The following is a 70,001-nucleotide window of genomic DNA, read 5'->3' as shown; positions in this document are numbered from 1 at the left end:
AAGTCACAAAGTTTCTTCTGTTTGTTGAAAGCAAGAAAAGGAAGTGATCTGAATATGTTCTGGCTCCAGAGGCAGGTGATCATGAAACTGAACCTGACTCAACACAAACAAACACACAGTGACCTTGTGGAACCTTAGCTGTGAAATATGCACACCGTCAAGTTCCTACATGTCACAGGCTGTGGTCTGGACATCAGAGTGCAAGGCCATTTCCTGAAGTGTGCACCCATCCACCCCCACCCCCGCCTCCGTCTCATTTCCTCCATACCCAAACAAAAGCCGCTTCTCTGGGAAAAGTGCTCGGCCACTTATGATTCTGTGTAGAGTCCAAACCTGCATGCAAGCAGACTCTTTGGTCGCCAGCATGTCTGTGTACAAGGTAGAGAACACTTCAGCTTGATCCAGATAGCATGCGAGACATTTGTTTGATTTGTTCAAAACAAAGTGCTCACAAGAACATTAACTCAGTTTACCCAAACATAAAGGTCAAAACTTCCACAAGAATCAGGAAGACATGAAGCTTTTATTACACAGGCAGAGCCAAATGAACAGTGATCACCACCCTGCAGCTTTGATCTAGCTGCTGGGTAGGAGTGTTTTACCCAGGTGGGTTCCCACTTTCAGAACAAGCTCCTTGTTTAGCATGTTTCTCATGGACCTCAGGGCTTCAGATAGAATCCCTTTTCCCCATCAAAGCAGTCAGAGGGAGTAAAGGAGAGGGCGTTTCTCTCGAGAGGCCCAGTAGATCTGAGAGTCAGAGCCATATTGCAGGATAGGGTAGAGAATAGGATAATAAAATGAACTTTAAACCTTCAATAACACTTGAAGGTGTCAACACAACACTGACATATTACTTTTTAAGTTGATGTAGCAAATTTGTTGCTTATTTACACATCCTGCAGTTACATGATGCCTTTAATTTTCATGTGGGGTTGCATTTCTGACCACCTGGCAATTTTTGGGCCTTTACTAACTCTTGACAGAAATATTTGGACTTTCAGCTCCTGAATGCACTATTATTTTCACCAGCTAGTTGCCAACCTTGTTGCTGAGCAAATAGTGTACACTTGCCTGATGCAGTAAAAAGACACTGAAACCAGTGAGAGTGAACCAAAACAGAAAAGTTGTTGGCCACACAGTTAAACAAACCACCTTCACATTGTCATTAGATACATAAATTATAGCAGGAGGACATGACACTAAATGATATGCACAAATTTAAAAGCTGGAGAAACTGGAAGAGAAGCATTTTCACAAGACTTGAGTTTGAGCCAATGGATATGGGTTAAAAGGAAAACAAAGACTGGTTATCATCATCCTTTGCTTAAAATTATCTTACGGTTTCTTACAGAGACCAAAGCCTTGGAACAAAACTGAAAAGGACAAAAGAAAAACCTGAGCATTCACTTGAAACCAGATTGAACCTTTAACCTGCTCAGCACAACTGAAAATGATAATCAAATTACAAAAAAATAAAAGCAGCTTACTTGGCTCTCAGTTTAGTACTAGAACTGTGGTGTTGTATATGTATTAATAGTGAAATCTTTGCTAATAAGATCTCTGCAGAAGCTTGAAGACTTCTGTTGCCAGAGTGGAACAGTCAGTGTATGTCTCCATTAAAGCTGAACAACTCCGTGGTTCATACTTACTACAAGAATGAAATATTGTTAAAAAGAACCATTTTAGTCCATTTCCCTGGTAGCTTTTATACATGTAAAATTGAGTAGAGGAACCTTTAACCCAGTCCTTGAATTACCAGCAAGTTAAAGCACTGAAGTCAGAATTTCAGGGGTTTTATTTTCATACAATTGAAGACAGGTAGGACCTGCCATCTTCAGACTCCAGCTTTCATCTGGTTGTTGGGTGGCAGTGGTTTTCCCAGGTGGATCCCCACTGTCAGACCAAACTCCTTGGAGGCATGTTTCTCATGGACCTCAGGCTTCAGCTGGAAACCCTTCTCTCCATCAAAGCAGTCCAAGGGAGTAAAGGTAAGCGGCTCTTCCTCCAAAAGGCCTTGCAGTCGTTTACGCCAGGCCTCAAGCATTGTGGTGCAGGCCTCTGGGGGAATGTGAGATGGAGCCCAGTAGATCTGAGGGGCCAGAACTTTGAAGCCACAGTAGTGCAGAATACCATTCTGAAGAGAGAAATGTGTTCATTTACATGTGCAGTTATTCAAATGTTAAGATTCAATTAATTCATGCAGACACAGTACCTGCAGTGGCCACAGTGTGACGTTCATGTCTCCATTGATGCCATTTGCACTAAACATGGACTCATGAGAGCCAGTGGTGAAGGACAGCATGGCTTTCTTGTCCTGTGTAGAAAGCCAACAAATAAAGGATAAATCTCATTGTAATACAAACCCTTAGCTTGATCCCTTACCTTGAAGATTCCAAGGCTGTATCGCTTATCTTGTGAGTAGGCAAAGCCAAGTGTAAGCACCCGGTCAAACCAGCCCTTCATGATTGCAGGTACAGTGAACCAGTACATGGGGAACTGAGAGGGGTGGGGGGGTTAAAAGTTAGTTTAATGTGAAGAGTTTAGGGTTTAACAAAAAACACATTACTGCCACTCAGGTTTTACCTGAAAGATGATAAGGTCTGCCTCAGTGAGTTTATGTTGTTCTTCAGTGATATCAGCAGACAGTTTTCCCTCCTCCCATGCCAGTTTGGTCTCCTCTGCATAACGAAAGTGTTCTGCATTTTTAACTTGTCCTACAGACAAAATAAAAGGTTTCACATAGGGCTACAGAGCAATCAGAAAGGTATGACATTTTTAATGACAGTACAAAGTTCATATACCAGTGATGTCTTCTGTAGTAGCAGTGGCTTTAAAGTTCATAGCATACAGGTCTGATACTTCCACTGTGCACCCCTGAGCTGTTAAAACTTCCACTGCAGCATCTTTAGCTGCAGCATTGAATGAGCCAGAGCTCTGATGGGCGTACACAATCAACACTTTTTTTGCTGCAAAATCAAGAGTTAGAGATTAGATTATGTGCAATTAACCAAACAAAACACAAATACCATTTATAATAAGTGCTGACAAACCTTTCAAGAACTACAAAAAAAAAGCAAGAAAACTCACCCATTTTCGAACACTGAATGATAAACTATAGAATCGGTTCGTATATTGATTGAAACAGCAGCTCACCCCTGTGCAAAGTGATTTTTATACACCAGGCCCTGTGGCTCATTTGCACTCTCACAGGTGCTGTTAGTCAGCAGTCAAGATCATCAACCAATCAGCTGGCAGTGTGGGATTATCTCTCAGGACTCTCATCCACATATCTTTTACTGAAACTGGAAAGCATTTTAAAACAGGGAGTGGAATTTATGTACCACTATGAGCCAAGAATATCTAAGTTTTATCAGTGTGGCAGCTACAGATTTAACCAATTTTAAACACAGGAACTGACTAAAACTTACTATGGTACTCTTGCACATGCATCTCCTATAAGGTAATGTATGTCCTTTCCTACTTTAGCCCACGCAGAACGAGACAGACCGTGTTTGTCTATGCCTCTGTTTTTGTGTCTTTTTTACAGTATATATGTGGATACATGCGTGTCTGTCTTTTTCTCTGTGCACAAGATGTTTAAAAAATTGTGAGCCACTCCTGATGTCTTCAAACCACATCTAAGCAGATGTGGTCGAGTGATCCTCTCACTCTACTGTTACTGGTTTCCAGCTCTGTTTTCCTTTACATTACTTTCCTCTAAAGACACAGTTGCCTGCGGTCGAATGTGCTCACGAATTGTGCCCTGTAAAAAGAAATAGACTCAGCAGTGGGCATCAAAGGCAGACATGAGCTGGTACACATCTGGGATCAAAATCAGTCCTAAGCACCATCTATGCAGCCACTGTGAGGAGGAGGGGGTGTAATGAACAACTGCTATGCATTAGCACATAGGCACACATGCATGCAAGGACACCACATGAGTGAGACATATGGATACGCTTTGTCAGCTATCTGTCTTCCTATTGTCTCTCCTTTTTCTCACTTACTGTGATAGATTTGAGTTTTAAGGGTTTGTAGGTATTTGTCAAACCGCCGCATGGATTGTTCAAATTTAAAATTATGTGGCATTCTGGTGTTGTTTTCATCTCTGTGGACTCTCTGTGTTTTACTCCAACACCACACAAGTATGTTGGTGTTCATTGTGCTTCATTTTGAGCCTCTGGCTGCATTCCCTCTGTTGTGACGGGAAGGGATCATGTGTTTTGCTGGGAGGTATGTTTTCATGGTTTGTGATGTATTGAGCTACGTGATCCCACACTGCTCTGTTGCTGCATTTTATGCTGTGCTCACAAGTGTGTCTCACACTTTCTTCCACAGGAATATCTACAGCCCACCTTTAGAGTCCCCTTTATGTACTACCTTTAACAGGTAAATTATAGCTTACTGAGGAGTATTTAAAAAAGTACAGATACTCAAAAACAGAGGATTTCAGCATGTTTTACATCACAGTTAATGTTGGATAATGATATTAAAATATAACCTACAGTGCCATCATGTGGCCAGTTTGAGAAAATAAAACATTGGCCAATGTTATACTGTATATTGCCACTCTTTAAGTAAAATACTTACACATACCTACCTGCTTTGCATACTTACACCGTAAAATAATAATATATAACAAATATAATTATTTACTGTAAATTTGACAAGGACAACACTGACCCAATCTTAGAGTGAAGTGACTGTTATTAAAATTTCATGGTTGGAAAAAGACTCAAAATTACAGATATCCCACTTTCTTCTTTTTACCACATCTGATCCAGTAATTATTTCTTGTATATTCTTTTTCCTACAGCTGCAGAGAGTACATTCAGGCTGCAGAGGACCACCAATAAAACTGGTAAATAATAATAATGATAATATAAATGGCAAAGAAATTTAAACAAGTTTGACAGCAACAATATTACGTGCATCAAGGGTTTCCTTTGATTATTTAACATAATACATTTATCATATAGTTTGTGGTTTCTTGAGAGGGGTCGGTGTGGATATGCTGTGGCAAGAATCTTTGGAGAAGATTTAGATATGTCCTTTTTATCCCTAGCAAAAACCGAATAGTGAAGTGTATGAGCTGTGATCACTGGAAAAGGGGCAAAATTGCAATGGTGTAGGCTGGGAGTGCTTGTTTTGCACTTGGGGCCTCATTGTCCTATATGGCATCCTATTATTTACCACTAGATGGCGACAGAAAATGTTTTTTCCTCCTGTCATGAGATTAATTTGATGCAGTTTATGGTTTAATCACAGTTTGTGAATATCTGCCAGAGCACTGGGAGGTTAAGGCCAAAGTGAGTAATAGCCAACCAGATGGTGAGTCGTGAATTGTAGCTATATATTGGCAGAGCAGAATCATTGTAAAACATGCAAACTACAACCTTAAAACAGATTAATGTCACTGATCTAATCACTGGAATGACTATAAGTAAACAGAGCACCAGGATTTACTGTACTTCTTGACACTTTTGGCACACTCTCAGCACTGCTGCCTGGCAGTAATTCACATGATGGAAGCCATAGAGCTTAAGCTTAAGTCTTGCTGAGGCCTCTTCTAAAATTTTGAGTATCTTTGCTGAACACAGCCCTTCGTCTTCTGTCCCAGTATCATAAAGCAGCCAAATGCATAAGGATTCTCCAATTAAAGGAGCAAACACACAAATATGAAGAAGTACCTAAATTTATTATCAGCACTGGACTTATTAAACTACGTGTCACTGAGATTAAATTGAAATATTTCTGTGACTAATTAACTATAGGCAGGTGACACATTACAGGAAAAATCAACACAGAGTATCTTAGTAATGTATTTGGTCACCACAGGCTGCCAGAACATCTTCAATGGTCCTAGTCACTGATTCTACAATTCTCCTGAACTCTACTGGAGGGATGGAGCACCATTTCTCCTAAATATTCCCTCATTTGTGATGACTGTGGAGTCTAGCAGGTTTGTCCAAAATCTCCCATAGGTGTTCAGTTGGGTTGAGATCTAGTGACAGTCATCAGACGTGTGCTATTGGCCACAGTTCCAGATCGTTTACTGATGTCTTTCTCAAAGATCTAAAAGTCTCTTACGTCCTGCCATACGTGCCCCAACAATGAACCCTATTTCAAAGTCACTTAGATCTTTTCCTGTTGCCATCTGGCAACAAAATCATAATCAACTCAGTTTGTTCAGCATGTTTATACATGCCACAGTGTGTGATTTGATGTTATTTGCAGTGCACCTGTTTGGAAGCATCAGTATTTGTTATGTTTCTCAGTGTATTCAGGTTTTTCCTTTAATACATCTGTATGTACGTCTTTGTATGTACAAGTCTACAACACAGCAGCTTGCACTAGTAGAGAGCCATGTTGCATCACCTGCACAAAGGAACTTTTTCATCACTTCAACATGGTAGCAGTTGCACCTTTGTTGGATTTTCACACAACATTTGAAGTTGGAGGATGTAATAAAAGTTTGTGATTGGATAAACATTATATTCATATCAGACCAAAGCTATTATATAAGTTATCTCAAACAGCTGCCTCTGTGGTTTCTGCTCTCAGTCCAAAAGCTGCTGTTATGATTTTCTAATGAAACAGAAGTGAAGCCATAAGAGGTAACATCTGGTGTTTCCTTAAAAAGTTGTGTGAATGTTAACAGTGTTGCATCACTGGTTTCTTTGGAGCATAAATGGCCAAGTGTATGAAAACCTTTTTAACCTCATATGCATTTGTACATTCTCAGTGACAGTACAAAATAATAATCACTTACATTGCTGTTTAATGTGAGACATTAAAAACTAAAGGAGGTGACAGACAGTGCTAACAAGCAAAAGTCTGTCACTTTTTATGCATTTCATTCCAAGTGTTAACTTCAAAATAACATCACATGTATATAATCATCTGCCATATTTACCATTAGATACATTCATTATCACCTGGAAAGCTGACTGATTCATCTTCCCATTTACTTTTGGTTTTTAATTAATCAAAATTTATATTGTATGGTAGTCTCCAATTTTTAAATTAATATTCACAATACTTTGTGTATTACTGTGGACAAAGACTGTGTGACAGGCATTTTAATCAGTTTGCATTCCTGGTTGGTGTAGTATCAGACCAATAAACTGTCCTCAGTTCAGCTCTAAAGGGGTAATAAGGGTTTGTAATGTCATCAACTGGCAACAGATGGTCCCACAATAAGGAGAGATACATGTCTGTTGTAGCAAGTAAAAAAATAAAAAAAGCAAAAAGAAAAGGAAATGATACCAAACTGACATTGTGCATTTTCGAATTTGGAACAAAAAAATCTGCAGAAATTTGGTGACATGACCTTGTGACTTGGATTATTTTGTGTCCTCCATCCTGCGTTTTTCAGTCCTTCCTGTTAAATGACCTCTGAAATGCTTGGCACAATTGCAGTTTTTGAGTTTTGTCAGAGACCTTTTTGCCCTTTTCTGATTTTTTTTTTTTTTTTTTTTTTTTTTTTTTACATTTTTAAAACTAATATATTCTGTGATTGCCACACCTCTGCTATACTTCAGTGGGCCAGTGAATGCACCATATTATAATCTCATTCCATCTCTTTCATCTCATTCTTTTCTTCTCTTCTGCCCTCATCGGGATAACAAGTCACTGTTGTGTCAGCCAAGTAGGGTTTCCTGAGCCAGAAACCCTGAAGGCAACGCAATGAAGTGATGTTCACTGAACTGTGACAGAATCTACCAGTGATTCAAGTTGCATTATTAATAGAGCAAATTTTTATTCCACTTTTTATATATGCATATTTATTTAATGTTATAGCACGAGCATGTGCTGAAATGGAAGTCATGTCTACCAGAGTAAACACTGTTACTGAGGTAAAAATCTCCCTCTTTATCTCTGTCACATTAACATGTCTTACAGTTCTCCACTGTCCATTAACTGCCCCTGAAGAGTTAGAAAACAGGTGTCCTCCTCTGTGATGTCTGTCTCGCCAAATTGGTTGAAAAGAAGTTCTATTTAAGTAGTTAGAATAAACAACAAACTGACTGAAGTTGCTGCTTTTCAATTTGAAGGAGATAATGCTTGAATTTTAACTCACATAAAACATCACACAGTCATTCCCCAGTGCAATTCTCAGGTGTGCAACAAATCCATCTCCTCTGCTTTTTCAGTTAAGCTTCTCTGAATCAATTATATTTTGTTAAGGATCTGTTTACTGCCTCATCCTCTTCCTCAGAGATGTTCTTTCAGTTTCATACAGTTGGGAATTTTGTGCACAGGCCTGAGAGTAAAACTGAACCAACTGCCAGACTGGAATGAAAACTGTATAAAAAGTTGTTAAAGTGGCTGGATAGGCTGTTTATTTTGTTGTCAATAAAAGGAGAAGAAGGGGACAACTCTGCTGAAGTAAATCATAACATTGCTCTTCACTTTACAGTTTTTCCATGTGCCAGTATTTCCCAAAAAGTTTCCCTTTAATTTCTTAAAAGTTTCCCCAAGAGAAATAAGGTATTCAGCTGTACTCATACTCATCATAATGATTTATAGGATCTTTTGTTTTCATCACATTGGCAGAAATTGGCTTTCTTAGATTTTACAAACCAGTTCATGGTTTGGTAATTCTGTCATACATTCTGTATCTTCATACTTAGATAAGATGCCTTTAATTTTGAACCCATCTTCCCAGGGTTCTTTGCTGATGCATAGTCCAGGGCTGAAACAATTAGTCACTAATCTATTAGTCAATCAACAGAGGATTAATACATTTTTATAACTCATTAAGTATTTAACAAAGAGCAAAAATTATTATTATTATTATTAAATTTCCTGGTTGCAGCTTCTCTAATGTGACAAGATGCTGTTTTCCTGTGTTTTATATAATTTCAGTTGAGAACCTGTTGGATTTTGAACCACTGAATTGACAAAACAAGCAACTGGAGAACATCTCGTGAGGGTCTGGGATCTCATGATGTGCATTTTTCACTATTTTCTTTTCATCATAACCATTACATGTAAAGAGTTGATTGCTGCAGTCCTGATACAATCCATCAATTCTTGCTCATTTCTAATCTCAACAAATTCATTATTCATGGAAATATCATTTATGATGAATGTTTTTATTGACATTATCTGTTAAGGATCCTCATCTTGAATAGAAGATGATAAAGTTGATCTTGACTCTGTTTTTGGAAATTGTGCGGAAAACCTTGAGAAATGCAGCTGAACTGCTGCATTGTCTCACCTCTCCTCCTCCACGCCCCTCTTCCTCCTCACCGTTGTAACCATGGTGATAAAGCTGATCGATTAGATACCTGATTCCAAATCAGCAGAAACAAAATATGACAGCAGATGGTAACCAGACAGACAGGGGAAACTGATGGAGGCAGGAGGGAGACAAAAATGGGGATCAAATTAAAATTAAACTACCTCAGCATTTGCATTTACAGTGTGTGATTTTACAGCGACACATGAGGGTTACAGAACTTGGAATTGACAGAAGGTAAAGTGATAGAAAGTTAGATCAAGTGCAGAAGAACAGATTGTTGGATTTGCCAGTAATATATGCAAACATAAACAGAGTGGGTCAACACAAACTTTTTCACAGTTGAAATAAAGAAAATTCCTTGACATAAAGTTTGAACTATACTGCAGATGAATTTATTTTACTGTGGATGGGGGTAAAATATCCTGCACGTGTACCTTCATTAACACACACAAATACACATGTGCATGTGTGAACAGATGAGGAGGAGGAGATGACAGCGTGAGTTTTGTGGCTCTGGCCTTTAAACAGATGGTGTCCAGACTGAGACAGATGAGGAGTTAAACCCAGGAGAATTGGTGTTTAGAAGAAGGAGGAGAGGACACAAGAGAGACTGGATGGAGCAAAGTACAAGGCAAAGCACCTGAAAGTCCTGTTGTGTTATGGTCATTAGGGATTCTATTGAAATCAAATGGTTGTTTTTTTGAGGGCTGTCTATTGGGGGTCCAATTTTACACACACACAGTTAACAAAGAGGGCTTTTTGTATTACTTAAGTTAAATGTTTTTAATGCAGGTGGCCTGTGCAGTTGGGTTTAGATCATCCTGGCATTGCTTTATTGTTAGGCATGGCCAATTGTTTGATGGAGAAGCCCAGTTAATCCTGAGTGCGGTGTAAAGTTACAGTTCTGATGTGAACGGATCAGGCATTATCTATTCATTAAACCTACTGCTAGGCTGCAGTCAAAGATCGAGCCTCTAGACAAAAAGAAGACTGTCTCAAAACTCAATTGAAAGGTAGATAAAGTAGAAAAAGAAGAGTAAATATGTATTTCTTACTCATTCTGCCATGGTCAGGATGCTCTGCTCTTTGCAGTAACATTTCTGCAAGAAAAATAATGTTTACATCACTTGTTTTTTTTAATTATTATCAGAGGCAGTACACATTAATCAACACTGATTAAAATAAATGTGTCTGAGTTAGACACGTGTGACTTTATGCATCTGCAGTGCCATCTTAAAATGTGAAAATAATGATAATATATTTGTATACAGAGGATGTTTAACTGCCATATGTTTTGAATGACAGAAGTACATTTTCAGATCTCATAATTGCTGAGTTTCAAATAACTAATAATGCTGGACCTACAATGCAGACACAACTCAGATCGCACGTTTTAAACTGTTTATTGCACAAAGGAGTAAATGGTGAGTGTTCAGAAATGGCAGAGTTGTGATAGCTGGATGAGAGGGCAAAGACTGGAGTTGAAGGTTCTGGAGAGGCTGCAGTAAGCAGCCAGTGAGGCAGGCAGCCTTTGTGGGTGAGTGAGGAGAAAGGGTTTGCACGAGGAAGTGAAGTGTTTCTTAACTGGCTGTGGTCTGTGAATATGTGGGTGTCCTTTATGGTGGTGCCGTGAGCCGAACAGGTGGATCAGGAGCTAAGACTGGGCCGAATGCACTAAACACGAGACTGGACGTTCCTGGTCGGACCATGTTCGAGTGGCAGTCCTGGAGCTCAAAGAAAAACAGGTAAGGTACAGTCCACTAGACTGGCAGAGACGAAAAGTTTGGCAAAGTTGGAGCCACCCATAGTGTTTATTGGTGAAGACTGGATAAGATGACTGGGCTTATATTACTGCAGGGAGGAGGTGGCAATCAGCAATGATGAGAAGCAGGTGAGTGGGTGGTTTTGGCGGGAGAGTCAAAGTAGGTCAGCCACGCCCACCAAAAAACACACATAAACATACAGTCAGACGAAAGATACAAACTGGGGACACACACTCACACACCACAACACAACACCAGAATCTATAATCTATAACCCCCTGAAAATAAGATAGGGCCAGATCACCTTCATATAGATAATGACTTCTTATATGTGAGCTATTTGATGATTTATGTGATCTGTGTGATAAAACCACCTGTTAGAAACCACCCACTACACACACCCATCATGTCAACACCACACCCTTCAAAGCCTCAACTGAGACTGACAGTGACCTTTTATTTTGACAGATATACCTCAAGAGGAAAACTTTTCCTAGCAGCTCTTCCCTGAGTATTGTACCCACTTTTTCAACAGTACAGTATGTATGATGTTGATAATTCAGTAAATGTGATGGAACACTCAGCAAAAATGAATCAACCTAAGTGTTTGTGGTGATATTCAAATAAATAAACAGGCTGAGGAACTGCAAAGTAAACGATGCATGTCCTGCCCTCGAATCAATCGAGGCATCGCTTCAAAAGGACATATAAATATTAATGTTCACTTAACACAACGATTCTGAGTAATCATCTTCATCACATGACATATCATTCTTCCTGTGATGAGCAGTGTATCCAGGTCATTTCCCAATTGACAGGAGAGAAATGGTCACATGGCGGTTTGGAGAGAATGATAATGATGTTAGCCAGATGCCGAGGCCCTCTCAATAATCACACATGATCCCAACTGAGCATTTATGGTGCCATTTCTGACAGTGTCTGAGGTAACATTCCCCACCATCGGCACAGAGGTGGAAGCCCTTTAGTGATTTACCCACAATGATTATGTTAGTAATGATTAGCACTGACATTTCCATCTAAGAGATGAGCAGATCAAAATGCCACAGCCTTATGCTACACCCACCACATTTTACCATACATAACAAACTACAAAAATACAAACTAATTCACACTGTTAGGATATATACTACTTTAGAATTTGCTTTCATGGCAAAGGATAAAGTAGCCTTTATTAAATGGATAAATGAGCAGTTTTACAGTTTGGCTCTCAGTTCATTTCTCACACAGACTACCTATCCCCCTACCAATCTCCTAACCCGGTGCCTCTATCAGCAGTGGGCCTATTAAAGTGCTGCAAATGGCAGAGCATGTGCACCCTGGTGAAATTTTACAGCTTATGACCAAACTAAGTGTTTTGCACTGTGGTTTACAGATCCCCAGCTATCTCCAGGCCCACTGCCCTTTTAAAACCCTGTCTTGTCACCAGCCCCAGCTCCACTTGCAGAGACATGACTCAATCTTCCATGAAAGGAAGGCTCCAGTGAGCTGCTTCTGCTTTGTTTGTGTTTTCTAAGTTTTAATGGATAGACTACAGCAAATCTTTCTGTCTGCTTCTGAGGGAGGCAGTTTTGGTTTTGGTGATGAGACTATAAAACACACTTTATTTGATTTCCTCTCTGTTTAGACACAGGTGCTCACTTGACCTTATACAAGCAAGATGTTTGGAAAATATGGCGTCAGTGGAGGTAGATTCACGTCAAGCGGACTTTAATCGATCTACCTTCATCAGCAACAAGGCTGCAAATAAGTTCACTGGGTTGACTTGACATAAAACGTCTGCACAAACCAATACGGCCAATGAACGTCTCATGGGAATAAAAGTGAAATAAGGGGAAGGTTTCAGCTAATAAACACCCTCTGATTATCCCGCTGTGAGTGTCGTCACTTCGCTCCAGTTTTAAGGAGAGATGGGGGTGTCTCATCTTGCGCATAATCCAGCAGCGGTTTGATGGAAGAAGAGGCAGAGCAACAAGCCAGAGATGCGCACTAGACACCATGACGGACAGGGAGGAGGACGAGCCGGACTGCATGTCCTGTTTTCAGCTCTTTAACTCGACTTAAACGAATCAAAACCAAGACAACATGGAGGCTGATGGGGAGATAACTTGCCTGCGCTGACTGTTTATCGATGCAGCTTTAATATGTGACATTTTGAACCAGCTGGATCTGGTTCTTTGAACGTGCACAGTAAGTTCAAATTTAATGTTGTTCACCTATCCCGCACATCGGTAAACAGCGATTCTACTCAGTGCTTGCTCCGTATTGTTTCATTGGTTTGATCTTTTCTTTATAGGCCTCTTTGATCGCAAACTAAGAATGTTTAAAAGTTTTTTAAAAAGCAAGTTTTGTTGTGTTGAAACATAACGACACAAATAATTATAGAACTGAGACTTCAAGCTAATCTTCCTTGCTCGGAGTTCATCTGATAAATAATAAGTTCAGGGCAGAAAAGACAGATATTATGAATCGGTTAAACAAACAAATAGAGAAAAACCAAAAAGAAAAAAAGAATTCCAATTCCATCAAGTGCAGATTAATTCATTTCACTGAGCAGAATATAATATTCTCTTCTTGTTTGCATTATCAACTGTTTAAGGCAACAAAAATACTTATTATTTTACTAGCCTAAATGATTTCATAGGTCGTACTTGTTTTTGTAGTGACGATATTGTTTCAGCACCCCGGACAGCTCCGGTGGCTGGTGCAGCAGCCACGAAGTTCTGTCACAGGGGGGCAGCACGAGTCCCTCATATTTTGGGGCTCTTTGTCTCTTTGATTAAGTTTTTCAGCTTGCCCAACAAAAAATAGAAATCTGACCACTAAAAAAAGCGACAACCAGGGGTATACTGTACAGAAAAAAATCACAATATGCCTAAAATAATATAGGTTGGAAAAGGCTAATCTGCTACTAAGTTATCCTGCGTCAGCTTCTTAATGCCAGCCACATGAGCTTGCTTGTATGCAATGTGCTATAAAAGTTAAAACAGAATCATTTCCAAACATCTGTGGATGTATTTTTACTGACCTCTTCCGCTTTTCTCCAGGACATTTGCAGCGTGAGGAAAGGAGCATGATGCTCAGTCCTAACCAGCCCGAGCTGCTCTGGGAACAAACGGACACAGAGACCCTCCTGGACGATGTTCAGTGTGGGGCCTCGGACCGGAGATGGCAAGGCGCATTCCGCGCACGTGCCCATCCTCAGCAGGGAGGAGAAGAGGCGGAGGAAGGCGCGCTACAGCTAAGTATCGATCCGCGCACGCTACCAGGGAACGCATCCGCGTAGTGGCCTTCAACGTGGCATTTACAGAGCTGAGAAAACTGCTCCCAACGATCCCACCGGACAAAAAGTTATCCAAGATAGAGATCCTACGACTCGCAATTTGTTACATCTCCTACCTCAACCACGTGCTGGATGTTTAGGCTGTAACGTGCGGCTCACCTGGAGGAAGCACTGAGGCAGGATGTTTGTAACCAGCCACGACAGCTGAATGATTTCCGGAAGCAACGACAACGGATATTGATAAAAACTTTGACGAAATACCCCGTGTGTGGGTGGGTTATATTAAACTAATGGAGTTGCCCCAAACACTACAGACAAACTGTAGCCTACTGTGCATCATCGCATTGTTATGGGAATATAACATTGACTTTTGACCAAGAGCTGCGGGACTGCCGTAAGCTTTGATTTCATCAAAAGGATGGAAAGAATATAAATGTTTCTGAGAGCTGCTGTGTGATATTTGTGTAGCCAAACTACTACTAACACTACAATGCTTGACCTTATATGCCTTGTCTTTAGTCTGGCCTCTCTGTTGTGACTTTGATTCCTGTTTGCACCTATTTGTTAATATATTCATTTTAGTTACAAAAAAGAAATGTGAGAATAAAATGACAGTGACAGAGCCCTGTTTGTTGCTGTTTTGATCCTACTTAAATTTCAGTATCTCTGAAGCCATAAGGTTGTGAGAGCAAAGTCTGATTTTAAGGTTTTTTTGGATTTCATCTTAAAATGTGTCTTCTGAAAGCTTTTTTCAAGTATCTGAGGTTTTTTAATGTCTTTATTTATTTTCAATTTGAGTAAAGTGCTTGAAGGGAGCTTCCACACAAGCTGTTCCTCCAGCACATGGGTGAGGTATTTGTTGGGGTTTTTCTCCCTGTGGATGGGGCAGGTGTTTCTTCTGACAAACCACAACATCCGTATAATGGCAATCCATCTGCCTATTCTCTGGGGACACACATTGCACACACACAGACAAATGCACAGACATACAAATGACACTAATGTGATACAAGGATTGAAAATAAAAATGTACCTTTAGTATAACATCCTGTGTTGATGTGTGGCTGTAACAGGCCAAATACAAATTTTAGAATGTTTTTCCAACACTGACCATGGCCAAGACTATCTTACTGTCAGCAGCCAACAGTAAAAGTCTCAATTTTTCATAGTACAACAATAGTACAATAGTAGTATTTTTTTAAGACAAGTAAGAAAGAACAGAAAAATTGCAATCACAGTCTCAAGTTTTTTGTTTTTTTTTTCTTTTGTTCAGGTTTTTTTTTTTTTTTTTTTTTTTTTTTTTGTTAAGTTTTGAAATGTAGACAAAACAGCCCCACAGTAATTTGTAATCGGAACCTGACAGCAGTTTTCTGCTGTTCAAGATTATTTTTTAAAATCATCTATCATGTTCAGTGCAACTGGCCTGCTTCCTTTATCATTTCATTTAGTCAAATTGGATCATAAATAATTGAATAATTCAAATGTTCAATGATTTATTTATTCACAAAAAATGAATAAATAAATCATTGAACATTTGAGATTTTTCCCCATGTTTTGACATACTGCCCTGTCTATCCACATTACCATAAGATGTCTTTTATATTGTACGAGATGAGGCTGTGAATGTGAACTCCTCCTTGTCTCTTTGCTTTTCCTCTCCATTAGTTTAGAGGCTGTCTGCGCTCCTCTCCGTCTCTCGTCCCTTTATGCAAGTCTCTGCGGTGTAATGTGGCCCAGGGGGCTCTGGGTATTGTTCATGTCCACTCCAGCAGTAAGAGTGACAGCCCTTTGTCTACACACCACACACTGCACAGTGCACACATCACACACTGGTCTACACACTGGATACAATAGGTATGTTGGGGACTAGAGGGAGAGAGGCCAGACCTAATGTTGTATTTGAAGATAGATGGGGCAGGAAATGTTATAAAGCCCACACATAGATGATTATTAATGTTCTGTAAAGTTTTAAACAATATGGCTAAAATATTAAATCTGTACTCGAACTGTGTAGCTGTACTCTGTGTACAGCTGTGCCACTCACCACAGCATCTGGAAATTAGACTTGAATTTTTTCTTGATGTTAAATTCAATGTGTGAACAGGTTTGGAGCTGTGGTTTGATGTTATTCTGGACATTCCCTCTCTAGGCATTATGTTTCCTACACATGAATTCTTCAGTTTGGTAAAGACTTGTCATTCAGTGTTTGGAAGGAGCAACACTGCCCTCTGATGGAGTTTCATTGAGGGAAATTTAGCTGTAAAAAATTATCCACTTTTTATATCCTTGGTATATATTTTGAACGGAGTCACTTGTATGAGCATGTGTATCTGTATCATAACAGTGCACACAACTTACTGAGTCAAGTTTTTGGTAAAGAGTAGTTATCGCTCTGCAGAGCATATTTAAGAATACACAGTAGCTTTGTGGTTTTTGTGTGCCTTGATTCATTGAAAACTTTTGTAGCTGTTGTGGTGCCTTCAATCACATCACACAATCTTCATCAGTAGATGGAGTTACTGAATTGCAGATGTATACATTTAGAAATGGTTAGAAAGAAGAGCTTCGGACAGAACAGCTACTAAATGGACTCAGATGAAACTGTTTCATCAGCTGCTGTTTTCAAGGTCAAGAATGAACTTTAAAACTCATTACTGCTATATTGTGAATTACTGATATTATTGTTGTTGTTTTGTTGTGGCTCTTGATGAATACAGTAAATAAAATGTGCCAAATACAATATTTCTTGAACTTTTCTTTTTCTTTCTAGCCGCCTGGTACCACAATGGCCTTTCTTGACTTTTATTTACTGGGTGCAAAAGTTCCTTCCACTCTCTTGCATTATTATATTGGTATATTATGTGGCCCTGTTGCGTGTTTGCCAGGTTTTTAATCCAGCTTTGCAGGTGCACAATAGTTTTTGGCTTCCTGATGAGATTTTAGTATCTCAAATGACTATAGGTTTATAGTATAGGTTGTTGTAATGGTTCTGGATGTCTCTTACGATCCCCTTAAGTCATATACAGATACACTAGTTTGCATAACATTTTGTGACAATGTCAATACAGTATTTCATTCTTAAAAACTCATGTACTCCTCCCTCCTTTTTGTAAATATGTTAATAGTCAAAGATCTTTTTTATTTCAGAAGTTTAAATGTTGGATACAAGGTACTTCACAGACAAGTCCATTCCCAGTGTAGCTGCACTGGAAACTCCAGGTTTCCACATCACACCCTCTGTAGATTGCATAGTAGACCAGGATTGGCTCCCAAACAAGTGATGTAATGTCACAAAATCATCAGCCAGATTTAAGGTGTGCCTGTAGGAAACCTTCCTCTCTCTGCAGATGAATATGGAAATAGCCTCCTATATACAGCAGCAAAAGCCAAACATGCAAATGAACTGACAGGCAAAACACAGTTTTTAATGGACCAGTATTTAAAATTTCACAAGGCAAATAACTTCACCTTGTTGACGCTCCTGCTTAAAAAGCACGACCTCTTGTGGGCTACAGCTGAATATATTCATTTTACTGCACTTGGAGCGTGTTGTACCTCCATGCTGCCTTCCTCTCTCTGGTCCTGCTTATCACAATGGCCAGGCTCGTATGAGGGAGCTGCCTCTCTGTACAGTACGGTACAGACGCTCCTCACATTAGTAGAAGCAGAAGCAGAAGCAGCAGTACCAGCAGCGCGGCGGCGACAGACCCACACCGAGACGCAGTGAGCGAATATGATCTGAGGAAAAGGTAGGTTTATCAGGAACTGATAATAGCGATGCTGTGTTCATTACGCCGGATATATCCTCGCCAAAAGCCAGAGACACAACCCTACCTAAGAATTACTGATGAAGTTCAATGCTGTCGTGTCGTGGAAAAAAAAAACATGGTTTCCTTCAAACCAGACAGATGTAGCCTTTAGTCTGTGGTCCTCCTAACCCATATTTATATGGAGGGTAACCTTGTGCTTCTGCTTTTTTGTCTGCTTCAGTGCCTGTTAAGTGTGAAGAAATAGACTGAACCACCCGAATGCGTGCGTTATTTGAAGTGATAGTCGCTCATATATAGCCCACTGTGTGTGTGTTTGTGTGTGTTAATGGGCTTCAGTATGAGACTGAAACGAGATCTATTGTAACCGAAACTGCAGCTGTGTAACAGAGAAGTAGCATCACATCCCTTGCTCTCTCTCTCTGACTGAGGAGCCCTGTAAAATAAAGGGCGTTTCAGATCAGACTGCCGCTGCAAATCTGATGGTGTGTGTCGCCATCAGCAGCTGCTGTCTGGAGAGCACACTGTGCACAGCTGGATGAGGTGTTACTATGACTGAAGCCGCTTCACGTGCCTCCTCTGACACTATGTCTCACTATCTCCTCAGAGGCATGATGCTGCAGTGAAACTGTGAGGCACCCACAGCCATGTATTATTGAGCAGTGCTGATAGGTAATGTGCAGAGAGGCTTGGGGACACTGTGAGGTGTGGGAACCTCTTCAATAGATGAGTCATCCCCTGGAAGCTATTCTTGCCATGGATGATCAAAGAAAGTGTTGCTGGCGATGCTTTTGTCATTGTTCTCTATTAAACTGTGTTTTCTGGCCGGCAGGGCAGTGTGTCAGAAGTGTGATGAGAAATGGAGCTACCTTTCAGCTCCCTTTAGGCTACAGAGGAGCACTGGAGTCCTGCAAAGCTTGGATAGCACAGTATAAAGCATGATCCACTGTAGAGAGGTGTACAGTAGTGTATTTACAGGCATTAAAGCCTCACTCTTAAAGTAGGAATGTACTGAGGTATCTCTTCCCTCCCACCCAGCATCACTTCGCTCCCTCTGCCTTACTTAGTTCCACATGAGCGGATCAGAGGGGACTAAGTTTGCATTCCAGAGAACTATGTCAGGTCTTAACTTTCTCCTGAGCGTGCGTGTGTGTGTGTGTGTGTGGGTGGGTGGGTGTGTGTGTGTGTGTGTGTGAAAGAGCAGCAGGGTGAGAGTGGCTTAGACTCTATCCAGTCACTCAAAGGTCACAGGTTTGCTCTCTGCACATCTAACAAATACGTTTGAGCCAAGGATCATATGCCAGATTGTCACAGGACACAATGAAAGGAAAATACCCAGGAAACAAGGTATTAATTACATCTCAGGTCCTGGCAGTGAGGTCAGTGAAAGAGTAAATTAAAAAAAAAGGTTATTTCCATGGGGGTTTCACGCCTTTGCATTTCTGGCTCAGTTTGTGTTAATTTAGTCAGTCAGAGACACTATAATATGTAAATCAGCAGCTGTTCCCCTGGGTTATCTGAACCATGATGATGGGACTGGAGATTGCTATCACTATTAATGATAGTGGCAAACACTGTGTCAACCTTTGTTTTATTTCAGAGAGGTTTTGCCCAGCACAGTGGACTGTGTTACTTGTGAGTGTTGTGAATGTTTCATTTGTTGCTTATTTTTTTAATGGACATTCGTGGACACTGGTTGGACAAAACAAGGAATTTGAAGATGTTACCTTGGTGGCTGTTTTTAGACCAAAGATAAGATTAGAGAATATCAGCAGTTTAACCTTTTTTTGAAAAGTCATTAGTTGCTGCCTAAAATACTATCTGTTGTATTTTGTTGGGAAATTTGTAGTTTGCTGGTTTTAAATTGTGAAACAACTGAATAACGCAGCAGACACACAGCTGCTGCATCTGGCAGATTTTGGCTTAATGCCACCAGGGCAGGGCGCACATGAAGTAGGGAAGGGAAGGCATGAGGGCTAATGGGTGTGAGGGAGGGCACAGATGCCATGGTAACCAGGCCTCAGCATGTGCTCTAGATGAGCTATGAGACTGATCTGTGCCATGCATTTAGGGTGCCAGCACTGCATCGCACTTTGATGGCATCTCAAATTCCACACCTCTCTTTCTCTGCCCAGTCTGGAGGCCAAATGTCCCAGCAGCCAAGGACATTGCACTAAAATCCCACATTCTCAGCTTCATTGTTAACTGGTGAGGTGTATCAGCAAGGGAAAATTCTGCAAAGAACCTGACCTGTCAGATGTTGCAGCCCTCCCCATAAAGACTCATATATTTGTTCCAATAGTGCACTCTGTTAAAGCTCTCTCTTTTGAATTAAACTTAAAAAATGAATCCATAATACTACATGGACCTATACCTCTGAGTCTGATCATGTTTAATTACAGTAGCTCTCCCTGCACAACAACCTCCATCCGCTAAACAAACACATTAATGAGTGTTTGTTTTACATTAGTGTCACTTTCTGCCCTTGTGAATCTCGTCTCGGTGCAGCCAACCAGAACGGTCTGCGGAGATGCAACTGCGCTTCAGCAGATGATACATTTCCACACAGACTCCCTCACAGAGGACTACGGTATTTTTTGGATGGACGGGCTCACAGTAGCTGCACATATCCGGCGCACTTTGTTATTCCTGCATGCTTTATTCATAGATATCCGTTGGTTTGTAACCGATAGTTTTTCTTACCCTGTGGCTGCGATTTTCCACATGGCCTGGTTCACTATGCCTCTTCATGCTCCTCTCGTGGATGAGTAGCTTCACAGTGGGATCATCTTGGCCCACATACTACTGCCACGCACTCAGAGGTCAGCACTCAGGAGGTTAACAGCTTTCATTCAAATCATATAGGCTTATTCATTTAACCATACGGGTGCTGGGTGCTGGGCCATTGTTTGTTCTTTGTGCCCTCTCACTGTGTCACCAGCCCCCCACCCTCACTCTCTCACTCGCACGTACATAAGTGTATCGCACAAATTTCCTCTCAGCAGGGGTGATTGATTGTTACTGCTAGATGGGGCCCCCTGGCTCCAGTGTTGCCACGGCAACAGTGGACGCTCCAGATGTGGGTTAAAAACGAAAGATCTGACTCTCCTCTGTCAAAACTGTGGTTTGTGTTTAAAATTTGATGCTGCGACATCAGCTTTGATGCTGCGAATGGTTGTTCAAGTGCATTATTTATTGAAGTCTCACCCATCTACAGCCCTTTCATCTTCAACATTATGTTCCCCTGCTTTTAATAGCACAAGCAACTTTATCAGTGGAGAATGATGTCGTATTTACTCTCAGAGAAAGTGTGCTCTCCGTTGCCACAGCATCATTTCACACCTGGATGCTACAGGTCTGTGAGATTGTACAAATTCTTGCATGTGTTTGACATAAGTAACACTATAGGTGGTGGCAGAGTTATTACATAATTTATATGCATTAATCCTTCATGGAAAATCAGTGGTTTCTCATATGCACCAGCCACATTTCCCATAACGGGTAATGGAAGGGAAGAAAAACACTCATATCATCTTAATGGAAATCAGTTACATTGCAGTGTCTTCTTCTAACCATCATTTCCGCAGCGTGATCTCAATGCTGCTGTGGGGATTCACATCCCAATATGCTGAATGGGCCGTTTTAGTGTTTTTATGCACCACTGGCTGCAGACATAACAAACAGCCTGCAAATGATAAGGGGAGAATAATCCCAGTTAGCGAAATGCAACTGGGCCCGGGGATAGTGACTGGCAGGTGGACAGGGTGTAGATTGAGGTCTAAATGAATGGTCATGCATGGCGAGGTGCTAAAACATCCTCATGCATTACACAGAATACATTAATTCCCAGGATGTTAGTCTGGCAGCAGCCTTTTGAAACACATTCACATGTCACATTTTCTGATAATGCTAGTTGAAACTCGTTGCAGAGGCCTTTGTTTTCTCCGCTGAAGCCTGTACGGTGTGTATGTCGTAGGTTTCTTGACTAAGAATTTTAGTTGTTTTCCTTTTTATTTACCCTATATTTAACCAAAAAGTCTCCAGAGATGCATTACTCCTTTTATGAGAAAAGCCTGGCCAAAATGGCAGCATTAAGACAAAGTCACATAAAAAACAGGCATAATTAATTTGAGAAGTGTAAAGGAGAGAATGGTTCTGGTGTGAAGGAAGTGTTTCCAAATAAACTTTGTTCAGTGTAGAGCAAATATTTAGTTTTGCCAAGTTTAGAAACAACTCTGCGGGCACTGAGGGTTATTCCCCCATCATCCGTCTTATGGCTGCATTATACAGAGGTAGACAGGAGTAAACCTGCCTGGTGAGCAGCCCTCACTTATAATAAAAATGAATGACTACTCTGATGTTTTGTTCACTGGTCATTATGTTCTCCATGTAAATGTGTTGAATGGTAAGAATCAGCACAGTCCTGTACAGACATGCGTTCCCTGGTAGCCTGGCTAGTGTACCTAATGCATTATTTGTTAGACAAAGCCACACTTTGAAGCAAACCTCTCTATCTCTCCATCTCTCAGGTCAATGTGGCTATCAAAGCAGCTCTCTGGGATAGTAGTCAGTCATCGTAGATTCCTGAGGCTCGTCTCTATAGCAACCCATTCCTCCTCTTGAGCATCGCTGCCAACTTACCCTCTCTGCCGCACAACGAGTCTCTCCTCATCCCCCCCTGGCCAATCATTGCTTCTGAACTGCGTTGGAATGGACACTGAGTCCACTCACTCGGGCTACTCCTATCACTCCAGCCGCTCCGGGAGATCAAACCGACATGGGTATGTTTCCCGTCTGTCTTCCTTTCCATCTGACTGTCTGCTTCCCCACTGTACCTGTCCATCCTTCCCTTTCTGTTGTTTTTGCAGGATCACATTCTGAACATGGTTTGTTTAACTGAATGCCTTTGGTGTACATGAGATTGCTGTGTTTGCCTTCAGTTTTGGCAGGCCTCATGTTGGTTGTAGCCAAATAAATTAGATGAGAGACTAAGAGAGAGTCAGAGCGAGGGCAAGCTAGAGATTGAGACAGACAGAGCTCATGGATTAGGGTCGTCACAGATGAGTGGCTCTAACCTATTTCAGTGATTTACTCTGTCTATTCTGAAAATGACAGAATCATTCAATTCCTGTCTTGTTCACCTCTCTCTGATTGTCTGTTGGAATATTCTTTGCCCTCCCTTTCCACCAGTGTTTTACCATGGAGAGCTGCAGCTAACAATTATTTTCATTATCAATCTGTCCTTTAATTTTCTCAATTTTCATTATTTGGACTACAAAATTTTGTGAAATAAGAGAAATTCCTGATCACAAACTCCTCAGAATAGCAGCAGATTTTCTGACTTTTTTCCAACATATGATGGACAAAATGATAAATCAAGAAATGAATTTCCACATGAATCAATTATCAGTATCTTAGTACATCAATATCTGTCTATTTTCCTCTTGTCTAGTCCTTTAAGTTCATTGCGTGTGTTTGTGTTCCAGGGATCGAAGCCGTGAGCGGCACAAGGCCAGCAGCAGTAAAGACAGCAGTCGTTCTGAGAGGTCTGTCGTTATCAACCCTCCTGACACACCGTCCCAGGAGTCCCCTGTTCACAATGGAGAGCCGCTGCCTGGAGAACCCACACCAGCAGCAGATGATGGAGATGAAGCCCAGGTATTGATTGTGAAGTCGGCAGTCGAGACTGGAATAATGCAAAAGCTGTATAACCTGTGAATGAGTGCAGGCTGTGTTTTTGAGATGCATCCGTTGAAACAGCCTCTGCTGTAATCACAGTCCTTTAGAGGAAATCAGAGGGCCCAGTAATCCAACCATGACCTCCATGCCATGACCTTATAAACTGGTCCTCACACAGCTGGCTGCCCATTGCCTCAGTGCCCAACACATAATAAGAATGGTAAACAGGGATCAAATAGGTCAGAGCATTAGCATCCCTCTTGAATGCCTGGACGGATTTGTGCGGACAGTGCTGAGTTACAGTGTGTATGTGTGTGTGTGTGATACTGGGTATAACTGTCATGCCTGATAGCTTTAGAGCAGAGCAAATTGGTACCAGTCATCCCATAAAGCTGATTTTGCTGAGCTCTGCAAGCAAAATAGGTTTTAAATCGACACAGGGAAGCGAAATGCTGTGATAATGCAGCTCCAAGACAGAGTGGATATTTAACTAAGTCAGTGCTACAGGGATTAAAGAGGCATTCAAATACTGTGATCATTGTATCAAAGTGATAGTTCTACATCTATCTCCCGCTTTATTGGTTAGAGGTAGATTAGAAGATCAGTACCACTCTTACTCTCCCATGTACAGCTAAGGTAACTGTCTTCTAGGTCCTGCTTCATAGTCAACAGACAGATGTGAGAGTGGTGTTGATCTTCTCATGTAACTCTTAGCATGAAATGAAATAAGTGTATTTCCTAAAATGTCACACTGCTCTTTTCAATGCAAAAGATCAGGTAAATTGCAATGAGAGTTAAAGAAAGCTAAGTGAAAAGCAAAAAGGCATCTAGAGCAGGAAGAGGTATAGTTATTCTTCTTTAGAGAGAGCTCTGCCTGAGGCGGCCTTCACAGTCTCTCTGACCTACTTGAAATCTATAGTAAGAAGAGAGCATTTTATCTCTGTACTGTTAGTTTGTGTGTAAGACAAAGACAGAGGATGTCTGTGTATGTAAAGTGGCTGAGAATGAGCTGCCTGCAAAAGGTGTACTTTCTTGAACTGTATTATTTAATGTGATTAGGATGTGGACATGCCTTGAGCCAGACTTTCTAGCACTTTCTGAGAGGTCTGACCTATTTTGCCGTCTCCGCTCAGCATCCCCTTCTGTCTGGCCAGCCGAATTCCACGCTGTCATGTGATTGTCAGCTTGTAGCTTGCGTCTATTGTCGGCAGTGTAAGGTGATCTGCCATTGTACTGCATTAGCCCTCCAGACAAATGAGTCCAAATGGCACATCAGCACCACTACCACCACCATCACCATCACCACAATCCACCGTAGCCAGTGCTTTTTGGAGCAGCTCTCTTCGAAACACTAACAGGCTACAGTGCAGAGAGACGTTCTCACAGACTGAGATTAGCCTTAGCATCCAGCCAAACGGCACTTTGAGGAAAGCTGATATGAATAATCCTCCATGTTTACACGCATGCCTATGACATAAAGATACACTCTTGGACCATAGCTTCTGTGTGTGTGTGTGTGTGTGTGGTGTGTGTGTGTGTGTGTGTGTGTGTGTGTGTGTGTGTGTGTGTGTGTGTGTGTGTGTGAGTCATAGAGAGAGTGCCAAATCTGTTACTGAGACTGTCCATGCTGCTTTGTGAGACGCGGTGACTTTGTGCCAGAAGGCAGCAGCTTCAATTTCCTCACAGTGTTAGCTTGAGCAACACCAAAGCGTACGGTGAGAAGCATGTACTCTTGCTTTAGCATTTCACACTTTGCCTCTTTGCCCTTCTCTTCACATACGTGTAGACACAGCTACCAAAGCAACAGCTTGTAATTTGATGTAAGAATAACCACCACAGTAAAAGGAATGGAGTAAACTGGAGGAAACCTTTAAATGGATTTGTCTCATTGGTCCTATGACTCGTTTTAGCACAAATACACACACACACACACTATGACACTAATACTCTCACCAACACCAGCACAAACAAACCAACGTGTAAGTGTCATTCTAACCTCCACCCAGGCCAGTGGGGCTTAGTCGTGTGCTTAGTTGTGTTTTGTAGCTGGCAGACTGTTTGCTGTGTGTATGTGTGAGTCTCTGCGAGCAGTGCTAATCAGTTTGTTGTTGTATTGCTGTGCTTTGTGACGGTGGAACAGGCCTAACCATAATCCATATTCACCCTCTGCCAGATGAAAAGACTGCCAAGATAGCAGGCAGCAGTCATGCCTCTCTCTCTCTCTCTCTCTCTCTCTCTCTCTCTCTCTATCTCTGTTTCTCTCCTGTAACCCTTGTCTGTTTTATTCTCTCTCTTTTACTTACACTTCCTCCTCATTTTACACTGCATAAAGATCAGATCTGATTAGTGTAGCATTAATCTTTGGGATTAATCTACTGGGACTTAATGGCTGGTATTAGCTCATTCAGTGATACACTGTTTTCTTCCACTAAATGAGACACTAGCATTAAACCTTGTCTATATAAACGCCTTGGCAGAGAGATTGTGCAGGAGTCCAACATGTTCAGATTGTGCATCCAAATGGAAGCTGATGTAGAGTATGGAATATTAGGGCACATATTTTTAAGTGAGCTGTCTAAAATTTGTAGTTGAAATTTAAGACTAAGACAACACTAGGCTAGCTGATTTGGAAGAGGCCCTTTACATGTGAAAAGGACAAGTGTCCACACCAGTGTTTTGCGGTTGTTTTCATAAAGATCTGCAACCACACTAAAACAATAGGAAAAATAAAATAAAGCAAACCTCTTCATCTTCCTCCCCTTTCAGTCCACAAACAATAAAACTGTGCCTCATAGTCAACATCTGGTGAGGAGTGGCATGGACAGTCTGGGCCAGTTAAATATGTGAAGTGTTCTAAAGGAATAATTTGTCATATTGGGAAGTATGCTTATCTATATGCTTATATAGATTGTGTCATAGTGTATCTATCTGTTCAATATGAAGCTTCAACCAGCAGCTGATTGACTTGGGTTAGTTTGTTTGCCAGATGAGCATCAGAGAGGCCAGAAGATACAAAGATATAATAGAAGATATAATGAAGATATACTACGCAGATATAATGTGTTAAATAGTGAGCTTCAGGGGTGCCAGGCTGCGTATTTATCATACAGTTATATGTGTGATATCTACCATTTCATCCTCCCAATGTGTTCAAGTGTTTAATGTAGCCAGATTCAGTTTAGTTGCACTCATTTGCATCTTTTTCTGTTTCTGTTCTGTTACAGAACAAGGATAAAATACTGGTCACAGCTCATAAATGCTACCAGTGCTGCTGCACTGAGGGTCAGTCCAGCCACTAACTTATGATTGTGAGGTAATCTGGAGGAACAGTCAGAAATGCAGGTTTAATGACCGCAACCTGTACTATGTGATTGGATAAATTGTTGATGTTTAAAGTGAGTGATCATGGAGGACCATAGAGGCAACTGAAACTTGCCTTGTTAATTTTACTGCTAAACGGTGCCTGCATCTGACCAGGCCTTATTTTCTAAGAGCCTCAGAATATCCCCTCAAGAAGGAGAGCATTTTGAGATTTATTCAAATCTGAATAAATCAAAACATCAGCTTAGCGTGGAAAGAAAAGGAAGTGGTTTCAAATTTAGCTGGCTACTCGTTTTCTAAAAAACTATTGAGCATCCGTTGAACTGTGAGATGGTTCAGATCACATCACAACTCCCATATATGTTGTAAAGGCCGGGGCCCAGTTCAAGAGTGTCAGCTTAAAAAGAAAAAGGAGAAATGGAGGAGAGATGTGAGCTGAATAAAAATTAGACTGGACACTAAATGGACCTGATGTTACACTTACATAGCTGACCTCTGGCTTCATACATTACTCTGGCAGACAGATTACCCCCCTCCCGCTGCTATCTTACACCTTCACTACTGCCATCCCCCTCTCTCACTTTCCCTGTGTTTCCTCATCTTGTGCTCATTCATCTTCTGGCTCCTGTTGGCATCTGCTCCTCCAGCATGGCTCAGTTAACTGGCTGTGAGCAGTAATGGAGGGCAGAATTCATATTCATGATGCATTTTCCTGATTGGAAATATGCAAACGCAGCATTGGTTTTATATTTTGCATTCCACAAATAGAGTCAGGGTTCACTTAATCTGTAAAAGTTTATATTAACTTCTAAATAGCCTGAGATGACACAGTTTACAGTTGGATACAGACAGGGGAAAACTAACGTGACCCTGCAGTTTCCCTGCAGCTTCATCAAATACTCAGGCCCACATGGCTTAAGTTGACTGTGTGATGTGCATAGATGTATGTGTGTTCACACATGTGTGAAGCCATGAAGGCTTATCTGTTCAGGTTGTCATTTTTTATCCCCCATCCCTCCCTCTGCAGCTGCTGCTCCTGTCATTGGTTGTAGTTGAAGATATATACAATACAGTGACACTCTGGGAGACAATGAATGGCTAATTACGTGAATTAATGACAGGCGCACAAAAAAATAAATGCCTCTTAGCGAAGACTTGTCATTAATTTATTCTCCCTGTGTCTCTTTGTTGGAAAGATTTATGCTTAAAATGACCCTGCTGGCAAGGAAGAAAAAAATGTGATTCTAATTTGCAGTGATGGGCCTGGAAAGCTTCAGCGTTTGTTGTTGTGATTCAGTATGCGTGTGTGTATTTGTGTGTGTGTGCCTACATATTTCAGCATGTGCAGCTTCCTGCCAAAGCGAGCATTAGTGCGCATCCCATCCTGTCATCTTATATTACTTCAATGGGACTTTGAAGGCTTGTCATAATGAGGCAAAACTCCAAGAAATCAAGTCTCTCTCTCTCTCTCTCTCTCTGTCTGCTCTGTGTGTGTGTGTGTGTGTGTGTGCATCATGCTTTCTCGTGCAGGGACTAAAATAGGAAAATGGAGGCATTGTTGTCTGTCTGATTCAGGTTTACATTCATCAGCTAATTTGCCAGTGCCTCTAGAGTTTCAGTCTCTGTTATTTTAAAGGTCTTTGCCCCAAAACAATAGAGGTGACCAGAATTTTGCTTTGTGGTGCTCACAGCATTTAAAATGTATTTAAAGCTGCACTAAGCAATATTTTTGTATCAACAATGGATCAAAAAACTATATTAAACTGAAGTATATTTCCCATAGAAACAAATCCACAGAAAATTGTCACCCAAATTGCAATTCTCCTCTGCTTTACAGAGCATTTTAGCATCTTTCAGTATTGTTTTGGTATTATGGACCACAAATTCTGTTTTGATTTATTAATCTCAAGCAGAGAAAAGTAGTCAAAGTTCACAGTTTCCTTAAAAAAATCAATTGATGCAACTTAAAAATTTGTTTGTTGTTTGAGTTTTAAGTTTGGGTGAAATGACCCTTTAACTGCCTCATCGTTCTGTCCCTTTCAGGATGATAACTGGGGAGAAACCACCACCGCAGTGACAGGCACCTCAGAGCTGAGTGTTTCCCAGGAGGAAGTGGTTGGACTCGGGAAAGAGATACAGGACCGGACCCAAGGCTTCCGTCGCTATCTCCCCCTAGCCGTGGGCTTGTGTGTGGGGCTGCTGGTGATGGCCACACCCTTGGTCTTCCTGCTTCTTCCAGCTGTAATGTGGCCCGACAGACTGCAAGCTTGTGGTGCAGCCTGTGAGGGCCTCTTCCTCTCCATCTCCTTCAAGCTCCTCATCCTCCTGGTAGCTGTTTGGGCCTTGTTTCTCCGACCGGGCCACGCCAGCCTGCCCAGAGTGTGTGTGTACCGTGCCTTCCTCACCACACTCACACTCCTGCTCACAATGTCTTATTGGCTATTCTATGGGGTCCGGATCCTCGATGCACAGGTGGGTTTGAGAGTGTGCTAGTAGAACATTACAAGTATTTTTTATGACTACAGAGATGATATGTCCTCTCTTTCATTTTTATATAATAATTGTTTTATATTTCTGCCATTCCAGATTTGAAATTCAATTTTAGAGTATAACATATAAAGCATAATTTTTTCATCTCAATAACTAAACAGGATGAGGACTACCATGGTATTGTCCAGTTTGCCGTGTCCCTCGTGGACTCCCAGCTGTTTGTCCACTACCTGGCCGTGGTGCTGCTGGAGCTCCGCCAGCTCCGGCCCTGCTACAGCGTCTGTGTTATCCGCTCAACAGATGGAGAGACACGTCACTACAACATAGGACAGCTCAGGTGTGCACACTCGTTCACTGTTTTTACCTTGTCTCTGTGCATTCTACGTATGCGGTTTGTAATGATACAGTGGCATTTGTAAAATTGCCTTTACATCTTGACCTCTTGACCTTTCATACCGTGATGCATTTAGTCATAGTGGCACTTGGTCACAGTCATTACACTCTACCATGGTGAAGTATGTGTGTAATTGAAGGCCCATGTCCTCAGGGAAGACTGGCACAGGCAATAATTGAGTTACTCATCAGTCCCGTCGTCTAGTTTGCTTAAGGCGGGCTATTCTAAGAGTCTGGGGGGAGGGATGAGAAAGTGGCAGACACAGGCGCTCGTCCTTTGGCTGTCTTACTTTGTCACTGCTCTGGACATGTGTGTCCTACGACAGGACAAGGAAACAGGAGGTTAGACAATACCTATACAGGAGCCAGAAACAGGCTAAGCATACACACTGTGTTAACAGTCCAGTAACTTAAAGGGGGACTGCACTAATTTTACACATGAAAGTCTATTTAGAGGTGTTGGGGTTTACAACTCTACATATGAGAAAAAGTTGTATGGAGCCTTTTGTGGCTCCAGAGGGAGCTGTGTGAAATCTGATAAATGAAGCTGATGACTATGAGTTTGAGAATGAAAAAAGTCTGGGGATGTGGAGTCATGTTGAAAGAGGAGAGCTTAACAAACCTCTGTAGCCTGTTCCTCATCTCTGCTTGAGGCTACATTCACTGCTTCTAACATAACACACCTGAATCTCTGAACTAAACTGTCAGCAGTCATGTTGCATTGTGGATAATGTTGGTTTTTGAAAGGAAGATAGGATGAAGAACATGTTGTTTTGCTGTATCAATTTGTCTAAAAACTCACTATTTAGTGAATTCAGTATTCATTCAGTACCTTATATAGGTCAACCATAATGTAAGTCATATTCCTACTGTCTCAGAGTTGTCACTGTCTATCTCTCTCTTATGTTGCACAGCATTCAGAGGGCTGCTCTGTCCATTTTGGAGTACTACTACAGAGATTTTCCACTCCATAACCCAGCACTACTCTCTGCCTCCAAGCACCGGGCTGCCAAACACCTGGCTGGGTTAAAGGTCTACAATGTAGACGGTGAGTCACCTCATTTGTCCCAATAACTTCTTCCTATATTATGTAACATCTCAGTTGAGGTCCCTTTCAGGGCTTCATTGGGGGCCAGTTTTCCAAAGATGTTTTAGACTGGTCTTTAGTGTAGTGAGTTTGCTCCTAGATTAGTCTAATGCGAGTTGAATAAAGACTGACTTAGTTTAAGCCCAGGCTTAAAGTAGTGATTTGATGCTGTTGTGCTGCACTTTACCCAGAATCCATAGCAAATTAGTCCTGCCTGTGACAGTCAAGGTCTGCACAGCTTTGTGTCATGGATGAATTAAGACCTGAGGATTGATCATCAGTTAGATCAGTTTTATCTTTGTGAAACCAGAAACTGGTTCACTATGTCTTCTGTTCCTGCCGCTCTCTTGTTGTGATGTTTTTTTCCCCCATCTCCCATCTCCTCCAAGAGCAGCTTTTAAAAACAAACTGAGAACATACCTTTTGGACCGTAAGTACAGATAAAAGTCCTCGACATTACTCTGCACAGCACTTTATCACAGGAAGCTGCTAATTTCATGGTTCAGTTGTCTCCATCTTTACCGCACTTCAAAGCTTCTGTCCCTGACATAATGTATATATTGCATGTGCAGAAAGCACTCTACTGCCCAACTGTGGCGCTACAATGCTCTTGATGTATTGCCTCCTTGCACCCATATACACATACCCTGTAATGCCACATATTGCACCTTGTCCTGCAGTTAAAAGGGTCCTTCACTCATCACCCATCAACCCCTCACCAGTGGATTTGATGATCTATGGCAGGGATGCAGTGTGGGATATGGTGTCCTCATAGCACCTTCCCACCCACCCCACCCCCTTCCCTATCAAAGTGCAGCGGAAAGGCCTCTAGAGGGCTGTGGAATTTCAAGCCTTAAATAATTCATCAGAGTAACGCTCATTCCTCACATACTCCCACATCCCTCCTTCCTCCCGCTCAGCCTGTCTCCAGCTCGCCTCGCCCTTCTTTTCTTTTTTCCCCCCTCCTTTATTTCATTTTTCACTCACTTCAGCCTCCACCCACCCCCTCCCTCTTTTTCTCATTCATAGTCATTCACAGTCTCTCTTCTCACAGCATGAATATGTAGGCCAGGATGTTAAAGAGAGCAGTGTTTACCCATGTTGTCGCTGGAAAAATATTTACAATGCTCCCTGTGCACATGATCTGATGGCATTCCTCCCACAGTATACACTAGGATGGTTTCCATCCATGTTTTACTTCTACACTCAATGCCTCCCTCTCACCTGCACACACATACACACACGTATGCAGATTAGATTATTAATGATTTATATCCTTACCTGACCTGAAGGGTTTACTCTATAACCTCCCCCAGACTGTGCTGTTCTTCATGAATATGGACCAGTTCTTACCTCTCAACAAATGAAATCCCAGGAACTGTAATATAGTACTGTACCAGCTCCATTAGCTTTATGGGTTTGTCACACAAATCAGTAAATTCACAGATCAGACAAGAACTATGGCCTTTGAAGTGTAAAATGCTGAATATATTAATCCACCCCCTACACCCCCAGTGAAAAGGTTTCTGCATCAGACTGTCTGTGGAAAAATGTGGATGGTTCCAGTGAAAACTGCCTCTTTTCTCAGTGCTATAATTAACATTTCTTGTGACTGAGACGCATGATCTGGCAGGATGCCCCAGATAAGTTATAAAGATTAACACACAGAGTCCTCATATATTTCTCAAAAGCCTATGGAGTATAAAATGGGCACATACTGACCAAGTAGGTTGATTTGCAGTTGTTTTACACCTCCAGTGATGTGTAAGCTCTCCTCCAATGTGACCTTTTCTTTCAGTGATACAGATTGAGATACAGGCCATTAATCAGGAGTCTTTTGGGGTCAGGGAACGCTTCTTCCAGTTCAAACCGATATAACCAATTTGCCTCTGTCCTTTCCCTTCGGTGCAGCCCCAGGGAACACGGCAGGGGCTCAGCCTGGTAATGGGAATCAGTCACGGGCGATGGTTTCAGCTGCTGCCAAACGCAAAGACAGCGCCCACAATGAGCTGTACTACGAAGAGGCAGACTACGAGAGAAGAGTCCGCAAACGCAGAGCCAGGTGAGTCACATGGAAGAAATAGCAGCATGTCATAGGATGAATTATTGATCTGTAGACTCTTTCGGGACCTTGGGACATATTGTAAATGCGATTGCATTTTGCGTGTCAGCCTATGTCTGAATAAGCTCAGGAGTTGCTTTCACACACAAGTCCAGATGACAGTCTTTCCAGCATTTCGGTACCTCTTTCAACACGGCACCAGTCTGAATTAAATCTCTTCATATCAACATTAAAGCTGCAGCAGCACAAGGATAAATGCAAACAATAAGCAACTGAATGCATACTTTGTTTTGCCCTAAGGCCACTGTAAATTTATCACTTAATATTACTTTCATCTCTTATGCAGAAAGCAAATAAAATTGGAAAAACAACCCAATGTTTTTTATGACAGAAAATGATTTTTCCCCTCATAGTTCATGACAAAAGAACTGGAAAAAAAACATTCTACAACAATAATTGGACTTGCCTTTGTTTTATATTTTCTTTTGTGCTCAACTCTTATAAATCAAAATATTAGGCAAAAATCTTTACATACACAAGTTTCAGTTTGACATATTATCATTTTATGTTTGTGCACTGTTGAATGTTTCAAATTAGGCAGCATTCACTATCTAATATATGATTAAACTGATGAGAACTAACAAGTGAGAAGTAGGGGCAAGTGTCCCATCATGTCTAAATAAAGCTGTAAGGAAAATTCATGGACACCTACAGTACCTCTTAATGACACAAAGCCTTTACTTTAACAGATGAGGGGCAAAGCCCGCTACATTATGTTTTCCATGTTTGAAAGGGGCTTAGCGGTTGCATTGGAACATGTGGTATGTGTTGCCTATTGAACAGAATGGATTAAAAGCAGTAAGCTGGAGAGCTGACAGTAAGCTCCTTCTTTGTCAGGCTGGTGGTGGCTGTAGAGGAGGCCTTCACTCACGTCCGGCGGATGAAGAAAGAGGATGAGCGTGCGAGCCCCTCTGACATCATGGATGTGCGCGAAGCAGCTCTGGCCATATTTCCCTCTATGGCACGTGCCCTGCAGAAGTACCTCCGCACCACCAGGAGGCAGCACTGCCACAGCATGGAGAGCATCCAGAAGCACCTGGCTTTCTGCCTCGTCAACAATATGAGTCCTAAGGTTAGCTTGACTTTTAATGTTTGCTGTCATAACTGAGATTCTAATAAGAAAGTATGGGTTTTTAATGTTTCAAGCCACAAAAGGCAGTATTTAACAGACTTAAAGGATAATTCCAGTTTATTGCAACTTGGGTCTTATTTTCATCATCCTGGCCATCATTTCTATCAGTTGTGATAGCTGCGTATTTTCCAAAGTTACTGCTGGGACCTGGGAACACAATGGCATGGCTACAACTAAGTTCAACGGGGCAACAAACATGGGATCAAACAGGTTATATACATGCCGACACTTTGGTCTGGTTATCCATACTACTCACAAACTGGGATTGTGACACTCCAGAAATACAAGAAATCTCAGTACCATGGTGTCTGTTCACTGTTTTATTTCTTTGAACTCTTATTTCTTGATACTGAGACAGATTTTTGGTGTTTTTGAAGTGCTGATATCACAAGTTGTTGTCACTTCAGGAAAGAGCCCACTCCAGTTAGAGGAGCACACCTGTGTTGAACTGTATCCAAACCACTTTATTTGTTGAAACCAAATGTACACCCCCAAAATGTTGCCAATAATCCTTCATTACACACAGACACACTAAAACTTGGCATGCACAACAATATGGTCAGTCAAACCTGAACAAGGTGGTTGGTCTGTGATGGTTGTAATAATTTAACCTTTCACCTTAGTTTTTGCATTGACTCAGTGGCACGAAGAACACACAAAAGGCTTGCAGCCTTGGCTCTTGAGCTATTTTTGTTTGCAACGCATCTCTCAAAAATTAACATGGAGTTTTTGCAGTTAGGAAAGTTGGCTGAATCTATGTAAAACAGACCCATCCATGTTGTAATGAACCAGAAATATCCTGTAAACCATCCAGTAAAATAAAAAAAAAAGATTTTCTTGGTGAATATTATACACTCAGTGGCTGTTTTATATGTGTCCAGGCCTTCCTCGAGGCCTACCTGGCCCCTGGTCCAACCCTGCAGTACGGCCCAGAGCGCTGGATGGCTGATCAGTGGACTTTGGTCAGCGAGGCTTCTGTCACCAGCGGCATAAAGGAGGGGACAGAGTTCCTGCTGAGGTGTCTTGACTTTAGCCTAGCTGTCACCATCAAGGGCATCCCTTACATCCGACTGACTGAGGAGTACATTGACCCCAAGTCTCATAAGTTTATACTGCTGCTTCAATCAGAAACCTCAGTTTAACAGACCCAGCGGACCAGTGCTGCTGATCGGGACTTGCAGGGCTGTCACAATTATATGACTGATTTTTTTCAAAAATAGCTTTTTGTACTGTTTTTTGTACTTAAGTTTGTGTTATTTTCTCACATAGAGTTATCTTTGTGTCCTTGTTGTTGTCCCGGGAGACATGGAAGACGATAAAAGACAGAAAACAGGAAGGAATATGCTTGGATTTCTTGTGTTTGCAGAACACAGTTCAGGTATTCCTCTATGCACTTCAGATGACCCTCACAGATGTTCTTCTTCCTTTATTTGCATGTGCCAGTGTGTGCCTGCGTGGAAGAGTTCATGATTCAGGAGGAGTGTGTATGATTTAGGATGCAAGAGCGTGTGAGTTTGTGTGTGTGTGTTGAGTATATAATATACACCCGCGGGTCTGTCTCAACCTGTCTCCTCTTTCTCCTTAGCATTAATGTAGTGACCAGGATATTTGATATAAACTGAACCCTTTTCACCAAAACTGCTCTTTTTCACTCTTAGCAATTATTATTTATCTGTCCTGTATTACAGATATATGTACAGTATTTATATGTGAATATACTCCACACTTTTATATCAAAACTGTGCTTGGTTTAAATGATTTTTTTACCTTGTCATAGATTTTTTTTTTACCTTGTCTGTCCACGCTGTATTTGTGGGAAAAAAAAACTGTAAATAGCTGAAGGCATGTTTGTAAATGTCAGACAAATCACTGGAGTCTCTCAGACTAAATGCCAAACACAGTGCAGCTGAACACAGACGAATCTAGCCATTGTGAACAAACACATCTGACTAGTCATCATGTTTGCGTTTGTACAGTTAAGTGTGTCTGGTGTACACTGAATTTTTTGTAGGGCAGAAGAGGGAATTCATGTTTGGATGGCAATGAGGTTCATGTGATTGACACATTAATTTCTTGTCCTGTCAGCCAAGAGAACCTCAGCCATGAGGTTCTCAGCTGCATAAGACAATGTATTAAATATAGTTAAATCCAGATTTCAGGAGCTGTTGGAAAAGACTTAGACTTTCTCTCAAAAATAAAATAAAATCAAAAATTAATGAATACATAACTCATGCTGACTAGTGTTTAAACAAGTGTAAGAAATGAATAATTTAGTATAAATTAGCTCAACCCAGTGTCAGTATTTCTGCTGTCAGTATTCTGTCTGTGGACAAACAAGTGTCACTCTACTGCCACCTATCTGCCACTACTAGAACAGGAACTGTTCTGTTTATCAGTCAAACTGTTAATTTCTATGAATATTTGATCTGTATTTTTAGATCTTCTGTACTTGGGAGGCATGTTCTGTTGTAAATTAATATTTACACAAGTGTTGCTGTGGTGACTGACGGTGTAGTTTTGTTTAGGACTGTTTAGGAGTGTTGATGGTTGTAAATATTTATTGACTGCACATGTGCCTCAGTTATACATATTTAGGATCTGCTCAGCCTACAAGTGAAATTTTCAAGTGTGCTTCTGTGTGTGTGTGTGTGTCTGTGTGTGCGGGTGTGAGAGAGCAAGTGAAAGGGGGGAAAAGAGAAAGAAAGGGAACATAAATGAAGAAAAAATATTGCTTTTCCCAAATGTCATGCAGCTGACAAGTCATAAGTCTTAGGTTGCCCCTTGTCTTCTTTTATACAACAGAAAATGTAAAATCATAGCAGTGTCAAAGTCACATTTGTAAAAAATAAATATTTGTATTGACCTTTGCAAGGTATTTGATTATGGCTGTATTTTTATGTGTGATAGATAAGCATGTCTGCCAATATCCTTTATTAGTACAGTGAATGGTCAGTTTTTAGAAGTCTGTTCTGGTATTTCAGTGGCCTTTGGAGAGTAGTTTCACTGCAAAAGACTAGTAATGTAGCTTAACCACATTTTGCAGTAGCTTGGTGACGATAACCAACACTTCGATAGCTACATGTGTCATTTTGCAGTGAGGCAGCTACACTTATGCTAATTGTTATACTGATTATTTAGAAACAGGAAATATATTTCCTTTTATTTCTTTACATAATCTATTATCATTAGATTTTTTTAAATTTTATTTTATTTTATTTATTTATTTATTTTTTTTGCATATTTTCTCTGTGAATAAACCAAACTTAAGAATAAGTACGAGTGCAGATGTGGTGACGTTAACATCGAAAAGAACAGCATCTCATTACACAGTTTGTATAATGCTGCGGCTGTCAGCTACAGTGTTTGGTATAATCAGCACAATTCACTTCACATGACTTGCACTTTATTTTAACTAGAACAGGTTTTCAGGTTGTCAAGTAATATAGGTTAGACTTTTTCTTTCCAAGGTTGGAGTAATTAAAACAAAAATGGGCCTAATGCAGGTTTCTGTTGAGGCTGATTCTGCTGCTTTTAACTTCCCAGTGTAAAATATATGTATGGTTCATTGTGTTACATTTTCAAAACAGTTAATCCAACACAGTTAGTTTCAGTTGAATGCATATGTAAACTTTACCACCCACAAATGGATCAGGAAACCTACCTTGTCATTGGAATGTGTTTTCTTTGACTGTGCGCAGGGAGAGATGAAGAACAAACAATGAGTCACCGCAGAAACGAAAAAGCAACAAAGCAAAGTAAAAGTGCAGGAATGCAGAGAGGAAGAGAAACATGAGGAATTAGCATTCAAATGAGCTCGCCTGCATCAGTCCAATAGTGTAATGATAATATTATCTCCCTGTGCAGCTGCTGCCTGCTCCATTAATTCAGGTGATGAATAAACCTGATGAAGAAAGACAAATTAGTGAGAGATGAAAGAAGAGATTAGAGGTTTGCTTTTGAAAATGGAGAGTGTCAGCATGCGCCCAACACCCCTGGGCAGAAAAAGCACCTTTATACCAAACATTACATCCTAAGTCGTATTACCTGAAAGGAGGATGGAGAATTGGAAACACACATTTACCACCCAGTTTGGTTTATTGATATTTAGGGCACTGAGCCACAACTTACTTGATTAAAAAGATAATAACTTTTCAAAAGTGCAGCTTTGTGGTTGAAGAAAAACTCAGATCCTTTACTTAAGTAAAATTACCAATACAACAATGTGAAGAAATAAAGGACCTCAAATGTACAGCAAAAGTAAAAGTAGGGTATTTGAGTAAATATACTTCCACCAGTTAGTGCTACTTTGGGTATTCAAGTTTTAATCTACTTACTGTTACACAGATGGAATAATTAAGTAGTGTCTCTAATTGGGGACTGAGGCTTTCACAATGTAATGGATTAAAAGAAGAAATAAATTTGATGACATAATTGTTGACCTCAACTTTATGTCATCAATGCTTTATTATGAACATTCATCTATAGATGAACGTCACGTAATGTGAGGTAAATGTATGGTCTAGACATTTGAATGTATGTCTTATTTTTAATCCCAAAACCCATTCCAGGCTTATTTACAGTGTCAAAAAATGACATTTTTGGATATTAAATAGACTCATTGATATTATCATCAAGCACATATTCAGTACATTTGAAATAATTTCTATGTGAAAAGTTACTTTACAGTTGTTCAAGTCCATGTTCAACTGAGGAGTCAAGATTTATTATTCTCATAAATTACTCATCATCGTCATCATCATCGTCATCTTCGTCATCTTCTTCATCATCATCTTCATCACCATCATCATCATCATCATCATCATCATCATCATCATTGTCATCGTCATCATCATTATCATCATCGTCGTCATCGTCATCATCATCATTCATCATCTTCATCATCATCCTCAGTATTGACTTTGCCAGAGAGCACATCTTCGATCCAGTCTTCCAACTCCTGTGCGCTGGGCAGATCCTCCTCATCTTCCATCTCCATCCACACGCTGTCGGCCTGCTCACAAACACACAGTGTCAGGGGAAATTCTATGCAACATTCACGTCATGTCAAACAGATCATCAGGTTGTCGCAGACTTACATCTGTAACATTGACTACTCCAATCTGTGGTCTGAACAGGTCCACCTTGAAGGTCTTCTCCCAGTAGGGGATCAGCTGTAGGGAGTCAGTGACAAATCACATTAGACCTGCAGCTTGAGAGCTAAGTATCTATCTCCAGAGTTTGGTTTAGTGTTTCACTGCTTTCTTGTCTGCCTGCTTCTGTTGCTGTCTATGCCTAGAGATGTCACAGCTCACCAGGGGAAAGTCATCAGGGTCAATCCAGACGATGCTGAGGTCAGGAAGGTGAGTGTTGTCCCTGGCCACCTCCTTCAGGATCTCCAAGAACTCATAGCCATCTGGAGGAAAGGAATACCACACGACATCAAATGATTCGAAAACTCTGTTAGCTGATGGTTGACTAGGACCACAGGAAGAACACATTAAATCAATTTGCATTTCTAAAGCTCTCTAAAACTCCAGTGTATGTTCTACAGCATGTTCCTCATGCTCTCCAAAAACAAATTGTATTTTGACATGTAACAGGGTCTTACCAGGATCCTCCTCCTCTGCAAAAGCCACAATGTGGATGCCCTCGATATCATCCTCCTGAGAAAACAAATGGGAAACATAAATTTCAAGTTATTATTAAGTGTCAGGGAAAATGTAAAGTTGTTGCATCTGCAGCTGTCCCAGCAGTCATCACTCACCCAGGTTTCAAACATATCTTCTGCACGCAGCTTTCTCAGAGTTGGTCTGACAGCACAGAAAAGACATTGGATGTTATATGCGTTTATACAATAGACCTCAATCCTTAAAAAGTGACAAAGAACTTGGGGTATTTAGTTGAACATTGCTCTTTGTTAACCGTCTGTGTTCTGTTATGAATTCCACCAGCTCCTCCTCAGAGTGAGGTTTGCCTGGGATGGTGACAGGCTCCTCCATGAAGGGTTCATAGAAATCCACCTCGTTCAGCTTCAGAGTCAACTCCTTGGCCACCTGAAGCAGCAACAACAGATCTCTCAAGAATAATTACATGCCTGTTGAATTGTTTGTGCGTTTGTTTGTCACTTACAGACTTCTCAAATGTGGCAAAGAACTTGATGTAGGGCTGAAACTGCTCTGCAGCTTCTTTAAATGCTTCATAGTCTGAGAATAAAAGAGAACAGGAAAGAAACAGGAGTTATGTAGAGTACAAAGTGTTGCTCTGTTATCATATGTGCAACAGGGTTTTATTGTAACCCTGTTTTCTTAATCACACATCTGTTTGTGCTTTCTTTGGCTGTTGTATACAGTGACATTTTCACATCAGGGAACGGAAATAGCTGAACTTTGACCTCCACTTAATGCTCCCACAGTTGGTCTGATAGGATGTATCTGCGGCTCATCACCACAAGTAAACTACTCTAGACACAGTTCTTCCAAAGCATGCGAGAAGGGACCAGGCAGTGGCAGCTGTGTGTGCAGCAGTGGTAAAAATGGATCTGTAAATCCATGGAGATGAGGAGGTTAAAATGCATTCATGTTATAATGAAGGGCATGAGCCACAGAGAGCCCATCACAGACCCATTTAACAAGGTAGACAGACAGACAGCAAAAAAAAAAAAAACAACAACACATTTTACAAACATTCACTGAGACAGCCTCACACACTCACGCTCAGAGTCTTCGCTCTTGAAGTAACCGATGAGGCGGATCTCCTCCTCCATCCTATCAAAGGCTCTCAGCTCCAAAGCATTTCCTATCACCTCCACTGGTTCCTCCAGTAGCTAGAGACACACAGAAACAGGACAGAGAAGTTCTGGAATAAGCTTGTAACTCTGGCAAGACTGGTGTTGATTAGCACTGGCAGCTGGGAATCTGCCCTTAAATCATTCTACTCACATCCAACAAAAACTCAACCAGGGTGTTAGCAGAGAGCAAGCCATCAAACTCAATCACCCGATCCGCCTTAAAGACGTATACACTGCCTTCCTCTTCCAAACCTGTGGTTGAAGGAATTCCCACATTACATAATGTTAAAGACTCTTTTAAGACTTTCAAATCCAAATCAGTTAACAGAGGCTAAACAAATGTTATGCTGTATTCAAATACTCACTGAGCTTCTTTGCCACTTTTGCATCTTTGTGTGAGTCGACCATTCCAAATCCAATGTCCTTCTCTTCCATAACCTGAGCTGCAAGCTGCAGCCAAAAGAAAAAAGATCATCAAAGGGAGTAAATGGTAAGAACAGGGCTGAAAAGAAAAGATGTGATGATGAATATATGATAAATGAATGATATAAAACTTATAGTTGAAATATTTAATTGAGGCTTCTGTTGTGGAAAAAATGACTGGGAGCTTGACTGCACTGTTAGCTAAGGTCTTAAAGGGGGGAAGAAAAAAAAATTAATACCAACATTGGCAAACTGACAGTGTGTGCCCAAGCTGCCCAGAGGCTGTAAAGACAGTTACATAATCACCCAGACTGCCTTGTTCTAAATATAACCAAAGAGCATTATTCTGGCAGTTGTTCTATGAAGTACAGTAGGTGAGTTGATTAAAACTTTGATTCTGCTGCCGTGAATGATTCTCACACAACTGAAAAAGCTTGTTTATCTTATGTCTTTAATGCACATGGAAAAGCTTTGGACCAAGTTACCCAGTGGAGCTTTTGACCATTAGCAGCGCTCTGCAGCAATGGTTTTATAAGTGGATTCACATTTTGTTTGAGTTGTAATGTATTGTGCATGCACGTGTGTGAACATGCAGGCAGCACAATTTATATCCTGTCATCAGTTTCACGCTATTCCACTGATCTGCAGTAGGTGGCTGTAACACGTCAGCATAAGTAGCAGCGGCACCAAAGAAGAAAACCGCTAACAAGCAAACATGAATGTAAACAACTCCTGATCAGTCTGAATTATACCTCATAAATTAGACACAAACAGACATCAAACAGGTAAGACTGAAAAACTACCTGCATGTTGCAGATATTTTAAATAGCAATGGTGTTGTATATTGTATCAGGTTACGTCACACTAACAGTGACAATGCGCAAAAGGCTATTATTTGTACATGGTTACTGTATATGGGTGACCATGCGTCCCACCTGTGCGGGGTAAAATAAGCGAAGCTAATATCAGGACTACACAACTGGTCTCAGATTACCTTCAACAGATCAAAGAGCAACTCAGCCTCAGCCATGTGTAACATGAGACAGGGTACACCTTTCCCTACTGTATGGGATTCTTGCAGAGAGATTCATTTAATTTATCAACTACAAATGTATCCAGCCACTTAGCTAAGCCTGAATACAAAACACCCTCAAGCTCTCTTATTTTGGTCCACAAAAAAACACAGTAGAGGAGAAGGCACTTGTGCCCTTCGTGTGTATAGCTCAAAAACATAAAACACATGAGCTCTTGGCCTATTTCTGCCAGCAGAGGAGAGCCACAGGGAGAACTAGCTCCATCATTTCTATGGGAGTGAAGCGCACATTGAATTAGGCTGAAATAACCTTAAGTGACAGCACTGCATCTCACTTCACTACTGTGCATTTATAGAGTGCATACACTTACACAGTGACCTTGAGGAAACTAGTGCTACCACACCAATTTCTCCCTCTCTCCTTTTCCTTTAATCTAGCCCTGCATCTTTTCACTATCTACTCTCTACTTTGTTTTCCTCCTCTTAATACTTTACCTCCAGCACCAGCTCAGTCATCTGGTGTTGTTTCTGTAGCTCCTTGCTGTCTGGTATGGGCTCATGGTAGAACAGGCAAAGCATGCTGTACTTCTTCAAGGCTTTCTTGTAGTTTTTGTCATTGATGTCCAGGACACGGTCCTTCCCATCATACTTTGGGAACTCCAGGCCCTTCTCAGCCGGGGCCAGAGGCACAAGGCTCAGGCAAGGGAATAGGAACAACCACAGGGAGAGCATCGTCCAGAGCTCCCACACACCCCCAGAAGTCAGAGTATGGTTTAGTTTTACAATATAAAACCGGACAACCAGAAAGGTCACCTAATCCCTGTGAAAGGGGAGGGCAGTGTAAGAAATACTGTTCAAAGTTTTAGATGTAAAAGGTGGTCTTTGAGAGACAGTTCTCAAGCATCCCAAGCTGTCCACAGAAATCCAATTTCTAAAGCATCTTTAGGATCCAGCAACTCCTTCTCCCAGTGTAATCACTCCTTCACAACCTCTCTCTGCAGACACAAAGGCGAAAGAGGAGTAACTGTCAGGCCTGTGAGGTACTTGGGGGATGGATACCACACATAGCAGCGGTCCTCTCCCCCTTCCCGTGCAGGACAGGCCCATTTTTAGGAGACCAGTTGTTTGAATGCTAAAAATAAAATGGCAAGTGAGAAAGAGATAGGAGAGGACACTACTGGGGGGGTTAATAGTGAGTTACACTATTTCCCCTATAATGTCTCTCTGAGGGAGTTAGTTTAGAAGATACTTGCACCCCTAAGATTTAGGGGTGCAGTTATTTCAAGGTGTTTGGTGAGGACCAAATGGATGTGTGGTGTAGTGCTTGAGTAAAAATGGTGGTGTATTTTAAGTGGCAGCTCATGAGACAATCTGCCAACAGGTGTGCAAAGGGCAACTTAAATAATCTGTCTGTAGTGGCCATACTTCAAATATGGTTCTATGAGATTTTCATGTGCAATGTCCTGTCTGACCATATATAACAACATTTTTGCTTTGATGTGGGTGTGATTTGAAATCCTTAGTCAGAGCTGAATCTGCCATATTTGTCAGCAGCTTTACTCATTTTGCCCTTCACAAACCTACACTTAAAGATCTTCCTCTTAAACATTACATTTAATAATCATATACAACACTTCTACACCTCTGACAAAACAGCAACAGCTGCACCTCTATTTTTACCTCCCTATTAAGTCTTCCTCATCTCCAGTCTTGTCTCAAGTACAATAGTTCTACAGCTGCTTTTGACAGAGTCTCTGCTGCCCTCTGCAGGTAGAACTGTATATGCCACTGAGTCACAACAGCAGGAACCTGACAGTGAAGCAGCTAAACTCAGCCCCTTATCAATCTTATTATTCACACCTGTGCTTCTCCTACAAAATATCTTCTGTGAAAAAGGCCTATAACCAATAGGCCACAGGCCTCAATAGGTCAACTGCTCAGGATAAGTCAGCTGTGACACTTGAATGTCCATGTAGAGATTGAGAGAGCATGAAAATAAGTTAGCGAGCAGGTGAGTAGTAAACCATAATAACTTCCATATATATATAAACAGTGGGGTTTAAAATAAGATCCAATTAACACATTGGGAATGTGATGGTGTGGTGGTTCTAATGATTTTATTTGACATGGTTGTGGGGGGAGGGCAACAGACATAAGGGAGCCATTTTCCCAATGTCTAATTGACAGTAATGGATTAAAGCTAAACCAAGCTAATTAGAGCTAAACCACAACTTAAATATACAAAATCAATCATACATTTACATTACTCTGATTACAAATTTGACTCGCATGTGCAACATTCTCTTAAATAGAAAAGACATACATTGTTCAGTATGTTACCCTGTTGCTTCTATAACTGATTATAAAGACGATTTGCAGTGAGTTAAATATTTATCTACATTATCAAACTGCAAATTTATAACCTATAACCTCACTCACAGTCCTCCTTGATGTATTGGTGGTAGGGGTCATCAGAGTGCTCCCTCCTCTTGGATTTGACTGTGCTCACCAGTATGGCCACAATAATGAAGGCAAACATGCCGATCATCACTGCCAGATACCAGATGACGTCCCTGACGTTCTCCTCAGCCAGTGTCTTGTCTAAAGCGTTGGCTGCAGCTGTCACATTACGCCTCCAGTTGTCAAGATAGTGGCCCAAAGCACTGGTCAGGGACTCCTCCAGATGAAGGGTCAGGTTGGACCAATCAGAGATACTTATCTAGTTGGAGGGGAAACAGAGGATGGTTTGCTACTTTGAGAGTTTAAGACTATTGCTACTTGTCTATAATGTAAACTGAATACGTTGTATCCAAATTCTATTAATACAACTACAGATATTAGACTTGTGCAAATTCAGGTCAAAAGCCATACAAAAATGAGGGAGGAAAAAGTAGATTTAAACACAATACCCACAACTAAAAAAAGAAGCAATTTTAAAGAAATTAGCTCAATTATTATAGGTAAACAAATATGAAAACAATTTAGTAGGAAAAGTCTTAAAGCCCCTGAAAACTTCAAACATAAAACAGTCATAACTAAGTAAGCAACAATAACATTTAAAGTTAGGGAAAATAGATGTTTTTTTTGTTTTTTTTAATTAAGAGTTTAACATGCTAACTTGCTTCATTAATACTGTAATGGTGTGGTTTCATCAGATGTGATGGACAGTGGCCTGGTAACATTAGCAAAAAACAAAATTTTCATCTGTAAAAGAAACCTGACAATCTGAGCTGTGAGGTAATAAAGAAACAAGTAACAGAACTCCAAAAAACTAAATTATAATTGCACAGATTGGCTTCATTATCATTATCACCAACTATCGTTGCACCTTTGTGATTTAGTTTGTGTATTGTCCACCCACTTACCCTCACTCAAGCACAATTCTGAACATAACCGAAACAGAAAAAGATTCAGCAGCCTAAAATCACATTAATTAAATCTAGACAAACTTTATGGTATTGTTTCAGCTTTCTGCATTGCACAAACCTTCTGCCACGTTTTCGAAGACCACATCGTGAAATTTATCAGAATAACAGGAAACCTCAGAGTGGGAAAAGAGACGGCTGGTCATAAGCTCACTGCTTCACAAGAACTGAGTCAACTGCTGCTCATATTTTGTTGACTTTTTTTAATCTTTTCTGCTTGGCTGAACAATGGGTTTTGAATTTGCGTGTATGTGTGAGAGGGAAAGATACTGTGGCATGACCTTCAAAATGTTAGGCATACAAAATGCTGATATCTCCTCCAGCTGATAAAGAAAAGGGAGTGCTGGAAGTCATTATGACCCTCACACACACACAAACATGTACAAACATTAATATATTAACATCAAAGTAACAGCATCACATTCAGGGCAAAAAATGGAATAAATAAAGACTGATCTGACTGGTTTGAGAGTGGCTAGTTTGTGTTTGCTCACCTGTAATTCCTAATCTGCCCAAACAGAGGGAGCACAACACTGACTACTTGTCTAAGTAATTTTACCAAAGCTCTCCCTAGATGGCGGTATAATGTTACCCATTTTTAGGTCATATTCACATGCACTTCCATTTTTTAAATGAAATATGTCCATGATTGTTTCATTATCATCATCAAGTTCCAATTCACATTCTTCCTGTTCTGTAAAAAAGCAGATGTGTGCTTTTGGTAAAGTAAGGAATTGAAATGGGTCTTAATTCAGGGTAATGTAAGGTATCAGTGTCAGCACCCTAGAGTGATTAGAGATTCACTGTCTTAGCCAAGGACACTTCAGTGTGATATCTGTTTGCTGACAAGAATGTCTGAAACTGGATCCTTTGTTTGAAGGGGCGGGCGATGTTTCTCCCCCCCAGAGCCACGCTGCTGGAGTGGATGACTCCCACCACCTCTGATCACTCCAAGATCATCTATGTTTTTCTGCGCTGTGCCAGCGGGTGGACGCTGTGCTGACTTTTTCCTCTGTAAAGTGAAACAATAGAAAAATGGAACAGTAAGGACAAAGAGTGCAAACACAAAGAGACAGATGCACACACATGCAGAAAAGTAGACCTGAAAAATGAGCTGTAAACTGGTCAGATTCCACAGCCCAGGAAGAAAGAGACACATAACAGAGGTAGAATATATCAGCAAGACTCTAATCTGTCCGATATATCTTGCAAATTGTATAAAGTGTTCTATGTAAATACAAAGTTAAATAGATAATTGAATGTTACCTAAATTGTAGTTTACTGGACTCTTCTCATGCAAAACCAACCAGATGGTATCTTATACAAATGGAATGAATTTCCATATGCAAATATGGTAAAGGGAGATTGTGCGTAGTAAATAAAAAGTTATTCAAAGTGTGCAGCTCTATTTCTCTCAGTGTCTGGTCAGTTTTCAGCATCTGCACATCTTGTAGTGTGGCATCTCAGTAATGTGATGTTGCAAAATTTAATGTTTCTTTAAAACATCAGGGAATTTCTTTGTTGGCTCAGTGTGATGAAAGCATGTTACAACACAATGTGTGTTGAAATGAACTGACAACAGGAGACCAGAAGAGCTTTTCACAGTAAAAGCAAGGGATACTGCATCAACCAAAAACAGCTTTGCACTATTTCCCATATTATAAATATTATTAGGGAAGTCAAATCATACTGCAAAGTATAGCAGGCAACTCTTGTGTTATGTGGCAAAAGCAGAAATGTGTTGGCACAGTGCAAACATTGCTGCGTTCCATCCTTGAGGCATCACTCATTACCAGTTTCTAAAACTTTATAATAAAGCACTTTGTAAAAGGTTTATAAACTGTAATTATTATTAATAAATAATAATGATTTAGCAATGTCTTATGGATCAGTTATAAGATACCAGAAAGAACAAGTTTTAGATTGCCGGGATGTTATTAAATCTCTCGACAACCCTGGCCCTTTACTGCTCTAAATTAAATGAATTCATTAATAAAGACTTTTAGAGTCTGCTGTTATATATACTGGTAATAAATTGATTCTGGTGCAAGTAAGGGGTCAAACTGTCTACAAACTTACCAACCAAAATGGCTTATTACTGGCTTAAGACTGATCTGTAAAGCATTGGTAAATTATTCACATTTTCGAAAAGCAATTATTTGCAACTCATACACCTAAGGATGCCTTCTTATTCTACTTAATATCATGATGAATTAATATCATTGGATGTTACTAGCCACACATATGTGAATGAGCCAGTTATAGCGAAGCATATTGCAATTGGCTGATGTCGATCAGCCAATACAAGCGATGCTTCATATGATGCAAATATTTGCGTAAATAATTACATCAAAAATGCTGTGAGTGTTGTGAAGTACAGTTTCCCATGAGTGTGAACAAGCTCAGGACAGCAAAACGATGACTGAAATAACTAAGGGCCATCTGACTGCATAACAAGCCTTCCTGGACTAAACATTAGGGGTCAGAGAAAAGAACAGAATAGCAACGGAAACCCCAAGGCAAGACTGACATATGCAAAAGAGAGGGCAATGCCACCGGAGCCAGTGAACCATGAACCCCCTGCTAAGGCCTGAATGTTACATAAAGTTTGAATTGCAGATTCCAACTTATTTATGCCCACATAGGCAGTAATACAAAGTATGTTCTGCCACCTCACATGTTAGTGCTTGTGTGTGTGTGTGTGTGTGTGTGTGTGTGGTGTGTGTGTGTGTGTGTGTGTGTGGTATAGTGAGGTTATGCCACTCCTAAATCAGTGCTCTGAGTCACAGGAGTCAACATACATTGCATAAACAACTAGGATCAGCGACTTGATGATGAGTTTTTCGTTGGCTGGCTACAACAGCCACTGATTCATGTTACAACACAAAACCTGTCATCAATAACGTTCTATACAAATGATTCATTTTTTAATTTCAGTAGCAATATGTCTACTGTGTAGTAACTTGCTTGTGACAAGAACCTTCCTCCATCTCTCTCCTTTCTCTGCTGTTTGACCTTGGAAAACAACACAGTAGTACTTTCTCATGCATGCACAGGAGGCTTCTTACCTCCATTACCACTAGTTCCAGTGATAAACACAGATTCAGGTTAATTCAAGTTATTATGGATTAGGGTTAGGGTTAGGGTCAGACTTGAGATCATAACTTCATAATGGAACACACAGACATCCAGAGATACTGTGACAGTTATAGATTAAAGTCACTCTGTCTTGATCAAGTCACAGTCACAGTTACATTATTGTGGCTTAGCAATACAGCTATAAGCAAAAATTCATTTGACATGCCTGTCTGCCATTGGCAAACCTGGATTAATATGTTATTCATGTTCAAAACAGATATTCAGAGTTCAAAACACTTTTTGGCATTTGTAGTTCCACTTGCTTGTTGAAATCGGCTGCCTTAGTTATGCTTATATAATTCTTTTTTTTTCCCATGCTCCTGCTCAGCAAACCCCTCAACCCATGCCTAAGGCACAAAACACAGGCATACAGCCAAGTGCATGATAACTGAGTCAGAAAGACGTCAAGTTTTTGTTTGTTAACAGCTAATCGCATTAGTTTTTAAGTCCCTTAATCAACATTTTAAACGCTGCTAATAAGACAGGTCACATTAGGCTGAACTGCAGAATAACAAGTAACTCTGTAGAGTTTAAAAAGTTTAGGCTTTGGTGCACCCTGTGGTAGTAAAAAAAAGACCATGTGGTCAACAGAACTACAAATCACCAGTCATACCACCACAATATTTAGTGCTGATTCTGTCTTCAGTTATGTCTGTTCCTGGGTTAAGCTGTGTTATTCAGTCTAGCACAAAACTAGGCCTCTACTAGCAGTGCTTGTCAAGTTAATAGCTCCATTTGCAAGTTATCACATCATGAATGTTACTGTGGCTTGTAGCGAAGAGGTAAAGTACTCTGTATCACACCAGAGTCACTCCTGCCAGTTCTGAAGTGTTGAAGGTTTGTTCATTCATGGACTCAACACCTCAACACTGCAGGCTGATCCACCTGTTAAACCAAGGAGTAAAGGCACAGCCATATTTGCCATAGGTGGAATGAAATGGGTTCCACACAGGGATGCAAATGCTTTATTGAATAAGGAGGTCATGACCCCACCAATTTGTGGTGGTTGGTGATAAGTAGACAACATTTTGGTCTAAGGTCAAACGCAGCATGTTGTAATTTTTGACCTGACAAATGACGCTCTCTCTAACGTGAACCTTTAATCATAATGCCACTACTGTGGTAACAGTGCTATTTGTCATTCATTAGCAAAATACCATGTTTCTTCGTCCAGAAAAGTACGTCTCCCAAGAAAATGCAAAACATGGTGGAAGGAGAGTGAAGTTCAGTCCCTGTAGGGATTACCCAAGACCAATGGGAGGTTTGAAACATTACATGCTCAACTTTCAACCTGAGCTGTCCACTCCCCTCTCTTAAATTTTTCCACTCATATCTGTTTTCTGGAACACGTGGCAGTGAGTTCATAGTCCTATTTTATTACAGGAACACATGAGAAGAGTGATAAGGATTGTTTTTGTTTACTTACCTTATGACTTACAAGAATGTTGACAACTGTTGATAAGGTTTGCTTCTTTACATATAAACTAATCTGCTATTTTTTCTGTATTATATCAATATCAATAACTCACTGTTTCCATGTCCAGACTCCTTATCAGCACTTTACATCTGATTCTCATGCTGATTTGTCACTAATCAAGATTGTTGTTGTCAGTTTTCAGTTTGACCCAGTCTGACAGGAAAAGGCCTCACCGCTGCATGCTTCATTGACTCACATTCATCGTGTCGCAGCCCTAGACACCATTCTTCCTGCTGTTATCACTAAAGGAGGTAAATATTTCCTTTTGCCATTGAAGCCCTATTCCATGGATTAATGCCAGAATCTCAGGCATGCTGCCATAGTTTAGTCGGGCCTGTGCATGGGGAATGACAGGAATGCAGTGACTATGTGTTTGCTGTATATTTGAAAGGTCACACCACATTCCCTACATGGCTGCTCCTGTTGTCACTCAGTAAGAATGAATAACAGTGTTTTTAAAGTTTCAGAATGGATGAATAACCAGCGGCCCCTTGGCTGGGGGGCAGAAAATCACAAAAAAGTTGTTAGTCATGGTTGGAAAACAAACAAAAAAGCAGACATATAGACAGATTCTTATGTATAATGTGTATTTTTCTACAATATGCTGATAACAGAAACAGCTTGCTCATCAGAAATCAAATCTATGTCTTTTCAGTTGCAGACACTACTTTAATTGTTATTTGTAAGATACGTAGTTTACAGGTATACACAAAACCAAACATTCAATTTTCTAGAGTACTACTCACTCATACTAAGCATCACTATTCACTGATCGCTCCAATCTCTAATGATTTTTGTAGATGCAAAGAGCTGATGTTTTAGATGGTTTTTGAGGATATCCTTGCACTTCCTCTCCAAGCCAGGGATTGGGAGCCACCTGCATGGCAAAAAAAGATTTCACCAACTGATTTAACTGACACACCTCCAGTGAGTTTCAGTTAGATCACCTGAGTAGACTTGTGGTTGCCGTTTAAAAATAATGCTGTTTTTTTTTTTTTTTTTCCTGGAACATGGTTCCACATTACTGGTATACGAATGGTAGTGGAAAGACTTGTTTCAACATGGTTGTGTGTCTATCATTTGAGTGGCACACCTTATGACAAGCCAAATCCACAAAAATTGACTTCTGCAACTGTTTTTTCAACATCTTTTTATTTCCAAAGAGTGTACAGAAACCAACACCAATGGGTAAACATACAAGCATAAGGGTAATATGAGTATCTTCATATTCTGCACATCATACTGGTGCTACTGTGCTGCCTTTAGTATAAAAGTATAGTTCAACATTTTTGCTTTCTTGCTGAGAGTTAGATGAGAACATTGGTATCATTTCCTATTTTAGCCATCCACCTCACCTAAACCATTTGATTAGTAGAGACTGTTGGACACAGCAGACTGCAAGTCGGGAAGTGCCACCTCAGAGGATAAGCTCAGGGCATTAATGAACTTCTCTATATTTTACATCTGCTGCCAAAAGATTACCACCCCGAGAGATCCCAAATGGTAATCAAATAAAGACTAACTAGGTTGTATTTATATCTTGCCTAGAATGCCTTTAGGTGAATGTCTGCTTGTCTTCCTAGAGTTCATCTGATACTGATATATTGTTATACTAGAGAAGGCTGTAGCCTACATTCTAAAACATATCTGTGAATATTAGCCTTTGCAATATTTGGATGTATCTTAATATTTCTGCATAAAATGTAACTATTCAATATTTAATAACATTTATAAAATGACTACATATCTTTACATTTTTAATGTATTTTACACATAGCTATTGACACATTATAATGCATGCAGCCTAATTCATCCCACCTAATAATACCATCATTCCAACGCTGTGAAGCCATTTGGAGCATTTGTTTCAGACTATTGTTCATGTTTTCACTGTCCAAAATAGACAATGAACAAAGCATGGCCTAGATGCCAGTACTTTTCCACAAGGACAATATCATTAGTTTCCTCTTGGGAAAGAGGGAGGGTATGAGTTGACTGGGGGCTGGTGGAGCAGTGAGCAAAATGTGTACAAGAGACTTGAAAATGATATATGACAAAGAAAATCCCAACTAATTATAATTACAGTGCTGTCAAACTCAAAGAGTTTATTTGTTATTTGCCTGATATAAAATAACACCAGCACAAGCAAGATGAAGTTCTTGCCTGCAGTTTTAATACAATTAGAAAGGAAACACAAGCAAAAGTAGTGTATCCATTAGGTGAATGCTATTACATGACAGCTCCCCTTTCAATGTAAATAAACACTGGGGGTATATTCAGATCATTTATTCATTTTGAATTTATTCATTCAAGTATTTGGGGAAAAAATTAAAAATAAAAAAGTTCTTCAAGTATCAAAAGTAAAAGTACCCATCATGCACAATGATTCCTATCAGTGTAGTATTATTATAGTATAGATGCATCAACATATAAATGGCACTCTGTTGTACTGTACTGTTATACCTGGTAAAGGTGAAGTTAATTTTAACTAATTTGCATAATGTGGAAAGTTTTATTTTGAAAATGCAACATATTTTAAACTGATCATAGAGTTGTATGAATAATCCCTCTGTAGAGAATTTACAGGCTATAGCTTTTCAGACTGAAATATCCAAACATCTACTGAACAGACTGAGATTAAATTCTGTACATAAGGCTGATGAACACTCATGGTCGTTAAGTGGATGAATTCTCATGATTGACCTTCAGGTGATCTCCTGTTTTTGTCAAAAGTGTCACCAGAAGTCACACCACATGTAGGTCACACCTACTTTGACTTTTAATGAACTACCATACATCTATTTTATTGGACTGATACAAAATCTTACACAAACATTAAGGTTTCACAGATGATCTACAGCAGTAACAAATCACTTTGTTGATCCATTGACTTTGCCCCCAGAGCTATCATCGGGTTGAAATAATAATTTGTCCAACATCACTACAGCCAAATACATGAAAAACTAATGACTATCCCATTATTCTTAGCCCCAGTTCAAATTTCATGCTAGTTAGTAAGTGTCACCATGCTAACATGATAAATTATGATGTGTTAGCACTTAGACTTTGTTTTAGCAAATGATTGGTAGTTAAGGGAAAAGTATGAAGCTTTATAATATTTACACTTTTAAAATCATTGAACTAACAATATTATTTATTGATGTAATTAGTTTTTCATCTTTTTGACTTGAAATCAGTCACCCTCACATGTTGAAACATTCATTTACACTCATGTTTGAGTAAATAATGCACAGATATTAATCACATCTTCCAGTACAGGTGGACATCACACTATCATGAGTGATCACAGGCTTCCTTGGACCATGACTCCTTGGATCAAGTGAGAAACCGAAGGCTTTTGGGTGATAATAAAAGAGAGGTTTCCATTTAACAAATTACTAATTAAGTTATTTATTCACATGCCATGGTCAAGCCAGCTGCAAAAAAACCTTTCAGGGAAGGCAGGTGGTTTTCTTAATTTATTCCCATCTGCTGCCCACACACTCCCCTTTGTAGTGTGCATGCTACATTTTAACTTGTTGCCATGGAGAGTCATAGGACATCACTGATATGAGTCACTGTCTAAATGGGAGTACAGATCATGGCCTCTAAATGCCACCCTCTGACTAAAAGAGATTAATTCAACAGTGTTGATTTTGTCACTCTTGAAAACAGTGTATTAGTCAACATATTACCTAACCATGTAAAAAATCATGATTTCTTTTAAATAATTCTTACTCTGTGATGCAAAGTTGGATGTATGGACATAAACTGGTAAGAAGAGGGGATTTGTGCCATTGATCCTGGCTTTTTGATTGATTGAATCTTGTGCAAAGATGTCTGGAATCATCCAATCCTCTTTTGGCTCTGAGCAGATTAGTAAGGCCTTTCTGGGGTTTATTTAATCCTGGACAGCAAAAACAGAAAGCCCCAAAATATATAGAAACAATGATGTGGATAATTTTGTTACTATCGAAACCCAGTAGGAATTTCTTCACTACTTACAGGAACAAATGGCAAAATAGCACTGACAACAACACAGTTATTCAGAAGTGAGTGTGATTACCAACATAACCACACGGGATTAACTGCAAAGTAGAGTCCATAGATCATATGGTCTGAAGCAGCTGATTATCATATGACCAGAATGTTTCTGTTACTGCAATATTTTTCAGTACAAGTCAATGAATTTACAAGAAATTAAAAGCACATCATAATGACACTAAATTAAAAGAGACTGACCAAAATGTGTTCATCATTTTAGCAAGAAAGTATATTCTCCAACTGTTGCCCCAACAACATAAAAGGATGAGTACACATTTTTATTTTTGTCTCCACAGAAACTTTATTTTCGGTCTCTAAAAATAAAGTCCATAAAAATAACAATGTATATTCTCTCAGAAAGAAAGAAAAATGTTTTTTAAAGCTCTTTCCCATACAGCAATCATCACTTATCAATCCTCCATATGTTGCGCATCATTTATACCAGACATCGATAAGAAGTGGCTTGTCACATTATGACACTGACTTTTTGGACTGAGGTCATTCAACACTGCTCTCAAATTAATTATTGCTCAATTAAATTAATTAATACAATATAAACACAATGTTTTTTGCTTTTTTTTAAAATTGAGAGTGTGTTTATATCTGGATACCTTACTTTGTGAAAATAATGAGCACAATCCAGAAGGCCAGTAATTTTATTTACCTGGCTGAATTACCCTCAATAACATCAAGAGTAAAGTCATCCAGTGTTAATCCTGCAACATCTGAAACGTCATTTCTGCTTTGCATAATCATTCTCTGCTGATATGCAGCTAACTGAAAATGTACAACATGTGACAAAGCTGATTTATCACATGGCTTTAAACAAATGTGGTTTTCACTGCACTAAAAAAAATGGATTTAAAAAATGGCTGTAAAACTGAACACATTATTTTTTGTTTTCTTTGTCTGACTTTTTTGTTTTTTTCACTTAAGCATTGCACACTAAGACACATTTGGTAGAAGGTTTATAAAAGTGACATTAAATGACATTTCAGCACTGCAGTGCACTAAAGGTACATTGACACACAGTAGATACACAAGAAATAGCCTACTATAGAAGAAATGTATACTGTCTGTGATCCAATGAGCCCTGTATTATACACAATGTTAACATAATGCAGCAGACTCTAAACACTTTTCAACACTGTGAAACATAAAATGAGAAATGCATAAAATGTAAATTGATACAGAATCATGAGCATTGGTACTTGTGGCTTTTTGTTATAACAGTTGTGCATAAAAAGCTGTATGTTGGTATGGAATGAAACACAGATACAGCCACAAAAAAAAAAAAAACAACAAAAAAACAAAAAAGTCAAAAACAAAAAACATAGTAGAAAATGTAATTTCTGTCATTAAAAAAATACCAGTTGAGCTCCAGATGTGACTGGAATTTGGTCATCAGTGAAAACATATGGAACAGCCAATCAAATGGAGGAATAAATGATAATGATAAGGAAAAGGAATAAATGATATAATATCAAGTTTGGTTATTTCACCGCTTCCCATGGAAAACAAAACATTTTAGAAAGGATAACAATTTCTAGTCTTGTGCTTCTTCTCTCCATTTTCCATGCTGCAAAAATATGTACATATTCTAAATACCAGGTATTAGCTAATATTGGCTCGACAAAATGATTTTTGATGCAATACTTCCAGTAGGTTAAATCAAACCACTGAATGTAATTACCACCATAAACATATTGGTCATATGCAACACCAGCACAGAAGCAATGCTTCTTAGCATTTAATATTAACTTTAGTTTTATAAATGTCATTATGATCCCCTCATAAAAGAGGTTTGGATGTTGTATTGTCTACAGCAAAACATTTGGACATTTATCAGTATAATTTGCTGACAAGCTTGGATTGACTGTCCAGGGCACAATAAAATTAAGTAGTAACGACATACTTGAAATTCCACTGATATAAATGTAGCAATAATTATTGTGTTCAGCAGCAAAAACTTGTACAAAACCCTCATGGTCTATAACCTAAAATAGTTTTTTGAGTCACTACAGACATATGTATGCTACACCAGCAACTAAGCCTACAGTCACTGTCAACAAGAGTGGTGAGGAAAAAAACTTAAATCACAGATTACATGTTGTTTTCACCATACAAAAAAGAACGACAAGTGCATATGTCCAATAAGGCAAATATTAAATTCACTTAGTACTACAATTCTAAAAATCCCAGTAGATATTCTGAATGAAGGATTAACAACAAGCACTGTACAAAATGGACAGACCAGTGCCAAATAAGCTTCAAAGTCCTAAAGGAGTAGTATTTTTTTCATGTGGAGAAGCTTTAATCATTTCAAAAAAATGATTAGAATAAGCTTAGATCCCTGTTAGAGAGCTACAAAAGACAACTGTAAATATTACAGACAGAGCTTCTCAAATCTGAAAATTCAACTGTTTGTTTGTAACAGCCCCCAGCTCCCACATAATTCCACCTTCATAAAAGCCCCCACACCAGTCCCCATTAGTTCAGTGCAGGGTTCCACTACAGTGAAAAATAAACAAACATGAAGATGCCCACAGAGCAGACACATAACAGACCCAAGTTGAGGAGAAGTTTAATTCTAGGTGGCTCGTACAGCATCTCTGCAATAACTCTTGCGTCCTCCTGCACCATTTTTTGCTGAGCACTTTGTGCTGCCTCCTTATATCCACAAAACCAGTCCAATAAACGCATGCACCTGCTACTGTCTTCATTCCCACGGCAGCCTTCCTCTGCTCTGATCATCTCCATCCTTCCATTACCAAATCGTTCTGCAGGGGTGGTTGCAGGGGAAGTTTCTGTACTAGGGGTTGCTGGGTCATGGTCAGTGGATGGGACCAGGAGTTTGACATGGGCCCCATCCAAACACCTCTCCTTTGTGACATCTGGGGGCATTTCTTTATGGAGGCTTCCATCCCCATTACAATGACTCTTGTCAGTCAGCCTGTACATTTCCTCTCGGTCCTTTGCTGGAACCATATCAATATTGCGAAGCCCCCAGACTGTAGTGGTGCTAACCTGCTCCTCATCTGGTGGAGAGGTGCAGAGGCTGACCACCACCGCCACCAGACCTGAAATCCAGAACAGCACAGCAGCAAAATACATGTAGTGAACATGAACGATGAAGGTAGGCCTATCATCGAGCTGGTCACAGCGAGGCTGGCGGTAGATAAAAGCTAAGATCAGTCGTGTGGTACCTAGCATGAAACCTGTCATGCCTCCCCAAAATGCCCCTGTCTCATTACACCTTTTCCAAAACACACCTAGCAGGAAGAGGGCAGCAATTGGTGGAGTGAGGTAGCCAGCAACTTCCTGGATGTACAGGTATGTCTGTCCACCTTGCATTTCAATGATAACAGGGACCCAAGCAATGCTGATGGCCACCATGACCACAACAAACATCCGGCCCACAATCAGCAGTTCGCGTTGCGATGCCTTCTTCCTAACAGTTTGGTAGATATCCAGGGTGAAGATGGTGCTTGCACTGTTGAAGATTGAGTCAAGATCACTCATCAGGGCAGCAATCATGACTGCCATCATCAGACCCCTGAGTCCTACAGGCATCACAGCCATGACCAGACGAGGATAGGCAATGTTTGAGCAGCCAGCCTGAGAACCACACACAGACATGCAGTGCTCAGGCCCAATGCAGGCAATCTCATCTGCAAACATGATGCGGGAGATCATTCCTGGAATGACGATGACAAACATGGGCAGGATCTTGAGAAATCCAGCCATGAGTGTAGAGCATTTCGCATGAGCAATGTTCTTTGCTGCTAGCACTCTCTGAACAATGACCTGGTCTGCACACCAGTACCAAATAGATGCAGGGGTCTGGCCAAGAATGAAGCCTGGCCAAGGGATGTCTTCATCCAGAGGACCGCGAAGGATGCGTAGCGAGTTTGGTTTGGGCTCAATGCGACACGAAGGAGAATAGGTGTAATTTCCAGTAGCCATTATAGCAGAAACATTGGGAACTGCCTGCATGTACTTAGTTCTGACACCCTCTAGCCCACCAACTTTAACTAGGCTGATGATAGTTAAAGTTAGGGCCCCACCAATCATCAACACTGCCTGAAGGGCATCTGTGTACAGTACTGCCACCAGTCCACCAGTGACAGTGAGGAGAGCAGTCATACTGATGAGCAGGACGATAGACAGATAAAGGTTCCACCCCAGGGACTCCTGAATAAAGAGAGCTCCAGCATACAAGTCCACAGACAGCTTGGTAAAAATGTAAAGTAACACAGACAAGAAAGCAAAATAGACCTTCAGCCTGTTGCCACCATAGCGTTTGGAAAGGTATTGAGGCATGGTGTAGACTCCTGAGTGGATATACACAGGGATAAACACCCAGCCAAGAAGCTGCAGAAGTAGAAGTGCATTAAATTCCCATGCTCCAACTGCAAAGCCACTTGCTGCTCCTGATCCAGCCAGACCTATGAAATGTTCACTGCCAATGTTACTCACGAAGAGCGATGCGCCTATCACTATCCAGGTCATGGAGCGTCCAGCCAGGAAGTAGCCGCTCACAGTGCTGCGATTGGCTTTCCACATAGCAAAAAACCCGATGACAAGCACAAGGACAAAGTACAGTGCTACCACAGCTATGTCCGCTGTTTCCAATCCAGGACCCATTTTTACAGATTATGTTAGAAAAATCTGTCTTGGAATTAAAGCTCACAGCTATAGGAATCCTTCCAAAAGTGTAGAACATAAATAGTCAAAGTTATGTATTAAATTAATAAAAATGGAGCAATGGAAATGCTCTGCTTTGGTTTGCTGTCTGGATGGAAGCTGTAGTATCCACCGTCAGTTCAAATTCACTAGGTGTGCTTCGGAGGGGGTTATCCACCGGCACTGAGGTCGTTCTAGATTTAGAGGAGGATGTTGTAGGCCTCTGGTCTAGAAAAGCCTAGAGTTAACATTCCTGCAAGACAGCAAAGACAAAGAAAAACACCTCATTAGAGTCTTGATTTGAAAGGGAAAGACAGCGAACACAAATACTTCAAAGTTTACAACATCCTGTCTGATAACAGGATAGAAACATAAAGTGATGATCAAACTGAACATCATATCACAATCCATGACATAAAATCATCATAGTCACTAATAAAAGAGATGGTGAAACATAGCATATCACTCTATAAACCACGTAAAGACCTCTGAGTTTAATTAATTTGGTTTTGCAGCTGCTGTATTTTTCCAGTGCCGGTCCTTGGGTTTGGCCTTCCAATGACTTTCCTCCTAAATCTTTTTAACACAAAGGAATCAAGCTGTGCCAGTGTAAAAACTTCAAAGAAAGCTTAATAACATTATGTAAGAAATCAAGAAGAGTCAAGAAGGAACAACATGTAGCCAAAGACTATGTAGTTCCCGTATTACCTAATAAGTGGCCTGACTTACTTTATAGTAAAATAAATTCACAAACATGCCTGCATAGTCTCAAGCATTTTTGGAAAATGCTAAAAACAGCCACTCTGTGCTGGCACAGAATGAAAGTCATGGTTTAGGCCATGAATAAATCAGGAATAGAGGGACGCACAAGCCAACAAGACATTATCCAATTGCACAAAATACCCATGACCAATTTAAAATGTCATTTTAAATTTTACAATACCATGCTCCATACACATACCTCTTTCAGTTACACTGACATCAACAAATCTAAACCTAAACCCTTGACTACAGCCTAGAAGTAAATACACCAACTTATATTTGGTTGCATGCACTGTACTGAGCACCAGCTAAATAATTAAAACTCAACAGATACTAGATCAAAAGATAGATCAAATTAAATCCCTATGTGAGCAAATAATAATATGCATGGTGATGTGTGAGCACATCTGTTTTGCGTCAGTCAGTGAAACACACACACACACACACACACACACATACACATTTAGATGGTCTGGCCTCTCTTGAGGTTTTAGCCTGCCATGCATAGTAGAAAATCACCCCACGCCTTCATCTGCACAACCAGGCTTTATGCATAACCATCCTTCTCTATAAAAGAAGTCTTTGTTTTCATTTTACCATCTCATCATCATCAATTTCCATGTCTCCATGTGTTCACCAAAAACTGGACCAAGAGTCTCTGGCTCTGAAATACAGCAATGTCATTCAGTGGATTCATATAACTTTATTTGCAAAGTTATATAATGTGGGATTCAAACATAATCACTACCATCCCAATGTGCCAGGACCTACTTATAGAGCTCTCACTCAGACCACTGCAAAAGTAATGTGTGCTGCCTGTGAGAGAGGGACACTAACTTTAGCTCAAACTGATTTGTATAAAAACAACAGGTGTAATTCTTTTATTATTCCCCTTCCTGCAACAAAACTAAGTAGGTAACTTCTGCCAGTGGTGAGGAAAATTGGAGTTTTGCTACTAGAGAGTTTAATGTGTGAGTCTGTCAAGCTGGCAAACCAGCACTAACATGTATTAAGCACAGGGAAGCCAATTAACCAAACCTTGAGGTGTAGTCCCAAAGGTATGAATTGCTGAAAACAATTAAAGCCAAACATATGTTAACCAACTTACTCTCTAGAGAGAGGAAATTCAGACGAGTGGTCCTCTTGCACATTTCCACACATCTTAAAAACGTGGAGACTCAAACGCCCCACCTTTGTTTTCTATCATAGTAAAGGATATAATATCAATCCCGGCTGAAATGGGCTGCAGGTTTCAGCAAGCTGACGCCATGATGAAGCGGTAGCATAATGGATAGTTGCTGTACAGAACAATGCCGCTTTAATTAATGGACAGATGTGTCTGACAGCTAGAGACAGCCTTCGTGAATACAAAGGGGTGGCGACAGCAGCCCACGAACAGGCATGTAGTGCACAGATGCACCTATGAGGCGGAAGGAAATTTCTAGAACAGTCACTCATTTACCGTACTGCAAAAGCTGCGCATCTTCAAGAAGCCTATATTTCTCATTATTAGCTATCTTAAGGGCACTGCAGGATTCACATACGGATAATTAACACCACAGGCGAGTATGATATGTAATGTTACTCAGGTGTTTGAAGAATTTCTGCCTGGTTGACATCAGTGTTAAAATATAGGCCAGTCTGTGGAGACAACTGACAGAGACAATGAATGATACATAAACTGTCACTACCGAAAATACAGCTACAAATGACCACATATTTTAAAATATTTTTAAAAGTCACTCGGGTGCTCAGGTACTAGTCCTACTCACCGGCTCCACTGTTTAAAAGACACATTAACACTAAACATGTACCTTGCTTGCTAATGTTAGCAGACGCGTTAAAGATGCTAAAGCGACACTCCACGCCCCAAAGGAGAGATGTGGATGAAGAGGAAGAAGTGGCTCCGTCCTGAGGACCCGTTCCCCCCCCAACGGTCGTTGCCCCGTCGTACCACGCTGTGCTCCTTGTCAGTACGTTTATCAGACGTTGGCAGCCCGTTATCTTCTGCATGTGTCTTGACTTTCTCGGGTGCTGTGATGCCCGTTGAATAATGCTGCCTGTCCTCCTTATAGGCACCTAGTTCAATTCCACGCCCCACACGTGTGGACACCCGTGACGCGTTTGAGCGCAAAGACGCCTACTGGAAATTACTCCCGCTAATTATCCACTACTCTTGTTCTGACCTACATGTTTTTATGAGCTAAAGATTAAGAAAAGTGCGCATACTGCAAGTTAATTGCCATTCAAAACGGGAAGCCAAAGGCCGTTAAACACACCCACTTTCTGCAGCGTGATTTAACTGCAGAAGAAGCGTCCTCTAACTTAAAAAAAAAAAAAAAAAAGGAATTGCCCATAAAAATTGCACCAAACTGCTGGGATTTAAGCAGTAGCAGCTCTTCTAAACATTATAATACTTTACGGAAAATGAAGATGACATTCATACATAGATATTTGTGTATATTGGTGATTAACGAGAGAGAGGTGTCCAACTTTTTATAAACCCATAACCACTCTTTACAATAATAAAAAAAAAAATCCTCATACTTAAACTGAGCAAATCCTCTCATGCAACCACAACTAGGTATTAAGGTGGTTTATTAACCAGAAATAACAGAGCTGTAATGTCTCTAAACTGTTGCAAATCATAGAAACGTCTGGAAACCCCAGATTAATTTGTAATCTGATTGTGGGATGAAGCTTGCAATCTGGAATAATCTAGAAAGTGGCAACTGCTGTCTCTTTGAATAAGAACTAAGAACTTTTAAGTATTTGTACTTTAAGAGTTTTTATTTTGACTTTTTCATTGTTCAAATTTTTCTTAAGCCTCGTTTGAATGGAATTTTATCCTGTATGCCAGTAACAATGCCCATAAGAGATACAAAGTTATGCATACTTAACTTTTGCAACAACACATGTTTTCATTTTACAAGTGATCTGGCACAGATGAAGCTATTCACTGGAAAGCATCGCGCCAGTGATCAGGAGGAAATGGCTGTCATTTTAGAGCAATGAGAGGAAAACAGGCACCAACATGTAGTATACAGTATAATAGCTACTGTGCCATGATTGTATGAGGTTCCAACGTAAAGCTGTTTCTCAGTGTTAAGCCATAATAGGGTCACTCTGAAAAATAATATTAATTATTTTATTAATTATTTTAAGTTATATGAAATATGGGAGAAAATGCACATGTCCAGTTCTGATCAGACAGAATGTGAGGTGAGGGGCTTTGCATTCAGACCCACAAAATGAAATATTTCAGCTTGGAAGTGTGTGCATGTGTCACATAATGTTGCATGATTTTCTGCTATATAGAGTAAGTATACACTTTAATATGCAATAGATATTGGATGGATCTTTTGCATTTTACTTGAATGTGTGTGCATATGTTGGTCTACCTGACCATGGAAGCACCCCAGTTATTTTTGATCTTGCCTGTGTGCATGAATTAATGCATTATATAGCACACTTGTAATGACACTGTTGTACTACTACTACTATTATTATTAATAATGATAATAATAATAATAATGAGAGTATAACAGAACAGGACATACCAAACCACACCAATTACACAACATAACAATGATATAATAAAACTCAAACATATTTAACATAATAATAGTGATAACCTAACAATCATAATAATAACTGTCAGCAGCCTCAGCAGTCAGATGAGAAGATTATTAACGTGGTTGACTTCCAACAAAACATCCTGCAAGGCAGACATGGCTCTGCATTTTACAGGGGGAGGGAAACAGAGTAAATTTCCACTCACTCCTCTGGATAGATAGCTTGGAAATTTCCATTTCATTAAAAACTACGTTTCCCAGTAAACCCTGCGCGTTTGTGTTGCGTGCATGTTTCGCGACAGCAGTCAATTGCTCGGAGGGAAAAAGTGCTGCCCATGGATTTACTATTGTAATTATTTCTGTGTCATTTATTTTATTTATACCGTATCGGTCCGTACATCCGTAACTCGAAAGCTTGTTTATAGTTTCATCTTTAGATCACCGTGCTGTCAAATGCTTTAAGCGCAATATTGTGTGGTATTACTATAGCGTTACTATGCATTACTTGCACACAAGCACCACACAAGGACATCTTATCTGTTGAGTGCATAATCTAGTGTACAATGTATAAACTATTTATTTCAGTCAACATATTATGAAACTGACCCAGTTGTTAAATAAATATTATATCATCAACAAAAGCCAAGTGGTTTAGTTTATGGTGTTATTTTTCTTCCCCTGTTGCCAGCTTTAGAAATATATTCTGAAAACTCAAAGTGATCAATACAACTAAAGCTACATCCTCAAAGTGTTTGTCACAAATCATAAAGTAAAGGACATTAGTATAGAATGAATAAATAAAACAGTTTTGAATGATATTCTGTATTATAGGGTGAATTAAAATAGATAACATTGTATATTATGATAATTACAGACTCTATCATGCTATATTAACTTCATGTCTTAGTCTGAGCCTGTCTACTTAAGATTTATATTTGGGGCAAGTTTATGTATATATAGTGTTGTTGATCATACATCTGAGCCAGTGAGCACTTAGCGAAAAGGCAGTGGTTTCTCATCATCCATTAAGATTTTACAGTTAGTGGAGAACTAATGCACCACCTGGATCTAAAAACTGCCCTATTTTATTTGGCCATTCGTCGCCTCATTATCCCAGTCATAAGACCTCGGGTGTTGATAAGCATCAGAGCTCAACAGCTGTGTTTCACGGTGGGTTACAATGAAAATTCATGACAAATTGCCAGTTTGTTTTAAGCTTACTGCCCAGCAGGCTATTTATAAAGCAGGCCAAATGTAAGTAGTGGAGATGTAGACTGATATCAAATGTGTCTGAGCCATTTGTATAACATATTTACATTTCAAAAGCAACTCCACTTTTAATTTGGTGCAAATGCAAAAAGGTTATAAACTTTGAACACTTGGTGAAAGCTTTTGTCTTTCTGTTGCTTGAATCAAAGATCCAGCAGTGATTCTGATTCATGCATGGAAAGTTTTCTTCATGGTTAATGACTTAGGGTTTTTTTTTTTTTTTTTTTTTGAGCAAGTGGTATTTTACAATGACAGTCACACATTAACCAGCTTTGTTTGCTTGAACTAATAAATGAATACTCCAGCACTGTGACCACAGACAATGTTCAGATGCTACATTGCTAGATTGCTCAGATTTGAAAGATTAATGGACCTCATGGATGTCAACAGTGTACTAATGTCAAAACTGATGTCAAAGATTTTTTTCATGACTACAAAGTCATCGGATTTCTCAAACAGTCCATTAATACAAAGTTGTAAAGTCAAAGAGTCAAAGTATAGTAATTATTCAGTTTAAAATGAATGTGGCCTATGATTGACCACTAACTAGCAGCTTTATTGGTGTGCTTTTTTGTGTGTTTTATGACAATTCTTGCTATACATCCATGTCAGTGTTCCCTCATTAGCATCTTGGTCAGGTTTATGGGATGGAAGGCCACAAAAACACAGCTTTCTTCTCTGCTGGCAGCAAACAGAAAGAAACTAGACCAAGTGGAACAGGAGCTGGCTTCCATGTCGCTCAGTTATTTTCAGCTTTTTTCCCTCTGATTTATGAACTTGTCAATGGTAAGGCCCATGGTTGTTTCAGCTCTTGTAATAAAACCATGTAGCCAGTAACCTACCAAACTTCAAAAACTAACTAGCATTTTATGTTCCTAACTGGAAATGTAAGTTCATGATGCTGTACTCTTGCTCTCATGTCACATTACTCCAATGCTGCAGATATGCACAAATTTCCTCCCATTCAAGGGCCAGCATAAAGAGAGGAAATGGGGGAGGGGAGAAATCAGATTCAGGATAACTTAAAGATCGTGTTTACCATTACCGTCTTTTCTCAGTGAGGTCTGGGCTTGATTATCATTGGTGATAACCATCTAGTAGGAAGAATTACCTTTGGCAGATACATAGGATAGTTATGGCTCCAAATGAACCCACACAAAGCTATCCTTCGAATGATAGGAGTTTTCTGTTTTGTGTGGTGTTACCCAACTTTGTTGTTAATACCAACACTGCATGAGTAAGAGTCATGTGACACATAATATCCAGGAAAAACCTCTGCCACTGACAGTCATGTACAGCTCATCATAGTCATTTTATCCTATATGCTGTCAACTCAGACCATGAGTAAGAAAATCAAAGAGCAATCAGAGTGTGTTCTTCTTGTCTGGATGCAGATAGTGGATACACATGGATAATTGTGGTATTTTGTAGCACATTTGAGTACCTACAACCTAAGGTACTGTATGCTTGAATTCATCATGTTGCCGTAGAGCCACCTACAAGCAAAATGATGCCGAATTTTGCAGGATCACTTGGAGATATCATGTAAATTTGATTAAAAACACACAGTGCATCCAAGAACTAAAATAGTAGGCAGTGATTTCAAGAATTTAGCAAAAGGGTTGTAGGCAAATGGTACAGAATATCAAAAAAGAATTTTTGTTTGTTCTCTCTTGATCAAAAGACAAATTTTCCACTAAGAGGCATTGAACTCTGTTCAGTAGTTTTTTGAGATATCTCTAACGAACAGGGAGAAAATACCCCCCCCCCCCCCAGCAGAGGTAACAATAAACCCTTTGTTTCCCCCTCCCTCATGTCCATCTTAGTTGTGACTGATTAGAAACACCAGTGTCCTGTTACACAGCTCTCTTCATGTGAACAGTATACACACATGGCCAGAAAATTTTCTGGCAATCATCAAGTTAGCTGACTTCATAAATACTAACCTCAGTGAACCTGGAGAACAGGTCTCACAGGGCTATAGTTATCAAGTGTTTGTGTTGTATGTAAACCTGAATTTTCCAAACCAGAAATGATCTTGTTAAGAGGTGATACTTGAGACAAATGATTCAGTCAGTTCAGGTGAAGTGTAAATATGATAACTGATGAAACTACTAGAAAACAGAGGTCACATACAGCTACAAATACAGCACAGTTCAACCATTTTTTAAAAGAATTTTTTTTTTTTAATCTGATGAATCGGTTTTTCTGAGAATACCTCAAATTCTGGGAATGTTAGAGTTTTTTGCAAGGATAAAAACTCAGTTGAGTCAGAAACAGAACTGCTGAGTTTTGATCTTTCAAAATGTCATGTTGCTATAGTGCCACCTATTGTCCAAATTCTGTTATATTGTATTTGCAGGATCATCCTGATACGATACAAACAGGTGTCTTCAAAATTTGTCTTGCAATTGCACAGTGTCTTTATTGATTATGTCAGCTGTAGAGATACAGTATTGCAAAAAAATTGAATGTTTTATAACCAGATTTATGAATAATGGATAAAATTTGTTGTAAACATAATATTTTACAGTATTTTATAACATTCCAAAACAGCAAAAAGCAAGTGTAGGAGGAAATGAAGGAAAACCAAGGAAAACATGTCAAATTTGCTTCTTTGACCCAGAGTTTAGGAGATATTAGCAGGGCATTAATGCTCTATAAATAGCCACATGGTGGCTCTATCCAGACCAGAACATAAAAAATTCTTCCTATGCCCATGGCCTAGCCATCCTAACTATTACAGAAATCTCTGAAGTAGTTTTTAAGCTATTGTCCTGAATAACAGTCCAGCAGTATTAAAAACAGGAACTTCAAGGAGGAAGTTAAGTGAACGAATGAAAATTAAAAAATGTTCATGACTAAACATGACAAATGAAAACCATTTTTAACATTGAGAAGAAATTTAGAGGGTGTTACTGCAGAAATAACAGGCTTATCACTGTCCCACTTTTAGAAGACAGTGGGCAGGTACTTTCCAACTTTCTCACTCTGTCTATATAAAGCTTTTCTATTCTTAGACGTTCTTTCCATTGGTAAATACTGTATTGTCTCATTGAGTCTATAAAAAGATTCCTTCCTCTAAAAGTGAGCCTATGTTTTCTGGTGCTGCATGGATGAAATGAGCAAAGGCCAAATTGATTTTGATTTGATATCCATATAGACTAAAGGCCTGTAAATGCTGCATTTATTTTATGAAGTGGGCTGTCATGAGATGCTTTTTGTACAATCTGTTATTAGAAGTGACAAGAGGCAGCAGAATTTTATAATGTCAGCTTATCAAGAAAACTGGGTAAAGTAGAAGAACGACCAATATTAGTCATTTCATAACTGCCTGTGTTGTGCAAATATGAATAAGTGTTGGAGATTTTACACTTACTGAATTACAAGTGTTTATATGCCTTTAAAAATGGCTTTTTTTTTTTTTTTTACAAAGGGTGAAACCACAGTAAACATGTCCCATAACTCAGGATGAGTATGCTCAGGATTTGTATGCTATGTACTGATATTTTAAACACAAAGCATTGTCACTGGCCACATTATTCTAGCATAGGCAGGTTCAGAAATGTTTGAAAAATCAGGAGCTCTATCTACAGACATAAACTTGCACATACAAGCCAGTACTATATTTAGGCAAATGAGCTGTAATCAAGAGTTAAAAATACATAACTTTCAGAATCATTACATTTGTCCAATAGTGGCTTCTTTGCAGCAATTTGACCATGAAAGCCTTATTCATGCAGTCCCCTCTGAACAGATTATGTTGAGATGTGTCTGCTACTTTAACTGCATGTGTGCTATAATCTGCAGTACTGTTAATTTGTGGTTTCTGAGCACTTGAGGATTCATTAAAAATTCTTGAAATGTTCTGGATTGACTGACCTTTCTATGTTAAAGTAATGAAGGACTGTGATTTCTTTTTACTCAGTTGAGTGGCTCTTGCCATAATATGGATTAGAACAGTAGTCAAATAGGGCTATTCACTGTATAGAAGTGTGTACCACCCTACCTCTGCACAACACAACTGATGTTTTCTAACACATTAAGAAGGAAAAAAAATTCCAATTGACAAGGCACGCTTATTAATTAGAAACCATTCCAGGTGACTACCTCATGAATCTGATTGAGAGAATGCCGAGGGTGTGCAAGGCTGTCATCAAAACAAAAGGTGCCCAGAAGAATCTGAATTATAAAACATATTCTGTTTTGTTTGACACTTTTTTGTTTCCTACATAATTTCCTAGTTGGAACATAAGCTTCCAGTTTCATGTGATAACTCATTCTACCACAAGGTGGAGTTGTGCAGAGCATATTGGAGAAAATTATGGGAAAGAATAGGTGGAAACAAAGCAACTTGGACAGCTGTGAGGAAAGCACTGCTAAATGAAACACAGCAATTCAAAAGACCTCTAATCTCTCTTCAGAAAAATTATTTCTTCTCTACATGATTTTTTATTTGTGATAGTTTCAGGATGTTTCACCTCCTGCTTGATCTGAATGCCATTTAGACTTGTCACAGCAATCACAGGTGTAACAACACTAATGCTGGCTCCATTCTGCTTGAGTGGTCATGTGAGTTAGTCCAGTAAGCAAGGATACAGATTTATCATAGATACAGTGATACTGGCATTTCAGTGACTCAATAACATAACAAGAAATTGCAGCACATAGTTTGCCCCCCACAGAACATTTACAAGTCAACTCAGTATACACCAATTGGCTACATCATTATTAAAACCAGTTACTGGTGTTAATGTTGTGACTAATCAGTGTATATTTTGGTCAGAATTGTTTAATACCAAAATGTAAAAAGTGATATTTGTTAAAGAAAGTATGTTTTGCATATATGTTTATGAAACCATCCAACTGCAACTGTTAAAGGCTGCTCACAAACTGCACTGATGCATCAGTAATTATAGTCTAATCATATTTAATGTTGTAACACTAACAGAAGTAATTCTGCTCCATAATGAGTATTTGGAGCAGCAAAGTATACTTAACCAGCGTCAGACCCCAAAATCCGGTGTTGGTGTCAGTGGAGCTTTATTATGTATTGCACCTGTGCTTCTCAGGCTAT

The 70,001-nt window shown here is 39.9% G+C and overlaps 6 protein-coding genes across 9 annotated transcripts; 2 read left to right on the top strand and 4 right to left on the bottom strand.

The window, feature by feature from the left end:
* Nucleotides 1-1,777: 1,777 nt before the first annotated feature.
* On the bottom strand, nucleotides 1,778-3,179 carry LOC108901614 (NAD(P)H dehydrogenase [quinone] 1). Of its 4 annotated transcripts, none has more exons than XM_018703160.2 (6): nucleotides 3,088-3,179; nucleotides 2,802-2,966; nucleotides 2,584-2,714; nucleotides 2,383-2,496; nucleotides 2,213-2,314; nucleotides 1,778-2,134 (listed from the first exon to the last, which is right to left on the bottom strand). In XM_018703160.2, the coding sequence occupies exons 1-6, from the start codon at nucleotides 3,089-3,091 to the stop codon at nucleotides 1,835-1,837; spliced, it is 816 nt and encodes a 271-aa protein (XP_018558676.1). In that variant the 5' UTR covers nucleotides 3,092-3,179; the 3' UTR covers nucleotides 1,778-1,834. The 4 variants fall into 4 exon arrangements, with proteins under 4 accessions (XP_018558676.1, XP_018558678.1, XP_018558677.1 ...); XM_018703162.2 differs by having other exon boundaries at nucleotides 2,443-2,496; XM_018703161.2 differs by having other exon boundaries at nucleotides 2,584-2,678.
* A 10,886-nt stretch (nucleotides 3,180-14,065) lies between these two features.
* On the top strand, nucleotides 14,066-14,892 carry LOC108901553 (helix-loop-helix protein 2-like). Its single transcript, XM_018703065.2, is given in 3 exon segments — nucleotides 14,066-14,193; nucleotides 14,195-14,258; nucleotides 14,260-14,892. Coding segments are annotated over 3 exon segments (348 nt in total). The 5' UTR covers nucleotides 14,066-14,104; the 3' UTR covers nucleotides 14,455-14,892.
* Nucleotides 14,893-17,852: 2,960 nt separating this feature from the next.
* LOC108901608 (vang-like protein 1) lies at nucleotides 17,853-37,180 on the top strand. The gene is made up of 9 exons (XM_018703154.2): nucleotides 17,853-18,063; nucleotides 22,611-22,862; nucleotides 23,568-23,739; nucleotides 29,125-29,553; nucleotides 29,733-29,908; nucleotides 30,879-31,012; nucleotides 32,963-33,113; nucleotides 34,011-34,245; nucleotides 35,187-37,180. Exons 2-9 carry the CDS (start codon nucleotides 22,792-22,794, stop codon nucleotides 35,445-35,447), a joined length of 1,629 nt encoding a protein of 542 aa, XP_018558670.1. The 5' UTR covers nucleotides 17,853-18,063; nucleotides 22,611-22,791; the 3' UTR covers nucleotides 35,448-37,180.
* A 1,657-nt stretch (nucleotides 37,181-38,837) lies between these two features.
* On the bottom strand, nucleotides 38,838-43,552 carry casq2 (calsequestrin 2). Its single transcript, XM_018703099.2, is given in 12 exon segments — nucleotides 38,838-39,198; nucleotides 39,200-39,316; nucleotides 39,402-39,476; nucleotides 39,618-39,718; nucleotides 39,914-39,968; nucleotides 40,070-40,115; nucleotides 40,228-40,358; nucleotides 40,435-40,508; nucleotides 41,017-41,128; nucleotides 41,244-41,344; nucleotides 41,458-41,542; nucleotides 43,044-43,552. Coding segments are annotated over 12 exon segments (1,290 nt in total). The 5' UTR covers nucleotides 43,281-43,552; the 3' UTR covers nucleotides 38,838-39,042.
* A 1,007-nt stretch (nucleotides 43,553-44,559) lies between these two features.
* LOC108901572 (potassium voltage-gated channel subfamily E member 2) lies at nucleotides 44,560-46,860 on the bottom strand. Its single transcript, XM_018703100.2, has 2 exons — nucleotides 46,035-46,860; nucleotides 44,560-45,267 (listed from the first exon to the last, which is right to left on the bottom strand). Exons 1-2 carry the CDS (start codon nucleotides 46,059-46,061, stop codon nucleotides 44,980-44,982), a joined length of 315 nt encoding a protein of 104 aa, XP_018558616.1. The 5' UTR covers nucleotides 46,062-46,860; the 3' UTR covers nucleotides 44,560-44,979.
* An 8,725-nt stretch (nucleotides 46,861-55,585) lies between these two features.
* slc5a3b (solute carrier family 5 member 3b) lies at nucleotides 55,586-62,314 on the bottom strand. The gene is made up of 2 exons (XM_018703098.2): nucleotides 61,895-62,314; nucleotides 55,586-59,571 (listed from the first exon to the last, which is right to left on the bottom strand). Exon 2 carries the CDS (start codon nucleotides 59,277-59,279, stop codon nucleotides 57,144-57,146), a length of 2,136 nt encoding a protein of 711 aa, XP_018558614.1. The 5' UTR covers nucleotides 59,280-59,571; nucleotides 61,895-62,314; the 3' UTR covers nucleotides 55,586-57,143.
* Nucleotides 62,315-70,001: the final 7,687 nt, after the last annotated feature.

This window comes from Lates calcarifer, linkage group LG1 (assembly GCF_001640805.2).
Source record: "Lates calcarifer isolate ASB-BC8 linkage group LG1, TLL_Latcal_v3, whole genome shotgun sequence".
NCBI lineage: Eukaryota > Metazoa > Chordata > Actinopteri > Centropomidae > Lates > Lates calcarifer.
This window is presented reverse-complemented; position numbering and strand designations above follow the sequence as displayed.

What these genes read in the sequence shown, in the direction of transcription:
- LOC108901614 (XM_018703160.2), bottom strand. An exon ending in TACTACAGAAGACATCACTG is followed by an intron (nt 2,715 to 2,801) that starts GTATATGAACTT and finishes TTTTGTCTGTAG; the next exon opens with GACAAGTTAAAAATGCAGAA. An exon ending in ACAGCCTTGGAATCTTCAAG is followed by an intron (nt 2,315 to 2,382) that starts GTAAGGGATCAA and finishes CTTTCTACACAG; the next exon opens with GACAAGAAAGCCATGCTGTC.
- LOC108901608 (XM_018703154.2), top strand. Translation starts at nt 22,792, where the DNA reads ATGGACACTGAGTCCACTCACTCGGGCTACTCCTATCACTCCAGCCGC. An exon ending in ATGATGGAGATGAAGCCCAG is followed by an intron (nt 23,740 to 29,124) that starts GTATTGATTGTG and finishes TGTCCCTTTCAG; the next exon opens with GATGATAACTGGGGAGAAAC. An exon ending in AAAGGTCTACAATGTAGACG is followed by an intron (nt 31,013 to 32,962) that starts GTGAGTCACCTC and finishes CCTTCGGTGCAG; the next exon opens with CCCCAGGGAACACGGCAGGG.
- LOC108901572 (XM_018703100.2), bottom strand. Translation starts at nt 46,061, where the DNA reads ATGTGGTCTTCGAAAACGTGGCAGAAG. An exon ending in CTTCGAAAACGTGGCAGAAG is followed by an intron (nt 45,268 to 46,034) that starts GTTTGTGCAATG and finishes CCCTCCAACTAG; the next exon opens with ATAAGTATCTCTGATTGGTC.
- slc5a3b (XM_018703098.2), bottom strand. Translation starts at nt 59,279, where the DNA reads ATGGGTCCTGGATTGGAAACAGCGGACATAGCTGTGGTAGCACTGTAC.